The 72089-nt window shown below is 39.7% G+C and overlaps 1 protein-coding gene and 1 non-coding gene across 2 annotated transcripts; both read left to right on the top strand.

Annotated features, from left to right (window-relative positions):
- Nucleotides 1-14139: 14139 nt before the first annotated feature.
- LOC112709135 (uncharacterized) lies at nt 14140-67930 on the top strand. Its single transcript, XM_072202047.1, has 4 exons — nt 14140-14542; nt 14927-15106; nt 15224-16113; nt 67502-67930. Exons 1-4 carry the CDS (start codon nt 14140-14142, stop codon nt 67928-67930), a joined length of 1902 nt encoding a protein of 633 aa, XP_072058148.1.
- On the top strand, nt 38724-38831 carry LOC112713192 (small nucleolar RNA R71). Its single transcript, XR_003158167.1, has one exon. It is a non-coding gene; the product is annotated as a small nucleolar RNA R71 (small nucleolar RNA).
- Nucleotides 67931-72089: the final 4159 nt, after the last annotated feature.

Raw genomic sequence — 72089 nt, 5'->3', positions numbered from 1 at the left:
CAATTGACATGCTTCCAGCGGCGTTGGAAAGCTGAGATCTAGGGCTTTCCAAAGATATATAATAGTCTATAGTGGACATTCAATTTGGAGACCCAAACAGACCAATACTTCAGCGTGTAAGGTTTTTCCAAACCTTCAAAAGCCCAAAATGCCACTTCAATGACACTCCACATTGGGCCACTTCCAAATACTCCTATCCCTTCATTTATTCTTCAATGTTTCAAGCTTCTATGAAGGGAGTTAAAAGTTCACAAGCCCAAGTCATGCCACAAGTAACAATCAATCAAGGCCACAAGAATCATCTAGAAGTAATTAGGAAATTTGCATTTGATTGTAATTTCATTTGAATTTGTAATTTAGGTAGCTTATAAATAGGGCCTTAGATTCATCATTTGAGAGACACCATGGAGGGGTGGAGGTGACTCCACTCCCCTTTCACTCTCATTCTCTTCTCTTCTTCCATTTTCTTTCATTCACACTTTAGTAAATATTTTTGTTATGATGAGTTTCTAATTTCCAACATTTGGGAAAGAGAGCTCTATTGCAATTTAATGGGTTGATTTATTTTCATTCTTCATCTTCAATTCTTCTTTCATTGTTTCTTTAGAGAGAGTCTTTGTGCTTCAAAGATCTAATTACTATCGAGAGAGGGATTAGATCTATTTAAATTCTATGATGAACTTGAGAAAGGAGTCATAGAATTTAGTTTGAGGCTCTTCTCTCACAACTCTCTTGATTGATAATTCTTAGCTTGATATGTGAGATGTAATCACTTTGAATTGAAATCTTGAGGGTTGTGTGGCAATTAGAGACCATTCTTCATCTCTTCTCATGAGCAATTAGATCAAGAGATTGGCAATTGATCAAGTTAAGAGAAATCAAATCACCAAGAGATTGGGGTTTGATTACTTATGATTTGCCAAGAGATCAATGATTGAATGATTGAAGTGGAGATGAGAATTGTTGATCTTGAGAATGCAATATCTCTTGATCCCAATGTTAATTTCATTCTTAATTCTTGTTATTTACTTCTTGTCTTTAATTCTTGTCATTTAATTGTTCTCTTTAAATTCTTGTCATTTACTTATGCACATTTATGGCTTTCTTTACTTTGGCACATTTATGCCTTCCAAGTGTTTATAGAAATACTTCACTTGGTTTTACTTTCTAGTCATTTACTTTCTTGCACTTTACTTTCTTGTACTTTCTATTCCTTGCAATTTACATTCTTGCACTTTAATTTTTAGCACTTTAATTTCTTGTCATTTACTTTCCTTGCACTTTATTGCTTTTATTTAATTTCAAGTCATTTACATTTCTTGTTGCATATCACTCAAACATGAATCGTCTAACTAGAACAATTAATTAACTATTGCTTGCTTAATCCATTAATCCTAGTGGGATCGACCTCACTCTAAGTGAGTTTTATTACTTGATGCGACCCGGTACACTTGCCGGTTGTACGTGAAATCTAATTTTTACGTATCAGTGGACGAAATTGTGATCCTCAAAATTGGTCTCTTTGTATTTGTATGAAATCAAAAATACCCCAAAGAGATCATGGTATGATGAATTGGGATCTTAATAATCCCTGGTAATGGCACCAATAGCTTAGTGTTGTTGTTGGACCAAAAGAGTTACAGGCACTGTTAGAGAAGCTCACAAGTCCGTTCAACTTAACCAGCAAGTGTACTGGGTCATCCAAGTAATACCTTACGCGAGTAAGGGTCGATCCCACAGAGATTGTTGGTATGAAGCAAGCTATGGTCACCTTGTAAATCTCAGTTAGGCAGATTAAATGGTTATGGATTTCGAAAATTTATAATAAACAGAAAATAAAATAGGATAGAAATACGTATGTAAATTAATGGTGGGAATTTCAGATAGGCATGTGGAGGTGTTGTGCTCCTCTTGAATCTCTACTTTCTTATTACATTCATCCAATTTCTTCTTAGTCCTTTCCATGGCAAGCTGCATGTAGGGCATCACCATTGTCAATGGCTACTTTTCATCCTCTCGGGAAAATGGTCCTATGCGCTGTCACTGCATGGCTAATCGTCTGGAGGCATCACCGTTGACAATGGCTACATCTCATCCTCTCAGAGAAAATGGTCCAAATGCTCTGTCACAGCACGACTAATCATCTGTCGGTTCTCAATCAGGTTGGAATAGAATCCATTGATTCTTTTGCGTCTGTCACTAACGCCCAGCCTTCAAGAGTTTGAAGCTCGTCACAGTCATTCAATACCGGAATCTTACTCGGAATACCACAGACAAGGTTAGACTTTCCAGATTCCCGGAATCCTACTCGGAATACCATAGACAAGGTTAGACTTTCTGGATTCCCATGAATGCCGCCATCTATCTAGCTTATATCACGAAGATTCTGTTGGGGAATCTAAGAGATATGCGCCTGGCCTAAGGTAGAACGGAAGTGGTTGTCAGTCACGCGCGTTCATAGGTGAGAATGATGATGAGTGTCACGGATCATCACATTCATCAAGTTGAAGTGCAACGTATATCTTAGAATAAGAATAAAAGAGAATTGAATAGAAGATAATAGTAATTGTATTGAAACTTGAGGTACAGCAGAGCTCCACACCCTTAATCTATGGTGTGTAGAAACTCCACCGTTGAAAATACATAAGTGAAAGGTTCAGGCATGGCCGAATGGCCAGCCCCCCTAAAATGTGATCAATAGCCTCCTAAGATAAAGAATAAAACAAAACTGAGACCAAAGATGAAACGTGGTCAAAAGACGTCTAATACAATAGTTAAATGTCCTATATATACTAGACTAGCTACTAGGGTTTACATGAGTAAGTAATTGATGCATAAATTCACTTCCGGGGCCCACTTGGTATATGCTTGGGCTGAGCTTGATCTATCCACGAGCTGAGGCTTTTATTGGAGTTGAACGCCGAGTTATAGCGTGTTTCTGGCGTTCAACTCCGGGTCGTGACGTGTTTCTGGCGTTTAACTCCAGACAGCAGCATGTACTTGGCGTTGAGCGCCACTTTACGTCGTTAATTCCCGAACAAAGTATAGACTATTATATATTGCTGGAAAGCTCTAGATGTCTACTTTCCAACGCCGTTGAGAGCGCGCCATTTAGAGTTCTGTAGCTCCAGAAAATCTATTTTGAGTGCAGGGAGGTCAGATTCCAACAACATCAGCAGTCCTTTTGTCAGCCTTTTTCAGAGTTTTGCTCAAGTCCCTCAATTTCAGCCAGAAATTACCTGAAATCACAGAAAAACATACAAACTCATAGTAAAGTCCAGAAATGTGAATTTAACATAAAAACTAATGAAAACATCCCTAAAAGTAGCTTGATCATACTAAAAACAACCTAGAAACAATGCCAAAAAGCGTATAAATTATCCGCTCATCACTAACTCTCAAGTGTCTAGGGTCAATTCTCTCAATTCTCTACTAATCTTGCTTTCTATGGCTTGCTTTTTATCTAACAATCAACAAAATTTAATGCACCAATACACAAATCAAGAGGTCTTTTAAGGGTTGTAATGGGGTTAGGGTCAAGGTAGGATTGTATTTGGCCAAGTGGACTAAAATCTGAATCCTTAATTAACATAAACTTTCCACCTAACTTAGGACAATCCATGTAATATAAAATCAATAACTACCCATTAACTGCGTTTTCCACATATTCATGCATCCTAAAATTGAGTTCAGTACATATGCATTGATACCAACACTTACTTTGGGGCATTTTGTCCCTTTTTATTATTTGCCTTTTTTTTCACTCTTTTTTTTCTTTTATTTTTTCTCAATGCATATGATTAAAGTATTGAATGCAATAATATGTGCTCAACTATTATTTTGCACATTTTCACTAAAATATACAACATCCAATTACTCAAACCAAATATTTTCAAACCCAACTTCTCCACACTTAAATCATGAGCACTTTTATTAGTCTAAGCTAACCAAGGATTCAAATTAAGGACATTATTGTTTTCCGCTTATAGTTAGTAATGAGATAAAGTAAAGAATAAATGGGTAAAATTGGCTCAAATTGGTTTGCAAAGGATAATGGAAGGGTAAGGCCATATGGGTATGTAAGCTTAGTAAAACAAGGCCTCAATCATATAAGTGCATGCATACATCAAACAGTGGAAATATAGACTTAAGCAAGACAAAGATTACAATTTTAGAGAGAATAACACACAAAAATAAAATATATTGGTCGATAAAATGCAACCAATCAAACAGGCTCCAAATCTCATTGGTTTTGTGTGTTCGAGCTTTAAATTATGTTCCAAAATAATATTTCTTCATACAAGTTTTTTTTTAAATTAAAAAAAGTTTTTAATTTAAATTAGTGAAATACTATAAAAAGTTTCTTGAAAAAAAATATTACTTCAACCAAGTAATGGTAATATATGCACAAAATCAAACAAATATGCAATCAAACATGCAAATGCAACAATGAAAAACAAAAACTGGTGTTGAGAAGGGACTAACTAAACCGTGGAGATCGGTATCGACCTCCCCACACTTAAAGATTGCACCGTCCTCGGTGCATGCAAAGGTGTGCAGGTGGGCGGGGGTTGTGGTTCCTCAGCCGGTGCTCATTGTAGAGTCTTTCTCTTTACTCTTCCTGGTGGCCAGCCTGAAAAAGGGAGAAGGGAAGGGGACATGAGGTCAAAGGGGTAGAGCAAGGGAGAGGGCAGTACTAGTAAGAATCATGCCAAAATAAAGAAGAATGTTGTTAACACATGGTCGCGACTCCATGAAATTAGGACAACAATGGAAACAGGGCATGATAAATTGAGGCAATTAAATGCAAGATGTTTATTGATATGCTGACAAAGGCATGAGTAGCACAAATCAAGCATTGAAAGCCATAATGTATTATTAGTCGTGAGAAACTAATAATAATGTTTGTATTGACAATTATATTCTATTAATAAAATATTGGAAAGGGTTTTGTGAAAAACAGGCATTAGAGTAGAAGGATAGAATAATGAAGAATGCACAATGCCATACGGGTTTTGTCACAAACACTTAGTATGCATGTTTAATAAGGTATAGAGAGTATTAAATTGAACATGCAAGCACCCTTAATAAAATAATATAATTATCAAACAATTTCTTAACAATCCACAAGCAAAATATAAGAAATAATGACCCAAATTAATTTTCAACACCAATGAAAATAATGCAATGAATGAAAGTATGCAAATAAATTGAATGAAATGAAAGATAAGAAGAATGAGAAGTGAAAGAAAGGAAGAAGAGGTAAGTAAGAAAGAGGGAAGGAAAAAATTAGGATTGGGGGAGAAAAGATAAAATTTTTGGCGCTGATCTGGATAAGCTGTGCGGCGCAAGCGACGCGGACGCGTGGGGGACGCGTTCACGTGACTTGGGCTTTAAGTTAATCGACGTGGTCGCGTCGGTCACGTGGTCCCGTAACTCATTTTATCCGACTGGCGCGAGGGCAGCCTCGCACTCGCACAACTCTCTGTTCAAAAATCTTATTTTGCCAAAATATGGGTGACGCGATCGCGTGGGTCATGCGATCGTGTGAGTGGCCAATATTGGGATATGATGCGGACGCGTGGGGCACTCGTTCGCGTGGTAGGGATTGTGCATCTAGCACTAATCCAGCACCACTCCAGCAAAACTTTCGGCTATTCACCCTTTTCACGTCGATTACCAGGTTACGCGGCCGCGTGGGTGACGCGGACGCGTGGGAGGCATGTTTCACATGTGACTTGGACGTGTCAGCGACGCGGTCGCGTGGGGCGATATGTGCCACGGGATGCCTCCAGCCACGCTCTTGCATGACTCTCTATTCGATTTATCATTCTCTCTGAGCCACCTGCGACGCAGTCGCGTCGGCGACGCTGTCACATCGCGGCTCCCCTTTTTTTTATATATATGCAGAATGCAGAATACAATGCTAATATGAATGTTATGCAAAACTCCAGGTTCAATACAATAAAATAAAATAAAACTCAAAAACAAATAAAACTAAATAAAAATGAAAAAGGAACGATCATACCATGGTGGGTTGTCTCCCACCTAACACTTTTAATTAAAGTCCTATAGTTGGACATTTGGTGAGCTCCCTGTTATGGTGGCTTGTGCTTGAACTCATCCAGGAATCTCCACCAATGTTTCGAATTCCAACAGCCTTTGAGGTCCCAGACGAGGCATGTAAAGCCCTTAGGTGAATTAAAACAGGCTTCAAGGCTCCCGGGGTGTTGAATGTCAGAACAGACTCCAGGATCCCAAACTCTACTTGTATACCCGTCTATGTCTTGATTTGCATTTTTCCAGCCGGGTGGTGGGTAGTCTGAATTCTCACTGTAGTGACCAAACAGTTTTCGAGATCCTTTAAATTGAGCTTGACACCAATTCCTGTACCTCAAATTGAAGTGCAAAACTTCATTGAATCTTGCATACCAGGGCTGGGTGCGAGTTATTTCCCGTTTGCTCTTAAAGCCGCAAAGAGCTCTAAGCTGGCCATCTGTCTCAAGCAAACCATATTCAAGTGGAAGATTGAAGATAAAGGTCAAGGATTTTACCCATTTGAAGTTTGTGTTGAGTGGTAGTGGCCTTGGGATCAGTGTTTTTAGTGGTTCTGCAAGCTCAACCCCCTTTGTGGTCTTTAGTGAATTCCTCCACTTCTTGGCAATTTTCTTCCAATTCAACCATGTCTTGACCAAAGTTACCGATATCTTCCTCATCACTTGAGTGATAATTGGGAGGTTGAGAAAAGTCGACCTCTGCATCATCTTCGTATTCACTTGAGGAAGATTCTTCTATCTCAGAAAATTCACTTTCGGATGCAAGTTCATTATTAAGAGAACTTGAGTGGTGACTATCATCATCAGAAAAACTTGAGTCTTGGGTTATTCTGTCAAATTCCTCGTAAGATACCTGCCTTGGGGGTTGTGCACTATCCTTTTTAGCATTAATTGTAACGTCTTCGATGGAATTCTCCACAACTCTGAATTCCTGCGGAGGTTCAGCATCTCCTAAATCTTCAACCAACTCTTCTTCTTCTACAATGACAACGTCCTCTACTTGTTCCAGTATGAAGTTATGCTCTATGCTGTCCACCGGAGCTTCTTGTGTCTTGATGCAAGTGCATATTTGCTTTATTAGTTAGTTGGCTTAGTTAGTTTTAGTTTAATTTCACTCATTTTCTCTAAATAAACAAGTCCTTTTATGAGTTTTGTTTCCATGCATGATGATATCAAGGAACATGTTAATTCTAGCCAAATTCATGCAAATGTTTTAAGGAATGCATATATGAATGAGTATGAATGAATCTCATGAAATCTATTGCATGAATTGGTAAGACTTTGAAGCTATTTCCCTTGTTGATGATAGGTGATGAGACAAGGAAGCATCGAAGCAAGAATAATGCAAGCTGGGCAAGAAGTTGGCGTTGCCAACTTGGATACAATGGGCGTTATTCTTGCCAACGCCAGGAAGAGGAGTTGGCGTTGCCAACTTGGGAATGTGGTGCGTTTTTATGGATAACGCAAGGCAAGCTTGACCCTGGAATAAGCAAAGTTGGCATTGCCAACTTGAAGCTGGCGTTGCCAACGCCACACACAAGCCACAAACAAGCAAGCTTGGCCCTGGAGGCAACCAAGGAGCAAAGTTGGCGTTGCCAACTTGAGGAGGGCGTTGCCAACGCCACACACAACCACACCAAGCAAGCTTGGCAACCCTGGAAGCAAAGTTGGCGTTGCCAACTCTAGAAGGGCGTTGCCAACGCCACACACAAGCAAGTTTAGCCCTGGAGGAAGACAAGAAGCAAAGTTGGCATTGCCAACTTGAGAGTGGCGTTGCCAACGCCACACACAAGCAATTTTGGCACCAAAGAGGAGCTCGAGCACGTTGTTGAAGCTAGGAAGCATTGGAGTGTTTGGCAACAACGCCAGGAATGGTTGCTTGGCTAGGCACCAAGTCTTGGTGCCAACCAAGTTGCCAACGCCCAATGGCAGCACCAACCAGGTTGCCAACGCCCAATGGCGCACCAACCAGGTTGCCAACGCCCAATGGCGCACCAACCAGGTTGCCAACGCCCAATGGCGCACCAACCAGGTTGCCAACGCCCATGAGTTGCACCATTCACGTTGCCAACGCCAAAATCAAGTTGCCAATGCCAAGCCTTGCCAACCAAGTTGCTAACGTCCCCAAGCCTTGCCAACCAAGTTGCTAACGCCCACAAGCATGCCATGCACGTTGCCAACGCCCATTGGCCTTGCCATGCACGTTGCCAACGCCAGGAAGCAAGCATGGAGCCTTGAGAAAGGCTCGAGCACGTTGCCAACGTGCTAAAGAGAAGGAGTTATTCACAACAACGCCAGGAAATTGTGGTGCACGTTGCTAACTTGAAATGTATGGGCGTTATTCACAACAACTCCAACAAGGCAGCCTGACCATGTCCTCTTCAATGGAAGATATCTTGAGCTACAGAGATCCAAATTGAGTGCTTCCAGTTGCATTGGAAAGCTGACATTCAGAGCTTTCCAACCATATATAATAGTCTATGGTGGAGCACAAAATTGAAGCCAAACCAGAGTCATCTTTAGGCCCTAAAAACAAGAACATGAAGTGAAATTCAAGGAGGCTAGAGACTAGCCTTGGAGTGTGGCTCGAGCACGTTGCCAACGTGCTGGATAGGGGGCGTGTTTTGCAACAACGCCAGCCCCAAGCCCCTGCCTTGGGAGGCTAGGCACGAGCACGTTGCCAACTTGGGGTTTAAGGTGCGTTTTTGGCAACAACTTGGCAACAACTTGGCAGCTTGACCTTACCTTCTTTGAGGAAGCATAACTTGAGCTAGGAAAGTCCAAATGAAGTGATTCCAGTGGCATTAGAAAATAGACATCAAGAGCTTTCCAATGATGTATAATAGTCCATATTGAGGCTGAAGGTTGACACTCAAATTCTGGGCTACATTTAGCATGAAAGTAGAGCCAAGAAGAGGAAAAGCAAGTTGTTGGCAACAACTTGGGCTAGCAACGCCCAAGTCTCATACTTCACTACCAGGAAAATGTCTTGCACGTTGCCAACGTGCATTTGGCCTGGAGTTAGTGCCAATAACGCCAAGACAATGGGCCAGAAACATGATGAATGAACTCTTCCATTCCAAGTCTAGCAACACTTCCAATTGAGCCAAGAATTCAACAATGAGAAAGCCCACATTGCTAACCCAAATTGAAGGTCTCTGAAGAGTTTTAGGAGTAGTATAAATAGAAGAGATTGATGTACTTGTAGGGGACTTTTGGACTTTTGAATACTTTTTTTTAACACTTAGAATTTTTAGCACTTTTACTTAGCTTATTGTTAGAACTTCCGGGTATTCTCCCGGAAAGCTCATCTTTGGTTTTCTATTGGAATTTTTCTTCTTCATCTTCAAGTTTTAAGCACTTCATTCTTCTTCTTCTTCTTCCTTTTACACTTAGTTTAATTTTTGTTGATGGCAATTGTTGTTGAAATTGGAGCTATGACTCACTAAACCCCACTTTCATTAGGGGGAAGAGCTCTGCTTGTTGGAATGAATTGGTGAATTCATCTTTTCCTCCTCAATTTTAGTGGTTGATCTAAAGAGGGAACTCTTGTTCTTCAAAGATTCAACCACCATCGAGAGAGGGGTTAATCTATATGAATTATGTGGTGAATGTGAGGAATGAGCCACATAATTCAGTTTAGAGTTCATCCTTTCATGATTTCTTTAATCAATACACCATGGTTAGTATGTGAGATGTAACTCTCCTTGGTTGAGATTATGGGAGTTGTGTGGCTGGATTAGATTTGAGCTTCATCTCTTCTCATGAACAAATAGATCACGAGAGTGGCATTTGGTTATGTTGAGAGAAATTGAATCACCAAGAGATTGGGATTCAATTACCCACTTGCCATGGATCTAAGCCTATGATTGAGAAGGATTTGACTAACATCAATTCATGAACACTTGCATCTCTGATCCCTAATGATCTTCTCTACCATCAATTCTTATTTCTTTTGCTTCTAAGTTGTTTGATTACCCATAACCCAATTCCCTTTGACATTCGGTCAATTTATTATTCTTGTCATCTACATTTTGCTCTTTCAATTCTTGCTATTTACTCTTATGTTCTTTAAATTTCTTCACCCTTTAATTCCTTGCCATTTATCTTTGATGTCATTTAAGTTTCTTGCAATTTAAGTTTCAGTTATTTACTTTCATTTTATTTCTATATCCCTGTTCTTAAATTCCTTGCCATTTAAATTTCTGCAATTATGTTCAAAAGTCACATTAATCATAAAACCAAAACTAAATTCGCTTGACTAAATTTACCATTTAACTAAAGTTGCTTAATCTACCAATCCTCGTGGGATCGACCTCACTCTAAGTGAGTTTTACTACTTGATACGACCCGGTATACTTGCCGGTTGTACGTGAAATCTCAATTTTACGTATCAAGTTTTTGGCGCCGTTGCCGGGGATTGGAAAGATTGACAATGATTAAGTGAAAGGTGGTTTAGATTAAGCATTTTCTTTTGTGTTTTTGTTAAGCCCACTAACTGTTTGATACTTGGTTTCACTAACCCCAATTTCACTCTAGTTCTAGAATATTGCACTTGTGATTTTGGTTTTGTTTGTGTATGTCAGGAGCTAATAGACATAATATTGAGGACGAGAGAACCCGCCGAAGGATAAGGAGAGCAGAAAGAGGAAAGTTCATAGTTGGTGAAGAAGGGTCAGAGGAATCAGAGGGAGAAGATCAAGTCATGGATGATGAGATGCAAAATCCTCCTGGAGGGGCCAACAATAATGGCGGACAAGCTAGAAGGGTGTTATCCTCATTTACTATCCCTGATCCAAGACATTGTGGGAGCAGTATTGCTACACCAAATGTTCAGGCCAATAACTTTGAGCTAAAACCTCAGCTCATCACTTTGGTACAGAACAATTGCTCTTATGGAGGGGGACCTCTTGAAGACCCAAATCAACATCTCTCTGTTTTTCTGAGGATATGCAATACAGTGAAGACAAATGGAGTGCATCCAGATGTTTACAAGTTGTTGCTATTTCCGTTCTCTTTGAGGGATAAAGCCACTCAATGGCTAGAATCATTCCCCAAGGAAAGCCTCAATGATTGGAATGAAGTGATGGGCAAATTTCTAGCAAAGTTCTACCCACCTCAAAAGATCATCAAGTTGAAGACAGAGGTCCAGACTTTTAGGCAAATGGAAGGGGAGTCATTGTATGAAGCCTGGGAAAGGTATAAAGCACTAATGAGAAGATGTCCCCCTGACATGTTTAGCGATTGGGTTAAGCTCCAAAACTTCTATGAAGGCTTAAGCTTCGAAGCAAGGAAGGGACTAGATTACTCATCAGGAGGATCACTCAACATGATGAAAACTGCCGAGGAGGCCCAAGACCTCATTGAGATTGTGGCAAACAACCAATATTATTACTCATCAGAGAGGCAACACAATCCGCCCCCAAAGAAAGGTGTAATGGAGCTTGAAGGTGTTGATGCTATCTTGGCACAAAACAAGTTAATGCACCAACAAATCCAACAACAAATGGAGATGATAACAAAGAGAATGGATGGTTTGCAACTTGCAGCAGTGAACACAACAAATCAACCATTGCTTGAATGGAACCAAGGTGAAGGGACCAATGTTGAACAACCACAAGAACAAGTTCAATACATGCAGAACACTTCAAATTCTCAGGATGAATTTCATGGTGATACATACAACCCATCTTGGAAAAATCATCCCAATCTAAAGTGGGGTGAAAACCATTGGCAAAAGAATAGCAACCACAATCAAAATCGTCACACAAGCAACCAAAATCACCATGCCAACAACACTAACCAATATAGAAAACCACAAAACACATATCAACCACCCCATCATAACTCACAAAATCACCAAAATAACTTCTCTGCACCATCACCCAACTCACAAAATTACCACACTAATCCACCCAACAACTTCCAACAACAATCAACCCCCATCATACCCCCAATTGACCATCATGAAACTAGAATCTCAAGTCTTGAAGCAACCTTGCAAGCACTTGCTCAAACCACTCAAGCCTTAGCTAAGGGACACAAGGAACATGAGGTCATCATGAAGAACATTGAGAGACAAGTGGGACAGCTAGCCAAACAAGCCGAGAGACCAACCAATGTCCTTCCAAGTGACACAATACCCAACCCAAGAGAAGAATGTAAGGCTCTCCAGTTAAGGAGTGGCAAGGTAGTTGGTGAAAGTTCAAATAAAGAAGCAACAAAACCCAAAGAGCAAGACACAGTGGAGAGGCAAGATGAAGAAAAGGCTTCAACATCTAACAAAGGCAAGGAGGTTGTCAAGCCACAAGGCAATCCACCAAGTCAAGGATGCAACCGTGATGGCAAGGAGAGTATGAATCCATAAAAAGAAAACAAAAATGAAGGAGTGAAAGCTTATGTACCCAAGCTTCCATACCCAACTAGGATACACAAAGGAGCAAAAGACCAACAATTCCCAAGGTTCTTAGAAATCTTCAAGAAACTTGAAATCAACATCCCATTGGCAGAAGCTTTGGAGCAGATGCCATTATATGCAAAGTTTCTTAAGGAATTGATCACCAAGAAGAGAAGTTGGCAAGAAAAAGAAACGGTGATTCTCAATCAAGAGTGTAGTGCCATCATTCAACAAGGGCTACCTCCAAAACTCAAAGACCCTGGCAGCTTCCTCATACCCTGCACGATTGGGAGCATGGCCGTTGACAAATCACTTTGTGACCTGGGAGCAAGCATTAACCTAATGCCCCTTACCATGATGAAGAAAATGATGATTGAAGAGCTTAAACCCACAAGGATGTCACTTCAACTTGCTGACAGATCCATCAAAGTACCAAATGGAGTAGTTGAGAACCTCTTGGTGAAGGTGGGAAACTTCATATTCCCAGCTGATTTTGTGGTCCTAGACATGGATGAAGAGGGAAACAATTCAGTCATTCTTGGTAGACCCTTCTTGGCTACAGCTAGAACAATCATTGATGTGGAAAAAGGAGAGATGATTTTCAGGGTGCATGATGAGCAAATGACCATAAATGTCTTCAAAGCAATGCAACACCCTGTTGAGAAAGAAAGTTGCATGAGGGTTGATGTAGTAGATTCTTTGGTTGAAGAAGTGCTTGACACAAATCATCAAATGAAACAAGAGGAAGTCCATAACATCAAGGACCAAGAAGGGAACAAATTGGAAGCATCAAAGGAACCAAGTGAAGCTACGAAAGAAGAGGCACCACAACAAGAGTTGAAACCACTGCCCCCTCATCTTAAATATGCGTTCCTTGGTGAGAAGGATAGCTTCCCAGTGATCATCAATTCCACATTGAATGAAGAGGAAGAAGAAAAGCTCCTTGTGGTTTTGAGAGCTCACAAAGAGGCGTTGGGATGGACCATTGATGACTTGAAAGGCATAAGCCCTGCTGTATGCATGCACAAGATACTCTTAGAGGAGGGCTCCAAACCAGTGGTACAACCCCAAAGAAGATTGAATCCCACAATGAAGGAGGTTGTTCAAAAGGAAGTCCTGAAGTTGTGCAAGGCTGGAATCATCTACCCTATATCTGACAGCCCATGGGTCAGTCCAGTGCAAGTAGTACCTAAGAAAGGAGGTATGACTGTCATTGTTAATGAGAAGAATGAGCTTATTCCAACACGAACAGTGACAGGATGGAGGATGTGCATAGACTATAGGAGGCTGAATGATGCCACACGGAAGGATCACTTCCCTCTACCTTTCATTGATCAGATGCTTGAAAGGTTGGCTGGCCATGCTTACTATTGTTTTCTTGATAGATATTCTGGGTATAACCAGATTGTGGTTGACCCCATGGATCAAGAGAAGACTTCCTTTACTTGTCCCTTTGGAGTCTTTGCATATAGGAGAATGCCATTTGGACTATGTAATGCCCCAGCTACCTTTCAAAGGTGCATGCTATCAATCTTCTCAGACATGGTAGAAAAATTTATTGAAATCTTTATGGATGATTTCTCTGTTTTTGGTGATTCCTTCAATACTTGCTTGCACCATCTTACCTTAGTCTTGAAAAGATGCCAAGAAACAAACTTAGTTTTGAATTGGGAAAAATGCCATTTCATGGTACCCGAAGGCATTGTTCTTGGCCATAAAATTTCAAGAAAAGGTATAGAAGTTGACAAGGCAAAAGTAGAAATTATAGAAAAACTTCCTTTGCCAACTAGTGTGAAAGCCGTTAGAAGTTTCTTAGGGCATGCTGGTTTCTATAGGAGATTCATCAAAGATTTTTCCAAAATAGCAAAGCCACTAAGCAATTTGTTGGTGGTAGACAATCCTTTTATCTTTGATGATGAATGCAAGCATGCTTTTGAAACTCTAAAGGCTAAGCTCACCACAGCACCAATCATCACACCCCCAATTTGGGGACTACCTTTTGAACTTATGTGTGATGCAAGTAACCTTGCAATTGGTGCTGTGTTGGGGCAGAGGAAGGAAAAGAAGCTTCATGTTATCTACTATGCAAGTAAGGTATTGAATGAGACTCAAAGAAACTACACCACAACAGAGAAAGAGTTACTAGCCGTGGTATATGCTTTTGATAAGTTTAGACAATATTTGATTGGATCTAAAGTCTTAGTGTATACTGACCATGCTGCTATTAAGTATCTTATGTCAAAACAGGATGCCAAACCAAGGCTAATCAGATGGGTGCTACTCCTACAAGAGTTTGACATTGAGATCAAAGATAGAAAGGGCAGTGAAAATCAAGTTGCTGATCACTTATCAAGGGTACCACAAGATGCATGCCAAGACAACCTTCCATCAATAAATGAAGAATTTCCAGATGAACACCTCTTGCACATTCAACATGTCCCTTGGTTTGCAGACATGGCCAACTACAAGGCAGGAAGAATCATTCCACAAGAGTACACAAGACAACAAGTTAAGAAGCTGTTGCATGAGGCTAAGTCCTTCTTTTGGGATGAGCCATTCTTGTTCAAAAGATGCCCAGATGGAATGATAAGGAGATGTGTACCAGAGGATGAGATGAAGAACATACTATGGCATTGTCACAACTCTAGTTATGGTGGTCATTTTGGAGCTGAAAGAACTGCTGCAAAGGTCCTTCAAAGTGGTTTTTATTGGCCTTCAATCTTCAAGGATGCTAGGGAGTTTGTGAGCCAATGCAATGAATGTCAAAGAGCAGGGGGTTTGTCAAAGAAAAATGAGATGCCTCAAAAGTTCATTTTGGAAGTGGAACTCTTTGATTTGTGGGGAATAGATTTCATGGGACCTTTTCCTCCATCTTACACGTTCAAATACATCCTGGTAGCAGTGGAGTATGTCTCCAAATGGGTAGAAGCAATAGCCACCACCACATGTGATACCAACGTGGTCTTGCAATTCCTCAAGAAGAACATCTTCACTAGATTTGGAGTGCCCAAGGGACTTATAAGTGATGGGGGAAGCCACTTCTGCAACAAGCAATTAAATTCCTTACTCCACAAGTATGGTGTTACACACAAAGTAGCTACCCCATATCACCCACAAACCAATGGACAAGCTGAACTTGCCAACAGAGAGCTAAAAAGGATCTTGGAGAAAACTGTGGGAACAACAAGAAAGGATTGGGTTAGGAAGCTGGATGATGCACTTTGGGCATATAGGACAGCCTTCAAGACACCCATAGGAAAATCTCCATTTCAGCTGGTGTATGGAAAGGCATGCCACCTCCCTGTGGAGCTTGAACATAAGGCCTTTTGGGCCACCAAACTTCTGAATTTAGATGCTCAAGCAGCAGGAGAGAAGAGGTTGCTACAACTCAATGAACTTGAGGAGTTCAGATTGGAGGCATATGATAATGCCAAAATATACAAAGAGAGAGCAAAGAGATGGCATGATAAGAGGATCTCTCAAAGAACATTTGAACCAGGCCAAAAGGTGTTGCTATTCAATTCAAGATTGAAGATCTTCCCTGGGAAGCTGAGGTCTAGATGGACTGGTCCATACACCATCACTAAAGTATCACCTCATGGCTATGTTGAATTACTTGATGAAGCCTCAAAGCAAACCTTCACAGCCAATGGACATAGGGTGAAGCACTATTTTGGTGGCCCTTGGAGCAAGGAAGAGAGTGTACAACTCTTAATATGAGCAAAGAAGCTGCAATGTCGAGCTAAGGACAATAAACAAAGCGCTTCATGGGAGGCAACCCATGCACAGGGAGTCTTTTATTTTCATGTTTTAGTAACCAATAATGATCAAGTAGACTAGTACATGGTGTATGCAAGGCACTAAGTTTGGTGTGGCCAATCTTGAAGTAATGGCAAATGTGTGTTCTACAACACTTAGCCACAAACTAAGTTTGGTGTCCATATATACACGAAAATGTTAGGCTATGAAAGTATTGTCATCTACTTTAGTTATAAAAAAAAAAAAAAAACGTGAAATAGCATCTAATGTAGGTAAATTACTAAGTTTGAGGTGGCTATCTTTGGAATTAATTCCATAGAACATTTAGTCACAAACTAAGTTTGGTGTCTTTACTTGCATTATTAATGCTAAAAAAATAGATTAGGGAATCTAATTTAGTCAAGTTTGCATAGGAACATCATCATAAGCTTTTAGCTATTAATGTCACTTTAAGAATCTTAAGCTTTTGGCATTTTGTTGCAGGAAAGAAAGAAAGAAGTGATGGGGAATCTTGGAAGCATATAATGAAAGAAAGAAAGAAATGATGGGGAATCTTGGAGGGAGGTCACGGATACACAAAGAAGGGAAGTCACATGAGTTTTGAACTTTATGCATGGGAAAAACAAATCAACATGTATTGGGCACAAGAAAGCATGCCATGACCGAGCCTTAAATGCCTCCCCACCAACTTTCACTTTAAATACTTCAACCACATTCATCAAACCTCATTCTTCATCACTCATTCCTCTACCCCATAACCTCATTTCATTACCCGAACTCACACTCAACCTCCAACCTATTCCATGCTTCACAAATTCTAGCCTTGAACCTCACCTCTACCCAACAAAACTCTTGGAGCATCACATCTCTCACATAACCGAAACACTCAACCTCCTTCACCATCATTTTCTATTTTCTATAAGTCACCGTGCTCATCTTATACCTCTCTCATTCACAATCATTTTCCTTGTGCTTGAGGACAAGCATTCATCTAAGTTTGGTGTTGGGGAGATTCAACCTTGCAAGTGAATCTCAATGGCCTCATCATCAAGGGATAGGAGAGAAGATGAATTTGATGAAAGAAGATTCAAATCCAAACACAATGAGCGGATCTTTAGTTGGATGTCAAGCAAAGATGTTGTTCCAGAGCTACCATTCAAGCTTAAAAAAGATGAATATCCTGAAATACAAAAAATAATCAGAAAAAGGGGATGGGAGCTTCTCTGTGACCAACCTCAAGAAGTGAGCATGCTTCTCATCCATGAATTCTTCACTAATGTGATAAGAGAATATGATGATGAAGAACCTTACATGAGTTATGTAAGAGGTGTGACTGTTGATTTTAGCCCGGACACCATCAACAGGGTGCTAAAAGTCAAGGCAAAACAGTTCAAACGACCTAGCTATGAAGAAAGGGTTGAAAATGACCCAAGATATGTGGATGTGGTGAGTGACTTATGCAGAATAGGCACGGATTGGGTATTGGATTCACATGGCCGACCACTCAAACTTCGGAGAGGTGATCTCATACCTCAAGCAAAAGGATGGCATGACATAGTGAGGAGGTCATTGATCTCTACTTCAAATAACTCTGAGGTAACGGTGAATAGAGCTATAATGATCCATTGCATAATGAAAGGAGGGGAAATCAATGTTGGAGACATTATAGCCAAGAACATCATTGAAATAGCTCAAAAGGTCAAACAAGACAGCTGGCTAGGATATCCTAGTACTATTCTGCGCCTATGTGAAGAAGCTGGAGTGCCTCTGGGAGAATTTGAAGAAACTGATGTGGTCTCTGTTGGGAAACCTCTTACCAAAGAAAGGTTGGAGTTCATCACCACAACCCAATTGGAAAGGCAACCTTTAGCAAGAAGGAAGAAAAGGAAAGAGGTAAGACAAGAGGAGGAGCCTCAAGAAATGAATGAATCCCACACCTTGAACATGAACCAACTCCAAGCCGCCTTGGAAGGAATTTTTGGGCAATATTCACAAATTCAAAGAAGCCAAGAGGAACAAGCACAACAACAAAGGGACCTTTGGCAATTGATGGATCAACAAAGAGGGGTTCAAGTTCAATGGATGAACCAACAAAATGAGTACCAAGCACACATGATGGAACTACAACAAGAACAATATGCCAAGATGCAGGAAGCCATCAACAATTCAACTATGGAACATGAAAAAGCCATGGAGAAAGTGATACAAGAACAAGCTCAACTAAGGATAGAGCAAGCTCAGCAAAGAGAACTTCTCCATAGGTTGGATGCTAGACATGAAACACTCTACAGAGATTTCAATGAAAACAGAATGTTCAGGGAAGCCAGGCATAAGGACAGACTTGACTATGATATATGCACCCAAGAAAAGCTCAGTTACCTCTGTTCCACACCCCCATTACTCAACCCACAAATTAAAACCTTCAATGAAGCTCGCAAGATATTTGAAGAGCAGGAACTAGCAAGGGTGAGATTCAATCAACAGAGGCTACAGGAGACAATGATAAGCTCAGGAATTTGGCAAAGAAAAGAGAAGGATGCAACGACACAACAACAAGGAGAAAGGAGGAGCAAAAAGAAAGAAGATCCAAAGGGAGATGCAACAACACAACAACAAGGAGAACGGAGAAGCAAAAAGAAAGAAGACCCAAAGGGCAAAGGAAAGCAAGGAGAATCAAGCAAGGGAAAAGGGACATGAAGACTAAAGGTGGTGAAGTTCCTATGTTTTTTCTTTATGTTTTATTAAATAAAGAAGATGTATGTCTGAAATATGATATACCTTCTAGGATGCATTTTCTTTTTGAAGCATTGTCTTTTATGTTGCCCATTCCATGCATCACCACTCACAGATTTGGAATGGTTGCTTGTCTTTAATACTTTTACTTGTCATTGGAATAAAAGATGTAGTTTGAGCAAGAACAGAGAGAAATCTAGCTTAAAAAGGATCATGTTGTCCCATAGAAAAGTGCTAGTAGATTTATTGTGAAAGAATCAAGGCTCAATGATTTCAAAAGAGTGCTTGCTTACACAAGACTAGTTTGGTTAAGGATCACAAAGACTTTAACAGTAAAAGCACAAATAACCTTGACAATAAAGAAAATAGAGTACAAAGAATGAAAGGCTAGGCATCAATGACAAAATTTGGATATGTGTCTGTGGTGATTGATGTTAAGAGATATACTTGGGCTAGTAAATCCGAGGGGTGCTTCATCACCCGGTAACTTGAGTTAACTAACTCGGGATTATCGATTGGAAACCCACAATCAAGAGTAGCTCTATAACAGAACACTTAGCAACCCAAAGAGGTGCTGGACACCACTATCCAAACAAAATTTCAATGTTATATGCCTGTGATTGAATGTGTTAAGGAAAGAGGCTTGAGTGAGTAAATCTTTAAGAGTGTCTCAACACTTAACAACTTGAACCAACTGGTTTGGGATTGTTGATTGAAAGCTTATGCTAAAGAGCCGCCTTAAGACAAGATTTCAAGCTTAATTGAAAAAAAAAAAAAGAAGGAAAAAGAAATAAGCAGAAAAAATTTGGTTCAAGGATCATGTGCTAAGGTATGAAAGAAGTCTAGTGAAGTTAACCAATTTAGTAGTGAAGCAAGCATTTTAATTGAAAAAGTTGAATAGTTGTGTTCAATTACAATAAATTAATGACCACACAAGTGAGGATGACATGCTCAATGAGAAATTACTCTCTGGGAGAACATTCAAGTCTTACATCTTAAATTCTTGTGACAAAGTCCTTTATATTTTGCTTGAGGACAAGCAATACTTTAAGTTTGGTGTTGTGATGCAAGTGCATATTTGCTTTATTAGTTAGTTGGCTTAGTTAGTTTTAGTTTAATTTCACTCATTTTCTCTAAATAAACAAGTCCTTTTATGAGTTTTGTTTCCATGCATGATGATATCAAGGAACATGTTAATTCTAGCCAAATTCATGCAAATGTTTTAAGGAATGCATATATGAATGAGTATGAATGAATCTCATGAAATCTATTGCATGAATTGGTAAGACTTTGAAGCTATTTCCCTTGTTGATGATAGGTGATGAGACAAGGAAGCATGGAAGCAAGAATAATGCAAGCTGGGCAAGAAGTTGGCGTTGCCAACTTGGATACAATGGGCGTTATTCTTGCCAACGCCAGGAAGAGGAGTTGGCGTTGCCAACTTGGGAATGTGGTGCGTTTTTATGGATAACGCAAGGCAAGCTTGGCCCTGGAAGAAGCAAAGTTGGCATTGCCAACTTGAAGCTGGCGTTGCCAACGCCACACACAAGCCACAAACAAGCAAGCTTGGCCCTGGAGGCAACCAAGGAGCAAAGTTGGCGTTGCCAACTTGAGGAGGGCGTTGCCAACGCCACACACAACCACACCAAGCAAGCTTGGCAACCCTGGAAGCAAAGTTGGCGTTGCCAACTCTAGAAGGGCGTTGCCAACGCCACACACAACCACACCAAGCAAGCTTGGCAACCCTGGAAGCAAAGTTGGCGTTGCCAACTCTAGAAGGGCGTTGCCAACGCCACACACAAGCAAGTTTAGCCCTGGAGGAAGACAAGAAGCAAAGTTGGCGTTGCCAACTTGAGAGTGGCGTTGCCAACGCCACACACAAGCAATTTTGGCACCAAAGAGGAGCTCGAGCACGTTGTTGAAGCTAGGAAGCATTGGAGTGTTTGGCAACAACGCCAGGAATGGTTGCTTGGCTAGGCACCAAGTCTTGGTGCCAACCAAGTTGCCAACACCCAATGGCAGCACCAACCAGTTTGCCAACGCCCAATGGCGCACCAACCAGGTTGCCAACGCCCAATGGCGCACCAACCAGGTTGCCAACGCCCAATGGCGCACCAACCAGGTTGCCAACGCCCATGAGTTGCACCATTCACGTTGCCAACGCCAAAATCAAGTTGCCAACGCCAAGCCTTGCCAACCAAGTTGCTAACGTCCCCAAGCCTTGCCAACCAAGTTGCTAACGCCCACAAGCATGCCATGCACGTTGCCAACGCCCATTGGCCTTGCCATGCACGTTGCCAACGCCAGGAAGCAAGCATGGAGCCTTGAGAAAGGCTCGAGCACGTTGCCAACGTGCTAAAGAGAAGGAGTTATTCACAACAACGCCAGGAAATTGTGGTGCACGTTGCTAACTTGAAATGTATGGGCGTTATTCACAACAACTCCAACAAGGCAGCCTGACCATGTCCTCTTCAATGGAAGATATCTTGAGCTACAGAGATCCAAATTGAGTGCTTCCAGTTGCATTGGAAAGCTGACATTCAGAGCTTTCCTACCATATATAATAGTCTATGGTGGAGCACAAAATTGAAGCCAAACCAGAGTCATCTTTAGGCCCTAAAAACAAGAACATGAAGTGAAATTCAAGGAGGCTAGAGACTAGCCTTGGAGTGTGGCTCGAGCACGTTGCCAACGTGCTGGATAGGGGGCGTGTTTTGCAACAACGCCAGCCCCAAGCCCCTGCCTTGGGAGGCTAGGCACGAGCACGTTGCCAACTTGGGGTTTAAGGTGCGTTTTTGGCAACAACTTGGCAACAACTTGGCAGCTTGACCTTACCTTCTTTGAGGAAGCATAACTTGAGCTAGGAAAGTCCAAATGAAGTGATTCCAGTGGCATTAGAAAATAGACATCAAGAGCTTTCCAATGATGTATAATAGTCCATATTGAGGCTGAAGGTTGACACTCAAATTCTGGGCTACATTTAGCATGAAAGTAGAGCCAAGAAGAGGAAAAGCAAGTTGTTGGCAACAACTTGGGCTAGCAACGCCCAAGTCTCATACTTCACTACCAGGAAAATGTCTTGCACGTTGCCAACGTGCATTTGGCCTGGAGTTAGTGCCAATAACGCCAAGCCAATGGGCCAGAAACATGATGAATGAACTCTTCCATTCCAAGTCTAGCAACACTTCCAATTGAGCCAAGAATTCAACAATGAGAAAGCCCACATTGCTAACCCAAATTGAAGGTCTCTGAAGAGTTTTAGGAGTAGTATAAATAGAAGAGATTGATGTACTTGTAGGGGACTTTTGGACTTTTGAATACTTTTTTTTAACACTTAGAATTTTTAGCACTTTTACTTAGCTTATTGTTAGAACTTCCGGGTATTCTCCCGGAAAGCTCATCTTTGGTTTTCTATTGGAATTTTTCTTCTTCATCTTCAAGTTTTAAGCACTTCATTCTTCTTCTTCTTCTTCCTTTCCACTTAGTTTAATTTTTGTTAATGGCATTTGTTGTTGAGATTGGAGCTATGATTCACTAAACCCCACTTTCATTAGGGGGAGGAGCTCTGTTGGTTGGAATGAATTGGTGAACCCATCTTCTCTTTCTCAATTTTAGTGGTTGATCTAAAGAGGGAACTCTTGTTCTTCAAAGATTCAACCACCATCGAGAGAGGGGTTAATCTATATGAATTATGTGGTGAATTTGATGAATGAGCCACATAATTCAGTTTAGAGTTCATCCTCTCATGATTTCCTCAATCAATATACCTTGGTTAGTATGTGAGATGTAACTCTCCTTGGTTAAGATTTTGGAAATTGTGTGGCTGGATTAAAATTGATCTTCATCTCTTCTCATGAACAATTAGATCACGAGAGTGGCAATTGGCTATGTTAAGAGAGATTGAATCACCAAGAGATTGGGATTCAATCACCCATTTGCCATGGATCTATACCCATGATTGAGGAAGATTTGACTAACATCAATTCATGAAAACTAACATCTCTGATCCCTAATGATCCTCTCTATCATTAATTCTTATTTCTTTTACTTCTAGTTGTTTGATTACCCATAACCCAATTCCCTTTTACATTCTGTCAATTTATTATTCTTGTCATCTACATTTTGTTCTCTCAATTCTTGCTATTTACTCTTATATTCTTTAAATTTCTGCACCCTTTAGTTCCTTGCCATTTATCTTTGATGTTATTTAAGTTTCTTGCAATTTAAGTTTCAGTTATTTACTTCCATTTTATTTCTATATTCTTGTTCTTAATTGCCATTTAAATTCCTGTAATTATGTTCAAAAGTCACATTGCTCATAAAATCAAAGATCATGTTCGCTTGACTAAGTTTACCATTTAACTAAAGTTGCTTAATCTACCAATCCTCGTGGGATCGACCTCACTCTTAGTGAGTCTTACTACTTGATACGACCCGGTATACTTGCCGGTTGTACGTGAAATCAAATTTTTACGTATCATGTCTTCTTCACAATACATTCTTTATTAGAATCTCCACATGATGCCATGGGAGTCTGTTGAGTGTCCAAACGTCTGGAAGATAATTGATTTATTGCTTGCTCCAGTTGATGAAGGGTTGCATTGAATTGGTTTACTGATTCTTCAAAGCGAACCTGGGATTCTTGGCTTGATGGATATGGACATGGTGCGTAGGAGAGTGGTGGTTCTTGGGAGTAGTTGGATTGGCGTTGGGGCGGATAAGGATCATATGGTGGCGAATGGTGAAAAGAAGCTTGTGAGTATGGTGGGTTGAGGTTGTGTTGAAAGGATGGTCTCTGAGCATGGGATGGGGCTTGTTGATAGCTACAAGGGGGTCCACCAAATCTATCAATTGGGTATGCATTGTAGAATGGTCTCCGTCTATGGTATCTAGGAGGGTGTTGTTGCCTAAATTAGTGATCAGATCCTCTTGGCTCCATCCATCTTTGATTGCTTAGACCTTGATGCATAGTCCTGTTATAGCTTCCATTCCTTGCTTAAACTACATCTATTTTATGGTTTATCTTGTGCTCAATTGAGTGGTTTTTATCAACTCTTTACCCACTTATTCATACTATTTGCACGAGTTTACATTCTCCTTCCTGATTTTGTGCTATGATTGAAAACATGCTTCTTTGGCCTTATATTTGCTAATATTAATCCTCTCTTATTATCATTAGATGCCTTGATGTGTGTGTTAAGTGATTTCTGAGATTACCGGGCAGGAATGGCTTAGAGGATGGAAAGGAAGCATGCAAAAGTGGAAGGAATACAAGAAGTTGAAGAAACTGCTAAGCTGTCCAGCCTGACCTCTTCGCACTCAAACGACTATAACTTTAGCTACAGAGGTCCAAATGACGCGGTTTCAGTTGCGTTGGAAAGCTAACGTCAAGGGCTTCGATTTGAAATATAATTTTCCAAAACATCCCCGAAGTTAGGTGACACGAATGCGTGAATGATGTGCCCGCGTCGCATCTGCGAACTTCAATCCACACGGACGCGTGGACGACGCCTGCGCGTCACTTGCCCGCGACCTGTACGGACCAGAAAGCGCTGAGAGTGACTTCTGCGCTATTTTTGACCCAATTCTTGGCCCAGAAAACATATATTAGAGGCTGGGAGTGGAGCAGAATCATAGGATATTTATAACTCACAATTTTAGGTTTTAGTTGTAGATTCTAGAGAGAGAGAGGCTCTCTCCTCTCTCTTAGGTCTTAGGATTAGGATTCCTCTTAAAGGATTTAGGATTTCTTTTAATCATTGGGATTCTTTCTTCATACCAGGTTCAATAATTTATGTTTCTCTTCTACTTTTATTTACTCTGATGCTTTCATTTGTATCTGATTTGTGTTGCCCAATTGACTTATGAACTTTTCATGTTAGGATTGATTCTCTTATTTAATATACATTATTGAGATGTTTTTAGATATATGATTTTAATTTAGCTTTCTACATTCTTGGCTTTGGTTGATTAATTGGTAACTCTTGAGTTGTCAAACTCATTGTTGACTATAAATTGAAACTCTTCTAGAATTAATTCGAGTTCCAATAACTCTAGCCTTTCCCAAGGAAGGACTAGGACCCGAGGAATTAAAAATTAATTCATCCACTTGACTTACCTTCATAGTTAGAAGTTGACTTAGTGGGAGAAAAATCCAATTCTCATCACAATTGATAAGGTTAACCGGGATAGGACTTCTAGTTTCGCATACCTTACCAAGAGTTTATTTTATAGATATTTATTTATTTCACTTATCATTTATTATACTTGTTCCTCATTCTCAAAACCCCTAATTTACAAAACTCATAACCAATAATAAGAACATACCTCCCTGCAATTCCTTGAGAAGACGACCCGATGTTTAAATACTCGGTTATCAATTTTAAAGGGGTTTGTTACTTGTGACAACCAAAACGTTTGTAAGAAAGGTTGATTGCTTGGTTTAGTAACTATACTTACAACGAGAGTTTACTATAACTTCTAAACCGTCAATCTTTAGTTCTTCAAAATGGCGCCGTTACCGGGGAATTGCAAACATGTGCTTTATTATTGGTTATTGTAAATATTTTTCAAAAAAAATCAGATTAAAAAAAATTATCTTATCTTATCTTTTTTTCAAAAATTAAATCTTTTTCAAAATATTTTCTTTTTGTTAGTATTTGTTTTTATTTTCTTCTACTACTATGAACTCTCACCCCTTTGGCTATGAGTCTGGTTACAACTATGTTGCAAGAAGAGGAAGCTATAACAGGAATATGCATCAAGGTCAAAGCAATCAAAGATGGACGGAGCCAAGAGGATCTGATCAACCCTTTAGGCAACAACACCTTCCAAGATATCATGGACGAAGACCATGCTACAGTGCATACCAAAATGATAGATATCCTCAACATGACTTTGGACCACCATACTCACAAGCCCCTTTCCGCCATTCACCCCCATATGACCCCATCCCTTATCCATCACACTAACCACCATATGAACCATACCCAGAACCACCACCTAAATATACACCATCTCCATATCCATCAATCCAAGAGCACTATGATCCTACTTATGATAGCCGAGCACAACAAGAATCAACGGATCGTTTCAAGGAAACAGTGGATCAATTTCACGCAACCCTTCATCAATTGAATCAAGCGATAAATCAATTAGCGTCTCAACATTCGGACACTCAAGGAACCCCCATGGCTTTATGTGGACAATCTAATGAAGGATGTAGCATGAAGGAGACATTAGAAACTCCGATGGACAGTAAGGAGTATGAATTTGTACTGGAACTAGTGGAGGAAGCCAGAATTATTGAAGAGAAAGAGGAAGCAGTGGTTGAAGACTTAGGAGATGCTGAACCTCCATGAGAAAGTCCAGTTATAGAGCCTCCTTCAAAGATGTTTGAAACTGATGTTGAGGAGGGTGTATAACCTCCAAGGCATCTCATGATTGAAGACTTTGAAAGGGATGGTCAAGAGATGGATTCGATCATTGATGAATTCTTATCTACATATGTGTCCTCTCCCATTGGACTTGACATGGAAATGAAAGAAGAAGAAGCACAACCTCCCATGTCCTTGGTGAACAATGAAGAAGAGATTGAATTGGAAGAAATCCACCAAGAGGAAGAGGTTGATATTGAAGAAGATTGCAAAGAGGTGGAAGATGTCGAAGAAGAGCACAAGGGAGTGGAGCTTGCACGTTCATTAGAAACACCTCCCCCTAAGTTACCATCATCCTTCACAACATTCAAGTGGGTAAAATTCATATCCCTTAGCTTTCTAATTCCACTCGAATACGGGCTTCTGGAGACAGATGGTCAACTCAGAGCTCTTTGTGGCATTAAGAGTAAGAGGAAGATGGTCAGTGGTAAGAATTGTCCTGTAAGGTTCATTATGGTTGGAAGCTCAAAGTTTAAACGCAAAGGTTGGTATAGAGCTCAACTGAATGGGTCTAGGAAGTTGTTTGGTGACTGTAGTGAGAATTTAAATTACTTATCACCCAGCTGGAAAAATACAGATCCCAACAAAAATGGGTGTAAAAGCAAGATTTGGGATCCTGGAATCTGCTCTGACATTTGTCACCCCGGGAGCCTAAGAATTTGTTTGAAGCTTATAAAGGGCTTTACATGCTTAGTTTGGGACCCCAGAGGTTACTGTAGATACAAACATTGGTGGAGATTCCTGGATGAGTTCAAGCACAAGCCACCATAACATGGAGGTCACCAAATGTCCAACTTAAGGACTTTAACTAAAAGTGCTAGGTGGGAGACAACCCACCATGGTATGATCGTTCCTTTTTCATTTTTATTTAGTTTTATTTGTTTTCAAGTTTTATTTTATTTTATTGTATTGAACCTGGAGTTTTGCATAACATTCATATTATCATTTCATTCTGCATTCTACATATATATAAAAAAAATGGGAGAGCCGCGACGCGACTGCGTCACAGGTGGCTTAGAGAGAATGATAAATCGAACAGAGAGTCACACAAGAGCGTGGCTGAAGGCATGCCCGTGGCACATATCGCCCCACTCGACCGCGTCGCTGACGCGTCTGCGTCACATGGGAAACATGCCTCCCACACGTCCGCATCACCCACGCGGCCGCGTGACCTGGTAATCGACGTGAAAATGGTCCATAGCCGAAAGTTATGCTGGAGTGGTGCTGGATTAATGCTAGACGCACAATCCCTACCACACGAATGCGTGCTACACGCGTCCGCGTCATATCCCAATATTGGCCACTCACGCGATCGCGTCACCCATATTTTGGCAAAATAAGATTTTTGAACAGAGAGTTGTGCGAGTGCGAGGCTGCCCTCTGGACAGTCGCATAAAACGAATCACGCGATAGCGTGACCGACGCGACCGCGTCGATTAACTTAAAGCGCAAGTCGCGAACGCGTCCCCCATGCGACCGCATCGCTTGCGCCGCACAGCTTATCCAGATCAGCACCAAAAATTTTATTTTTTTTCCCCCAATCATAATTTTTTTCCTTCCCTCTTTCTTACTTACCTCTTCTTCCTTTCTTTCACTTATCATTTTTCTTATATTTCATTTCATTCAATTTATTTGCATACTTTCATTCATTGCATTATTTTCATTGGTGTTGAAAATTAATTTGGGTCATTATTTCTTATATTTTGCTTGTGGATTGTTAAGAAATTGTTTGATAATTATATATTATTTTTTTTAAGGGTGCTTGCATGTTCAATTTAATACTCTCTATACCTTATTAAACATGCATACTAAGTGTTTGTGACAAAGTCCATATGGCATTGTGCATTCTTCATTATTCTATCCTTCTACTCTAATGCCTGTTTTTCACAAAACCCTTTCCAATATTTTATTAATTGAATATAATTGTCAATACAAATGTTATTGTTAGTTTCTCACGACTAATAATACATTATGGCTTTCAATGCTTGATTTGTGCTACTCATGCCTTTGCCAGCATGCCAATAAACATCTTGCATTTAATTGCCTCAATTTATCATGCCCTGTTTCCATTGTTGTCTTAATTTCATGGAGTCGCGACCATGTGTTAACGACATTCTTCTTTATTTTGGCATGATTCTTACTAATACTGCCCTCTCCCTTGCTCTACCGCTTTGACCTCATGTCCCCTTCTCTTCTCCCTTTCTCAGGCTGGCCACCGAAAAGAGTAAAGAGAAAAACTCTACAATGAGCACCAGCTGAGGAACCACAACCCCCGCCCACCTGCACACCTTTGCATGCACCGAGGACGGTGCAATCTTTAAGTGTGGGGAGGTCAATACCAATCTCCACGGGTTGGTTAGTCCCTTCTCAACACCAATTTTTTGTTTTTCATTGTTGCATTTGCATGTTTGATTGCATGTTTGTTTGATTTTGTGCATATATTACCATTACTTGGTTGAAGTAATATTTTCTTTTTCAAGAAACTTTTTATAGTATTTCACTAATTTAAATTAAAAACTTTTTTTAATTTAAAAAAAAACTTGTATGAAGAAATATTATTTTGGAACATAGTTTAAAGCTCAAACACACAAAACCAGTGAGATTTGGAGCCTATTTGATTGGTTGCATTTTATCAACCAATATATTTTATTTTTTGTGTGTTATTCTTTCTAAAATTGTAATCTTTGTCTTGCTTAAGTCTATATTTCCACTGTTTGATGTATGCATGCACTTATATGATTGAGGCCTTGATTCACTAAGCTTACATACCCATATGGCCTTACCCTTCCATTATCCTTCGCAAACCAATTTGAGCCTATTTTACCCATTTGTTCTTTACTTTAGCTCATTACTAACTCTAAGCGGAAAATAATAATGTCCTTAATTTGAATCCTTGGTTAGCTTAAACTAGTAAAAGTGCTCATGATTTAAGTGTGGAGAAGTTGGGTTTGAAAATATTTGGTTTGAGTAATTGGCTGTTGTATATTTTAGTGAAAATGTGCAAAATAATAGTTGAGCACATATTATTGCATTCAATACTTTAATCATATGCATTGAGAAAAAATAAAAAAAAAAGAGTGAAAAAAAGGCAAATAATAAAAGGGGACAAAATGCCCCAAAGTAAGTGTTGGTATCAATGCATATGTACTGAACTCAATTTTAGAATGCATGAAAATGTGGAAAATGCCGTTAATGGGTAGTTATTGATTTTATATTACATGGATTGTCCTAAGTTAGGTGGAAAGTTTATGTTAATTAAGGATTTAGATTTTAGTCCGCTTGGCCAAATACAATCCTACCTTGACCCTAACCCCATTACAACCGTTAAAAGACCTCTTGATTTGTGTATTGGTGCATTAAATTTTGTTGATTGTTAGATAAAAAGCAAGCCATAGAAAGCAAGATTAGTAGAGAATTGAGAGAATTGACCCTAGACACTTGAGAGTTAGAATGATATACACTATCATTAAGGGTTCAATGCTTAATTCTATGTTCCCTGCTTTCATGAGCTATCTTCTTCTTGCAAGTTATTTGTACTTCATTTTTATGATTTGAATTAGTGAAATCTAGTTCATGTCTATTCTTGGAAGATTTATTTACCTTAACCAAGTAGGCAGAAACATTTTCCATTTAGTTGCATTCATATAGACAGGCTGCATTTCATACATCCTACCATTCTGTCTTCACTCCTTTATAGCTTCTCTTGAGCTTATCATGAGGACATGCTAATGTTTAAGTGTGGGGTGGTTGATAAACCACTATTTTATGGTTTATCTTGTGCTCAATTGAGTGGTTTTTATCAACTCTTTAACCACTTATTCATACTATTTACATGAGTTTACATTCTCCTTCCTGATTTTGTGCTATGGTTGAAAACATGTTTCTTTGGCCTTATATTTGCTAATATTAATCCTCTCTTATTACCATTAGATGCCTTGATGTGTGTGTTAAGTGATTTCAGAGATTACAGGGCAGGAATGGCTTAGAGGATGGAAAGGAAGCATGCAAAAGCGGAAGGAATACAAGAAGTTGAAGAAACTGCTAAGTTGTCCAGCCTGACCTCTTCGCACTCAAACGACTATAACTTTAGCTATAGAGGTCCAAACGATACAATTCCAATTTTCGTTGGAAAGCTAATGTCCAGGGCTTCGATTTGATATATAATTTGTCATAACTACTCCGAAGTTAGGCGACACGAACACGTGAATGACGCGCCCGCGTCGCATCTGCGAACTTCAATCCGCGCGGACGCATGGACACCCTTTCGCATCACTTGCCCGCAACCTGTACGGACCAGAAAACGCTGGGAGTGACTTTTGGGCTGTTTTTGACCCAGTTCTCGACCCAAAAAACACAAATTAGAGGCTGGGAGTGGAGCAGAATCAGAGGATATTCATAACTCACAATTTTAGGTTTTAGATGTAGATTCATGAGAGAGAGAGGCTCTCTCCTCTCTCTTAGGTCTTAGGATTAGGATTCCTCTTAAAGGATTTAGGATTTCTTTTAATCATTGGGATTGTTTCTTCATACCAGGTTCAATAATTTATGTTTCTCTTCTACTTTTATTTACTCTGATGCTTTCATTTGTAACTGATTTGTGTTGCCCAATTGGCTTATGAACTTTTGATGTTAGGATTGATTCTCTTATTTAATATACATTATTGAGATGTTTTCAGATATATGATTTTAGTTTAGCTTTCTACATTCTTGGCTTTGGTTGGTTAATTGGTAACTCTTGAGTTGTCAAACTCATTGTTGACAGAAAATTGAAACTCTTCAAGAATTATTCGAGTTCCAATAACTCTAGCCTTTTCCAAGGAAAGACTAGGACCTGAGGAATTAAAAATTAATTCATCCACTAAGTTACCTTCATAGTTAGAAGTTGACTTAGTGGGAGAAAAATCCAATTCTCATCACAATTGATAAGAATAACCGGGATAGGACTTCTAGTTTCTCATACGTTGCCAAGAGTTTATTTTATAGATATTTTTTATTTCACTTATCATTTATTATACTTGTTCCTCATTCTCAAAACCCCCAAATTACAAAACTCATAACCAATAATAAGAACATACCTCCCTGCAATTCCTTGAGAAGACGACCCGATGTTTAAATACTCGGTTATCAATTTTAAAGGGGTTTGTTACTTGTGACAACCAAAACGTTTGTATGGCCACTATGGCAAATTATCTATCAAATTGAAGCCTCGGACGTTAGCTTTCCAACGCAAGTAGAACCGCATCATTTGGACCTCTGTAGCTCAAGTTATGATCATTTTAGTGCGAGAGGGTCAGGCTGACAGCTTTGCAGTTCCTTCAACTTCTTGTATTCCTTCCACTTTTGCATGCTTCCTTTCCATCCTCTGATCCATTCCTGCCTTATAATCTCTGAAATCATTTAACACACATATCAAGGCATCGAATGATAATAAGAGAGGATTTAAATAAAAGAAAATAAAAGCCAAAGAAGCATGTTTTCAATCACAGCACAAGATCAGGAAGGAGAATGTAAAACTATGCAAATCATATGAATAAGCGGGCAAAGGCTTGATAAAAACCACTCAATTGAGCACAAGATAAACCATAAAATAGTGGTTTATCAACCTCCCCACACTTAAACATTATCATGTTCTCATGCTAAGCTCAAGAGAAGCTATAAAGGAGCGAAGAGGAATGATAGAGAGTATGCAATGCAACCTATCTATATGAATGCAGCTACATGCAAAATATTTCTACCTACTTGGTTAAAAGTAAATAAGTTCTCAAAGACAAATATGAATCAAATTCCACTAATTCAAATTACACAATAAAAGACAAGTAAACTTGTAAGAAGATAGCTCATAAAGGTAGGGAACATAGAATCAAGCATTAAACCCTCACTGGTAGTGTATATGCACTCTAATCTCTCAAGTGTCTAGGGTCAATCACTCTACTCTTCCCAAGTCATGTTTTCTAAGCTTTGTTCTTCATCTAACCAATCAACAAATATTTAGTATACCAATGCAAACATCATGAGGTCTTTTCAGGGTTGTAATGGGGCTGAGGTAAAGGTAAGGATACATATATAAGGCTAAGTGAGCTAGCAAAGTAAATCCTTGATTAGTCTAAGATCTCACCTAACATATACATACTTTATACAATTTAAAATGCTTTACCTAGTGGTGCACGAAATTGTGATCATCAATGGCGCCATCAACATGGTACGCTCAATTGCAATCTCAACTCTTTATCACAACTTCGCATAACTAACCAGCAAGTGCACTGGGTCGTCCAAGTAATAAACCTTACGCGAGTAAAGGTCGATCCCACGGAGATTGTTGGTATGAAGCAAGCTATGGTCATCTTGTAAATCTCAGTCAGGAAGATTCAAATGGTTATGAATGATTTATGAATAAAGCATAAAATAAAGATAGAGATACTTATGTAATTCATTGGTGAGAATTTCAGATAAGCGTATGGAGATGCTTTGTCCCTTCCGTCTCTCTGCTTTCCTACTGTCTTCATCCAATCCTTCTTACTCCTTTCCATGACAAGCTGTATGTTGGGCATCACCGTTGTCAATGGCTACAGTCCCGTCCTCTCAGTGAAAATGTTCAACGCGCTCTGTCATAGCACGGCTATTTAGCTGTCGGTTCTCGATCATGTCGGAATAGAATCCAGTGATTCTTTTGCGTCTGTCACTAACGCCCCACAATCGCAAGTTTGAAGCTCGTCACAGTCATTCAATCCTTGAATCCTACTCAGAATACCACAGACAAGGTTTAGACCTTCCGAATTCTCTTGAATGCCACCATCAATTCTAGCTTATACCACAAAGATTCTGATTAAGGGATCTAAGAGATATCCACTCAATCTAAAGTAGAACGGAGGTGGTTGTCAGGCACACGTTCATAGGTGAGAATGATGATGAGTGTCATGGATCATCACATTCATCAAGTTGAAGAACAAGTGATATCTTAGAACAAGAATAAGCTGAATTGAATAGAAGAACAACAGTAATTGCATTAATACTCGAGGTACAGCAGAGCTCCACACCTTAATCTATGGTGTGTAGAAACTCCACCGTTGAAAATACATAAAAACAAGGTCTAGACGTGGCCGAGAGGCCAGCCCCCATGATCTATGATAGCATAAGACTACTCAAAGATAGCTACCAAGATGTCTAATACAATAGCAAAAGGTCCTATTTGTAGAGAACTAGTAGCTTAGGGTTTACAAAGATGAGTAAATGACATAAAAATCCACTTCCGGGCCCGCTTGGTGTGTGCTTGGGCTGAGCATTGAAGCATTTTCATGTAGAGGCTCTTCTTGGAGTTAAACGCCAGCTTTTGTGCCGGTTTGGGCGTTTAACTCCCATTCTTGTGCAGTTCTGGCGTTTTACGCAAGAATTCTTGAGCTGACTAGGAACGCCTGTTTGGGCCATCAAATCTCGGGCAAAGTATGGACTATTATTCATTGCTGAAAAGCCCAGGATGTCTACTTTCCAACGCAGTTAAGAACGTGCCAATTGGGTTTCCATAGCTCCAGAAAAGCCACTCCGAGTGCAGGGAGGTCAGAATCCAACAGCATCTGCAGTCCTTTTCAGCCTCTGAATCAGATTTTTGCTCAGGTCCCTCAATTTCAGCCAGAAAATACCTGAAATCACAGAAAAATACACAAACTCATAGTAAAGTCCAGAAAAGTGAATTTTAACTAAAAACTAATAAAAATATAATAAAAACTAACTAAAACATACTAAAAACATACTAAAAACAATGCCAAAAAGCGTATAAATTATCCGTTCATCACAACACCAAACTTAAATTGTTGCTTGTCCCCAAGCAACTGAAGATCAAATAAGATAAAAAGAAGAGAATATGCAATGAATTCCAAAAACATCTATGAAGATCAGTATTAATTAGTTGAGCGGGGCTTTTAGCTTTTTGCCTCTGAACAGTTTTGGCATCTCACTTTATCCTTTAAAATTCAGAATGATGGGCTTCTATAGGAACTCAGAATCCAGATAGTGTTATTGATTCTCCTAGTTAAGTATGATGATTCTTGAACATAGCTACTTTATGAGTCTTGGCTGTAGCCCAAAGCACTTTGTCTTCCAGTATTACCACCGGATACATACATGCCACAGACACATAATTGGGTGAACCTTTTCAGATTGTGACTCAGCTTTGCTAGAGTCCCCAATTAGAGGTGTCCAGGGTTCTTAAGCACACTCTTTTTGCCTTGGACAACTTTATTATTTCTTTTTCTTTTTTTTTCGCATGTACTATCTTTTTTTTTTGAATTCACTGCTTTTTCTTGCTTTTATGATTTTTCAGATCCTCAGTAACATGTCTCCTTTTTCATCATTCTTTTAAGAGCCCACATTCATGAACAACAAATTCAAAATACATATGCACTGTTCAAGCATAAATTCAGAAGTCAAAGTATTGCCACCACATCAAAATAATTAATCTGCTATAAAATTCAAAATTCATGCAATTCTTCTCTTTTCCAATTAAGAACATTTTTCATTTAAGAAAGGTGATGGATTCATAGGACATTCATAACTTTAAGGCATAGACACTAAGACACTAATGATCATAAGACACAAACATAGATGATGAACATAAGCATAAAAATTCGAAAAATAGGAAAATAAAGAACAAGGAGATTAAAGAACGGGTCCACCTTAGTGATGGCGGCTTGTTCTTCCTCTTGAAGATCTTATGGAGTGCTTGAGCTCCTCAATGTCTCTTCCTTGCCTTTGTTGCTCCTCTCTCATGACTCTTTGATCTTCTCTAATTTCATGGAGGAGAATGGAATGTTCTTGGTGCTCCACCCTTAGTTGTCCCATGTTGGAACTCAATTCTCCTAGGGAGGTGTTGATTTGCTCCCAATAGTTTTGTGGAGGAAAGTGCATCCCTTGAGGCATCTCAGGGATTTCATGATGAGTGGGATCTCTTGTTTGCTCCATCCTTTCTTAGTGATGGGCTTGTCCTCATCCATGAGGGTGTCTCCCTCTATGTGAATTCCGACTGAATAACAGAGGTGACAAATGAGATGAGGGAAGGCTAACCTTGCCAAGGTAGAGGACTTGTCCGCCACCTTATAAAGTTCTTGGGATATAACCTCATGAACTTCTATTTCCTCTCCAACCATGATGCTATGAATCATGATGGCCCGGTCTATAGTAACTTCGGACCAGTTGCTAGTGGGAATGATTGAGTGTTGGATAAACTCCAACCATCCCCTAGCCACGGGCTTGAGGTCATGCCTTCTCAGTTGAACCGGCTTCCCTCTTGAATCTCTCTTCCATTGAGCGTCCTCTTCACAAATGTCTATGAGGACTTGGTCCAACCTTTGATCAAAGTCGACCCTTCTAGTGTAAGGGTGTTTATCTCCTTGCATCATGGGCAACTTGAATGCCAACCTTGCATTTTTCGGACTAAAATCTAAGCATTTTCCCCAAACCATTGTAAGCCAATTCTTTGGGTCTGGATTCACACTTTGATCATGGTTCTTGGTGATCCATGCATTGGCATAGAACTCTTGAACCATTAAGATTCCGACTTGTTGAATGGGGTTGGTAAGAACTTCCCAACCTCTTCTTCGGATCTCATGTCGGATCTCTGGATATTCACTCTTTTTGAGTTTGAAAGGGACCTCGGGGATCACTTTCTTCATGGCCACAACTTCATAGAAGTGGTCTTGATGCACCCTTGAGATGAATCTCTCCATCTTCCATGACTCGGAGGTGGAAGCTTTTGCCTTCCCTTTCCTCTTTCTAGAGGTTTCTCCGGCCTTAGGTGCCATAAATGGTTATGGAAAAACAAAAAGCAATGCTTTTACCACACCAAACTTAGAAGGTTTGCTCGTCCTCGAGCAAAAGAAGAAAGAAGAGAGTAGAAGAAGAAGAAATAGAGGAGATGGAGGAGGCTTTGTGGTTCGGCCAAAGGGGAGAAGTGGTGTTTAGGTTGTGTGAAAATGAAGGAGTGAAGATGGGTTTATATAGGAGTGGAGAGGGGTAGGGTTCGGTCATGGATGGGTGGGTTTGGGAGGGAAAGTGGTTTGAATTTGAATGGTGAGGTAGGTGGGATTTTATGAAGGGTGGATGTGAGTGGTGAAGAGAATAGTGGGATATGATAGGTGAAGGGTTTTTGGGGAAGAGGTGTTGAGGTGATTGGTGAATGGGTGAAGAGGAGAGAGAGTGGTGGGGTAGGTAGAGATCCTCTGGGGTCCACAGATCCTGAGGTGTCAAGGAAAATTCATCCCTGCACCAAGTGGCGAGCAATAATGCTCCCTTATGCCAATTCTGGCGTTAAACGCTGGGCTGGTGCCCATTTCTGGCGTTTAACGCCAGCTTCTTACCCTTTCCTGACGTTTAACGCCAGTCTGGTGCCCTTTTCTGGCGTTAAACGCCCAGTATAGTGCTAGACTGGGCGTTAAACGCCCATTTGCTGCCCTTATTGGCGTTTAAACGCCAGCAAGTTTTTCCTCCAGGGTGTGCTATTTTTCTTTCTATTTTTCATGCTGTTTTTGCTTTTTCAATTGATTTTATTACTTCCCATGATCATCAACCTACAGAAAACATAAAATAACAAAGGAAATTAGATAAATATAACATTGGGTTGCCTCCCAACAAGCGCTTCTTTAATGTCATTAGCTTGACAGTGGGCTCTCATGGAGCCTCACAGGTACTCAGATCAATGTTGGAACCTCCAAACACCAAACTTAGAGTTTGAATGTGGGGGTTCAACACCAAACTTAGAAGTTGGTTGAGGCCTCCCAACACCAAACTTAGAGTTTGACTGTGGGGCTCTGTTTGACTCTGTTTTGAGAGAAGCTCTTCATGCTTCCTCTCCATGGTTACAGAGGGATATCCTTGAGCCTTAAACACAAAGGATTCATCATTCACTTGAATGATCAATTCTCCTCTGTCAACATCAATCACAGCCTTTGCTGTGGCTAGGAAGGGTCTGCCAAGGATGATGGATTCATCCATGCACTTCCCAGTCTCTAGGACTATGAAATCAGCAGGGATATAATGGTCTTCAAATTTTACCAGAACATCCTCTACAAGTCCATAAGCTTGTTTTCTTGATTTGTCTGCCATCTCTAGTGAGATTCTTGCAACTTGTACCTCAAAGATCCCCAGCTTCTCCATTACAGAGAGAGGCATGAGGTTTATGCTTGACCCTAGGTCACACAGAGCCTTCTTGAAGGTCATGGTGCCTATTGTACAAGGTATTAAGAACTTCCCAGGGTCCTGTCTCTTTTGAGGAAGTTTCTGCCTAGACAAGTCAGCCAGTTCTTTGGTGAGCAAATGGGGTTCATCCTCCCAAGTCTCATTACCAAATAACTTGTCATTTAGCTTCATGATTGCTCCAAGGTACTTAGCAACTTGCTCTTCAGTGACATCTTCATCCTCTTCAGAGGAAGAATACTCATCAGAGCTCATGAATGGCAGAAGTAAATCCAATGGAATCTCTATGGTCTCAGTGTGAGCCTCAGATTCCTATGGTTTCTCATTAGGAAACTCATTGGAGGCCAGTGGACGTCCATTGAGGTCTTCCTCAGTGACGCTCACTGCCTCTTTCTCCTCTCCAAGTTCGGCCATGTTGATGGCCTTACACTCTCCTTTTGTATTGCTTGGAAGAGTACTAGGAGGGAGTTCAGTAACTTTCTCACTCAGCTGACCCACATATGCCTCCAAGTTTCTAATGGAGGACCTTGTTTCAGTCATGAAACTTTGAGTGGTTTTGATTAGATCAGAGACCATGGTTGCTAAGTCAGAGTGGCTCTGCTTAGAATCCTCTGTCTGTTGCTGAGAAGATGATGGAAAAGGCTTGCCATTGCTAAACCTGTTTCTTCCACCATTATTGTTGTTGAAACCTTGTTGAGGTCTCTGTTGATCCTTCCATGAGAGATTTGAATGATTTCTCCATGAAGGATTATAGGTGTTTCTATAGGGTTCTCCCATGTAATTCACCTCTTCCATTGAAGGGTTCTCAGGATCATAAGCTTCTTTTTCAGATGAAGCATCCTTAGTACTGCCTGGTGCAGCTTGCATTCCAGATAGACTTTGAGAAATTATATTGACTTGCTGAGTCAATATTTTGTTCTGAGCCAATATGGCATTCAGAGTATCAATCTCAAGAACTCCTTTCTTCTGATTCATCCCATTGTTCACAGGATTCCTTTCAGAAGTGTACATGAATTGGTTATTTGCAACCATTTCAATGAGTTCTTGAGCTTCTGCAGGCGTCTTCTTCAGATGAAGAGATCCTCCAGCAGAGCTATCCAATGACATCTTGGACAGTTCAGACAGACCATCATAGAAGATACCTATGATGCTCCACTCAGAAAGCATGTCAGAAGGACACTTTCTGATCAATTGTTTGTATCTTTCCCAAGCTTCATAGAGGGATTCACCTTCCTTCTGTCTGAAGGTTTGGACTTCCACTCTAAGCTTACTCAATTTTTGAGGTGGAAAGAACTTTGCCAAGAAGGCATTGACTAGCTTTTCCCAAGAGTTCAGGCTTTCTTTAGGTTGTGAGTCCAACCATATTCTAGCTCTGTCTCTTACAGCAAAAGGGAATAGCATAAAAACTAATAAAAATATAATAACAACTAACTAAAACATACTAAAAACATACTAAAAACAATGCCAAAAAGCGTATAAATTATCCGCTCATCACCTAGCTACCCAAATTTTTCCACTTTTGTATTACATGCTCATGTATCAACTTTTCTTTTGATTTGTGTCACATATGCATTGATCTTTTATTAACTTAACATTGGGGTAATTTTTTCCCCTTATTTATTTATTTATATTATATATTTTTTTTCTTTTCTTTTTTTTTTCTTTTCTCTTTTTTTTCTTTTCTTTTTTTTATAGAGAGATAAAAACTAAAATAACATATCAATGCATATGGAATTTTTTTAATTTTCTATTTTACATGAGTTGATACCCAAATTTCCCAATATTCAGAATTAGAAACATGATACATTCCCTTATTAACCCATGTTCCCATAGTTTTCCCACACTTAGTTGATGCACAACCTCTATCTTAAGCTAACCAAAGATTCAATTGGAATATTTAATTTGTTTTTCTACTTAAGGCTAGTGTTGTGGTTATAGAACAGAAGGGGATTAAAAAGCTCAAAGTGGCTAACAAGGGTGACATAAAAGGGTAGGCTTATTTGGGATAAGTGAGCAAAAAAAACAAGTAATGACCTCAGTCATATGCAAACATGTAAATACACTAAATAATGGACATATAGAATGGAACAAAGCAAAGATTGCAGTTATAGAGAAGAAAACACACAAGAATAAACTATTTATGGTTAAATAATGTAACCATGTAAATAAGCTCAAATCTCACAGGTTGTGTGTTCTTTGGCTCAAAAACCATGTTCCAAATACAACTTCAAACAAATTTAACACATAGACAATTTTAAATTTTTTATTTAAATTAGTGAAATATTATAAAATAAAGTCTTGAAAAGAAATTTATTACTTCAACCAAGTGGTGGTAAAATATGCACAAAATCTAACTATAATGCAATCAAACATGCAAATGCAAGAACTAACTACAGAGAAGTTTAAACATTAGTGTTGAGTCAAAAAATAACTAACCCATGGAGATTGGTATCGACCTCCTCACACTTAAAGATTGCACCGACTGAGATGTGCAGGTGGATGGGGTTGTGGTTCCTCAGCTGGTGCTCTTTTTGTTCCTTTCCTTCCCGGTGGTTTGGGAGTAGCTTTCTCTCTACCCTTCTTGGTGGCCATCCTGAAAAAGGGAGAAAGGAAAGGGATATGAAATTCAAATAGCTAGAACTGGGAGGAGGAAGATTTAAGTGATAATCAATGCCAAGGTAAGGGATAATGTCTTAAATAGATGGTCGCGACTACATGCAATTAGGACATCAATGGAAATATAGCAAGGCATATTAAATCAATTAGATACAAGATGTGTAAAAGCATACAGGCAAAGGCATGAGAAGCATAGGTCAAGCATCAATTATTAAAATAAGCTGGATTAAAGAGCACTTGTATGATGACAATTGTGAATGATAATCTCAAATACAGGTGGATTACAAGTATTGTGAGTTAAAAGAGGAATGAAAGTAATAAATCCAAATATATATGAGAGCCAAATTTAAAATATCAATTGTCAAATCAATCCTTATAATATCCACAAGCTCAGTTATAATAAAGTAGAATCCAAATAAAGCTCCAACACCAACATAAAATTGCATGAAAATAAAAAAGAAAGGAGAAAGAAGGAAGAAGAAAGAAGGAAGAAGGAGGAAGGGGGAAGGAAGAAATAAGAAAGGAAAAGAAAAAGTAGGATTTGGGGAAGAAAAAGATAAGATATTTTGGCAGATAAAGATAAGCTGTGCGCCGCTGGTGACGCGAACACGTGAGTGACGCATTCGCGCGGATAGCACTTCTATGAAATGACGCGGACGCATCATCCACATGGTCGCGTGGATCGATTTGTGTCATTAGCGCGAGGGTAGCCTAGCGGTCGCACAACTCTCTGTTTGAAATGCATATTGCCAAATCCTTGGGTGACGCGATCGCGTGGTTGACGCGATCGCGTGGATGGCCTGAATTTGAAAACGGCGCGGATGCGTGGGGCACGCGTACGCGTGGCAGGGCTTGTGCTTCTACCACGAGTCCAGCCCAATTCTAGCTCAACTTTCGGCCATACACCCTTTCTACGTCGATTTCAGGGCACCCGTTCGCGTGGGTGACGCGGACGCGTGGGAGGCATTTTTCCCACATGACGTGGATGCGTCAGTGACGCGGTCGCATGGACCAATTTGTGCCAAAGGCACGCCTCCAGCCACGCTTTCACGTGACTCTCTGTTCAATTTTCTTTTCTTCCTAACGCACATATGACGCGGACGTGTCGGCGACGCTATCGCGTCGCGTGCGTGAATTTTTTTTTTATAATGCAGTATGCAGAATGCAATGCTTAATGTGAATGCTATGCATGACTCCAGGTTCAATAAAATAAAATAAAACTCAAAAATAAACAAAACTAAATAAAATTAAAATTCAAAAAGGAACGATCATACCATGGTGGGTTGTCTCCCACCTAGCACTTTTAGTTAAAGTCCTTAAGTTGGACATTGGAGGAGCTTCCTGTTATGGCGGCTTGTGCTTGAACTCATCCAGAAATCTCCACCAATGTTTGGAGTTCCGGTAGCCTCCGGGGTCCCAAACTAGGCGCATAAAGCCTTCAGGTAAGTTAAAGCAAGTGACAAGGCTCCAAGAGTGTTGATTGCCACAATAAATTCCGGGGTCCCTGAAAGAACTGAAGATTGATGGTTTAGAAGTTATAGTAAACTCTCGTTGTACGTATAGTTACTAAATCAAGCAATCAATCTTTCTTACAAACGTTTTGGTTGTCACAAGTAACAAACCCCTAAATACATTGATAACCGAAGTATTTAAACCTCGGGTCGTCTTCTCAAGGAATTGCAGGGAGGTGTTCTTATTATGGGTTATGAGCTTTATAAATTGGGGGTTTTGGAATTTGGGCAATGGGCACAGACATAAAGGTAAATAAATTAATAATTATAAAACCTCTTGGCAAGGTATGAGAAATTGGAAGTCCTATCCCAGTTATCCTTATCAATTGTGATGAGAATTGGATTTTTCTCCCACTATGTTAACCTCTAACTATGAAGGTAAGTTAAGTGGATGAACTAATTTGAATCCTGGAATTCCAGTCTTTCCTTGGGAAAAGTTAGAATTATTGGATCTCAAATTAATCCTTGAAAATTTCCAATTTTCAATCAACACCTCGAGTTTGATAACTCAAGCGTCACCAATTATTTAACCCAAGCCAAAAGGGAAAATTTCTAAATTAAATTGAAAGCATTCATGTAACTAAAGCAATCATAAATCTGACACATATCAAATTACGTCTAAACATATATTCAAGTCATAACATGGAAAGGTTCATAAGCCAATTGGGAAACATAATTCAAATACAAATAAAAGTATTAGAGTAAAGAAAAGTAGAAAATAAATATTGAAGGAACATTGAACCTGTGATGAAGAAGTTGAAATCCTAATCCTAATCCTAAATCCTAAGAGAGAGAAGAGAACATCTCTCTCTAAAAATTACATCTCAAATCAAAAATTGTGAGTTATGAAAGCATGTTGAGTCTCTGCATGTTTCCTGACTTTAATCTGTCTTTCTCGGCCGAAAACTAGGTTGAAATGCGGCCCAGAATCTCTGCCAGCGACTTTTGTAATTCTGCAGATCGCGCACGTCACGCGTCCGCGTCGTCCACCCGATCGCGTCACTCAGCGTTTTTCGTATCACGCGTGCGTGTCGTCGACGCATTCACGTTGTTCGTGCAGCTTCCAATCCGTGCGGTCGCGTCAGGCACGCGATCACGTCACTCTGATTCTTCCATTTCACGCGGTCGCGTGAGCCATGCGACCGCGTGACTTCTCGCTGGTCATCTCCTCAATTCCTTGTGTTCCTTCCATTTTTGCACGCTTCCTCTTTATTCTCTGAGCCATTCTTGCCCTATGAAGCCTGAAACACTTAACACACAGATCAAGGCATCGAATGGTAATAGGAGAGGATTAAGATTAGCTAAATTAAGACCAAAGAAGCATGTTTTCAATCATAGAACTAAACTAGGAAGGAATTGTAAAATCATGCAAATCATATGAATAAATGGGTGAAAAGCTTGATAAAACCACTCAATTAAATACAATATAAACCATAAAATAGTGGTTTATCAACCTCTCCACACTTAAACATTAGCATGTCCTCATGCTAAACTCAAGGAGACCAAATAAATGAGCAGGGAAAGGCAAGAATCATGCAATGCAACCTATGAATGTGAATGCAACTACATGCTAAAATTTTTCTACCTACTTGGTAAAAAAAGTAAATAAATCCTTCAAGAACAAATATGAACTGGATTTCACTAATTCAAATCATATAGTGAAAATAAGTAAACTTGTAAGAAGATAGCTCATAAAAGCAGAGAACATAGAATCAAGCATTGAACCCTCACTGGTAGTGTATATCATTCTAATCACTCTACTCTTCCCTAGTCATGCTTTCTAAACTTTGTTCTTCAGCTAACCAATCAAGAAATATTTAGTATACTAATGCAAACATCATGAGGTCTTTTCAAGGTTGTAATGAGGCTGAGGTAAAGGTGGGGATGTATATATAAGGCTCAGTGAGCTAACAGAGTGAATCCTTTATCAGTCTAAGATCTCACCTAACATATACATACTTTATACAATTTTAAAATACTTTACCTAGCTACCCAAATTTTTTCCACTTTTGTATTACATGCTCATGTATCAAACTTATTTTTGAATTTTGTCCCATGTGCATTGCTTTATTTTGCATTTGGGGAATTCTTTTATATCCGCTTTAAAATAATTTTTTTCTTTCTTTTTTTTATATACACATGGTAATTTAATTACTTTGATTTCACATGAGCATGCTTCCCAAATTTTTTTTTTGAAATATCTTTATTCTTTTCAACTTTCTACCTTGTTTCTATCATCCATGTCCCCATAAAGTTTCCCCGCACTTAAACAATTACACAATTTCTATCTTAAGCTAACCAAGGATTCAACTTGGAATTTTTATTTTGTTTTTCTACTTAAGGCTAGTAATGTGGTTATAAAACAAGGGGAATTTAAAAGCTCAAGGGGGCTAACAAGGTTGATGTAGATGGTAGGCTTTATTTGGGATAAGTGAGCTAAAATCAAACAATGGCCTCAATCATATGCAAGCATGTAAATATACTAAAAAATGGACATATAAACTGAAACAAAGTAAAGATTGCAATTATAGGAAAGAAAATACACAAGAATAAAATATTATGGTTAAATAATGTAACCATGCAATTAAGCTCAAAATGTCACAGGTTGTGTGTTCTTTGGCTCAAAAATCATGTTCCAAATACAACTTCAAACAAATTTAGCACATAAATTTTTTTTTTCAATTTAAATTAGTGAAATACTATAAAAATTTCTTGAAAAGAAATTATTACTTCAACCAAGTAGTAACTAAATGCATAAAATCAAACAAACATGCAATCAAATATGCAAATGCAATAATGAATAAACAAATAAAATAAAATAATGGTGTTGAAAAGAAGAAAATAGCTAACCCATGGAGATCGGTATCGACCTCCCCACACTTAAAGATTGCACCGTCCTCGGTGCATGCGAAGATGTGCAGGTGGACGGGTTGTTCCAACTGATGCTTCTCTCCAAAGATTATGCAGATGGACTTGTCTTGTCTCCCTATGTAAGCGTCTTCCGGTTCCCCTCCGGGTGGCCATCCTGAAAGAAAAAGGGAAGAAAAGTAACCCAGAAATAAAGATAAGAAAATAAATGAAGTATGGATGGGCTAATGCCAAATGAGAAGGGTCTCATTTACATGGAAGCTTCAACATGTACGTGAGAAAACAATAGAAGCCATGGCATGCCAGTGGTACAAAATGTACAACAATGGGGAAGAGAGTGGGTAATGAAAGACAATGTAAGTTCATGTCAATGCAAAAGGAATACAAGTATCATAAAAGATTGACATTGACAGAAAAATAGCATCACCCAGCATTGTAAAACAAGTCACTAAAAATTATACCAGAAAAGATGCAACAGTTAAATAAGAAAATCAACACCAAAGGAAAAATAATAAATTTAGAAAAGAAAAATAAGCACTAAATTAAAATGCAATGAATGAAATATTAAAATAAATAATGAAAGATAAGAAGAATGAGAAGGGAAAGAAGTGAGTAAGAAAGGAGGGAGGGAAAAATTAGGATTGAGGAAGAAAAGATAAGATATTTGGCAAATTAGGATAAGCTGTGCGGCGCAAGCGACGCGGATGCGTAGGGCACGCGGTCGCGTGAGTTGTGTTTGAAGTTAATCGACGCGGTCGCGTCCGCGTGACAGTTTAATGCTACTGGCGCGAGGGTAGCCTCGCGCTCGCACAACTCTCTGTTCAAAATCTTATTTTGCCAAATTTTGGGTGACGCGATCGCGTGGTCGACGCGATCGCGTGAAAGGCCATTTTTGAAAATCGACGCGAACGCATGGATCACGCGTTCGCATGGGAGGGCTTGTGCTTCTAGCATGAGTCTAGCCCAGCTCCATCAAAACTCTCTGCCATGCACCCCTTTACGTCGATTTCACAGGGCACGCGTTCGCGTGGGTGACGCGGACGCATGGGAGGCTTATTTTCCATATGACGCGGACGCGTCAGCGACGCGGTCGCGTGGGTCAGTTTGTGCCAAAGGCACACCTCCAGCCATGCTCTCGCGTGACTCTCTGTTCAAATTTAGTTTCTTCCTAACGCACATACGACGTGGACGCATCGGCGACGCTTGCGCGTCGCGTGCGTAAATTTTTTTTTTTTATGCAGTATGCAGAATGCAATGCTTAATATGAATGCTATGCAAGTATGCATGATTCCAGATTCAATCAAAACTCAAAAACAAACAAAACAGACTAGAATTAAACTGAAAGAGGAACGATAATACCATGGTGGGTTGTCTCCCTCCTAGCACTTTTAGTTAAAGTCCTTAAGTTGGACATTATGGGGAGCTCCTTGTTATGGTGGCTTGTGCTTGTACTGATCCAGGAATCTCTACCAGTGTTTGGAATGCCAACATCCTCCGGGGTCCAAAACAAGGTACGTAAAGCCCTTAGGTGAGTTCAAACAGGCTTGCAGGCTCCCGGAGTGTTCAATGGTAGAATAGATTCCAGGATCCCATATTCTACCTGTACACCCGTTTTTATCTTGATCTGCATTTTTCCAGTTAGGTGATGAGTAATCCGAATTCTCATAGCAGTGACCAAACAGCATCTGAGATCCTTCCAATTAAGCTTGACACCAATTCTTGCACCTCAAATTGAAGTGTGAAACCTCAGTGAATCTTGCATACCAGCTCTGAGTGCGAGTCATTTCCCTTTTACTCTTAAAGCCGCAGAGAACTCTAAGCTGGCCATCTGTTTCAAGTAAACCGTATTCAAGTGGAAAAGTAAAGATAAAAGCTAAGGATTTTACCCACTTGAAGTCTGTGTTGGGTGGTAATGGCCTTGGGATAGGTGTTTCTAGTGGCACTGCAAGCTCTACTCCCTTGTGGTCTTCTGTGAATTCCTCCGCTTCTTTGCAAATTTCTTCAACTTCAACCATGTCTTGATCAAAGTCATTGATATCTTCCTCATCACTTGAGTCATGAATAGGAGGTTGAGAAAAGTTGACCTCTGCATCATCTTCGTATTCACTTGGGGAAGATCTGAAAATAGAAACAATTGCATTAATTCATCGAGACGCTGCAGAGCTCCTCACCCCCAACAATGGAGTTTAGAGACTCATGTCATCAAAGTGTATAAAATTCAGATCTGAAAATGTCATGAGATCCAAAATAATTCTCTAAAAGTTGTTTAAATAGTAAACTAGTAGCCTAGGTTTACAGAAAATAAGTAAACTAAGATAATTGGTGCCGAAATCAACTTATGGGGCCCACTTGGTGTGTACTGGGGCTGAGACTTAAGCTTCTCACGTGCTTGGGCTATTTCTGGAGTTGAACGCCTGGTTGTAACGTGTTTTGGGCGTTGAACTCCAACTTGTAACTTGTTTCTGGCGCTGGACGCCAGACTGCAACATGGAACTGGCATTGAACGCCAGTTTACGTCATCTATCTTTGCGCAAAGTATGGACTATTATATATTTCTGGAAAGCCCAGGATGTCTACTTTCCAACCCAATTAAGATCGCATCAATTGGACTTCTGTAGCTCTAAAAAATCCATTCCGAGTGCAGGGAGGTCAGGATCCAACAACATCAGCAGTCCTTTTTCAGCCTAACTCAAATTTTTGCTCAGCTCCCTCAATTTCAGCCAGAAAATACCTGAAATCACAGAAAAACACACAAACTCATAGTAAAGTCCAGAAATATGATTTTTTCCTAAAAACTAATAATATTTTACTAAAAACTAATTAAAACATACTAAAATCTACATGAAATTACCCCCCAAAAGCGTATAAAATATCCGCTCATCACAACACCAAACTTTAACTGTTGCTTGTCCCCAAGCAACTAGATGAATAAAAGAGGATAAAAAGAAATCAAGAAGCAATAATATCTCAGAGGTTTAAGTGAAGCTCAGATTCTAATTAGATGAGCGGGGCTAGTAGCTTTTTGCTTCCAAACAGTTTTGGCATCTCACTTTATCCTTTGAAATTCAGAATGATTGGCATCCATAGGAACTCAGAATTCAGATAGTATTATTGATTTTCCTAGTTAAGTATGTTGATTCTTGAACACAGCTACTTTTATGAGTCTTGGCCGTGGCCCTAAGCACTTTGTTTTCCAGTATTACCACCGGATACACAAATGCCACATACACATGACTGGGTGAACCCTTTTCAGATTGTGCCTCAGCTTTGCTAGAGTCCCCAGTTGGAGGTGTCCAGAGCTCTTAAGCACACTCTTTTTACTTTGGATCACGACTTTAACCACTCAGTCTAAAGCTTTTCACTTGGACCTTCATGACACAAGCACATGATTAGGGACAGCTTGATTTAGCTCCTTAGGCCTGGATTTTATTTCCTTGGGCCCTCCTATCCATTGATGCTCAAAGCCTTGGATCTTTTTTTTTACCCTTGCCTTTTGGTTTTAAGGGCTATTGGCTTTTTCTGCTTGCTTTTTCTTTTTCTTTCTATTTTTTTTCACTTTTCTTCTTTCTTTTTTTCGCAAGCTTGTTTTTTCACTGCTTTTTCTTGCTTCAAGAATCACTTTCATGATTTTTCAGATAATCAATAACATTTCTCTTGTTCATCATTCTTTCAGGAGCCAACAATTTTAACATTCATAAAATTCAATATCAAAAATATACACTGTTCAGGCATTCATTCAGAAGACAAAAAGTATTGCCACCACATATAAATAATTAGAATTTTGCTTATTAAGAACTCAAAAAAAAAATATTGCCTCTTTATTCTAAAACTCTACTATTTTATTCATGTTTGATGATGATGAGAAAAATAAATTATAGCTTAATTGGAGATAAAATCAAAATAGAGATACTAATTACTACTACTAATATATAAATTCTAAGGTAAATTCATAATAAGAACAGATATCACAGAGTTAAGGCAAAGATTAGGACTCAACAACCTTTATTTTGGGAAGTGGGGATTCCTCTAGTCTGTGGGATGCTTGATCCTTCAAGAGATAATTTCTGACGCTTCAGTTCCTTCAAGTCACATCATTGCTCTTCCTGTTCCCTTAGGTGCCATGATCTTGATGAGTTTTGGCTCAGTGATCATGGCAAATCACACCAAACTTAGAAGTTGCTTGTCCTCAAGCAAAAGAAAGGATAGGAGAGGAATAGAGGGAGAGGCAATTTCGAAATCCAAAAGATATGATGAGTTGAAAAAGATTTGAAAAAGATTTCGATTGGAAAAAGATTTGTGTTTATGAATTAAGATACATTTGATATTTTTGAAAAAGGGATTTTAGAAATTAGGGTTTTTAGAAATTAGGATTAAAATTTTTGGAATTGAAGGATGATATTTTGAAACATGTTTATGCAAGAAATCATGAATTGAAACATAAAAATTAGAAAATTTGTGAAGAAAAACTAATTTTACCTCCTCCCCACCATCCTGGCGTTAAACGCCCAAATGCTGCATGTTTTGGGCGTTTAACGCCCAATTGCTGCTTCTCCTGGGCGTTCAACGCCCAGCTGTTGCTTCTTTCTGGCGTTGAACGCCAGGCAGTCCTTTGTCACTGGGCGTTTTTCTAAACGCCCAGGATGTTGTAATTCTGGCGCTAAACGCCCAGAAGGAGCTTCTTTCTGGCGTTCAACGCCCAGAAGATGCTCCTTTCTGGCGTTCAACGCCCAGATGGCTATCCTTACTGGCGTTGAACGCCCAGTGGATGCTTCTTTTGGGCGTTCAACGCCAAAAACATTTCTTACTGGCTTTTTCACGCCAGTGAGCTTCCAAATTCCCCTGTAACTCTGTGAATTTAATCAATTGCTTTTTTACCTTGAAGATACTTTGACATATACCTGTAAAAATCAATTAATTAACAAAAACAAATAAAATTAAATTTTGTGAATGGCTGGGTTGCCTCCCAGCAAGCGCTTCTTTAATGTCGTTAGCTGGACTATTACTGAGCTTTAATTAAGTCTCAGTTTTGAGCATTCTTGCTCAAAATTGCTTTCAAGATAATGTTTAACTCTCTGTCCATTAACAATGAACTTTTTGTTAGAGTCATTATCCTGAAGCTCTACGTATCCATATGGTGATACACTTGTAATTACATATGGACCTTTCCCGGGGAATAATTTGAGCCTAGAATTAAATAGTAGAACTTTCTACCCCGGCTCAAAGACTCTGGATGACAATTTCTTATCATGCCATCTTTTTGCTTTCTCTTTGTAAATTTTTGCATTCTCGAAAGCATTGAGTCTAAATTCCTCTAGCTCTTTTAACTGAAGCAATCGTTTTTCTCCAGCTAACTTGGCATCAAGGTTCAGGAACCTGGTTGCCCAGTAGGTCTTATGTTCCAGTTCCACTGGCAAGTGACATTCCTTTCCATACACAAGCTGGTATGGAGAGGTCCCTATGGGGTCTTGAATGCTGTTCTGTATGCCCACAGAGCATCATCTAAGCTTCTTGCCCAATCTTTTCTACGATTAATTACAGTCCGTTCCAGGATTCTTTTAAGTTCTCTGTTAGAGACTTCAGCTTGCCCATTTGTCTGTGGATGATATGGAGTGGCTACCCTGTGGCTAACTCCATAACGAACCAAAGTAGAGTAAAGCTGTTTATTGCAGAAATGAGTGCCCCCATCACTGATTAATACTCTAGTGGTACCAAATCTGCTGAAGATGTGTTTCTGGAGGAATTTTAACACTGTTTTAGTGTCATTAGTAAGTGTTGCAATAGCTTCCACCCATTTGGATACATAATCCACTGCCACCAGAATATAAGTGTTTGAGTATAATGGTGGGAAAGGTCCCATGAAGTCAATACCCCATACATCAAACAATTCAATCTCCAAGATCCCTTGTTGAGGCATGGCATAACTGTGAGGCAGATTACCAGATCTTTGGCAACTGTCACAATTAAGTATAAACACTCGGGAATCTTTATCGAGAGTAGGCCAGTAGAAGCCACATTGGAGGACTCTTGTGGCTGTTCGCTCACTTCCAAAATGTCCTCCATACTGGGATCCATGGCAATGCCATAGAATCTTCTGCGCTTCTACTTTAGGCACACATCTACGGATTACTCCGTCTGCACATCTCTTAAAGAGATACGGCTCATCCCAAAGATAATACTTTGCATCCGTGATCAGCTTCTTTGATTGCTGCCTACTGTATTCTTTGGGTATGAATCTCACTGCCTTGTAGTTTGAAATGTCTGCAAACCATGGCACTTCCTGGATGGCAAAGAGTTGCTCTTCCGGAAAGTTTTCAGAGATCTCAGTAAGAGGGATGGACGCCCCTTCTACCGGTTCTATTCGGGACAGGTGGTCTACTACCTGATTCTCTGTCTCTTTTCTGTCTCTTATTTCTATATCAAACTCTTGCAGAAGCAACACCCATCTTATAAGTCTGGGTTTTAAATCCTACTTTGTGAGTAGATATTTAAGAGCAGCATGATCAGTGTACACAATCACTTTTGATCCTACTAAATAGGATCTGAATTTGTCAGTGGCGTAAACCACTGCAAGCAGCTCTTTTTCTGTAGTTGTGTAATTCTTCTGTGCGTCATTTAAAACACGACTGGCATAGTAAATGACGTGTAAAAGCTTGTCATGCCTCTGTCCCAACACTGCACCAATGGCATGGTCACTGCCATCACACATTAGTTCAAATGGCAATGTCCAGTTTGGTGCAGAGATGATTGGTGCTGTGACCAATTTAGCTTTCAGAGTCTCAAATGCCTACAGACACTCTTTATCAAAGATAAATGGCGTGTCAGCAGCTAGCAGGTTGCTCAGAGGTTTGGCGATTTTTGAAAAATCCTTTATAAACCTCCTATAGAATCCTGCATGCCCCAGAAAGCTTCTGATTGCCTTAACATTGGCAGGTGGTGGTAATTTTTCAATTACCTCTACCTTAGCTTGATCCACCTCTATTCCCTTGTTCGAAATTTTGTACCCAAGGACAATTCCTTCAGTTACCATAAAGTGACACTTCTCCCAGTTTAAAACCAGGTTAGTCTCTTGGCATCTCTTTAGAACAAGTGGTAGATGGTCAAGACAAGAGCTGAATGAGTCTCCAAATACTGAAAAGTCATCCATGAAAACTTCTAGAAATTTTTCCACCATATCAGAGAAAATTGAGAGCATGCACCTCTGAAAGGTTGCAGGTGCATTACACAGGCCAAATGGCATCCTTCTGTATGCAAATACTCCAGATGGACATGTGAATGCTGTTTTCTCTTGATCCTGGGGATCTACTGCAATTTGATTATAACCTGAATATCCATCCAGGAAGCAATAGTATTTATGACCTGCTAGTCTTTCTAGCATCTGGTCTATGAATGGTAAAGGAAAATGATCCTTTCTGGTGGCTGTATTGAGCCTTCTATAATCAATACACATACGCCACCCTGTAACTGTTCTTCTAGGAACCAGTTCATTTTTTTCATTATGAACCACTGTCATGCCTCCCTTCTTAGGGACGACTTGGACAGGGCTTACCCAGGCGCTGTCAGAAATAGGATAAATAATCCCAGCCTCTAGTAATTTAGTGACCTCCTTCTGCACCACTTCCTTCATGGCTGGATTCAGCCGCCTTTGTGGTTGGACCACTGGCTTGGCGTCACCCTCCAATAGGATCTTGTGCATGCATCTGGCTGGGCTAATGCCCTTAAGATCACTGATGGACCACCCAAGAGCTGTCTTGTGTGTCCTTAGCACTTGAATTAGTGCTTCCTCTTCCTGTGGCTCTAAGGTAGAGCTTATGATTACAGGAAAGGTATCATCTTCTCCCAGAAATGCATATTTTAGGGATGGTGATAATGGTTTGAGCTCGGGTTTGGGAGGTTTCTCCTCTTCCTGCGGGATTTTCAGAGGTTCTATTATTCTCTCTGATTCCTCCAAATCAGGCTGAACATCTTTAAAGATGTCTTCTAGCTCTGATTCGAGACTCTCAGCCATATTGACCTCTCTTACCAGAGAGTCAATGATATCAATACTCATGCAGTCATTTGGGGTGTCTGGATGTTGCATGGCTTTGACAACATTCAACTTGAACTCCTCCTCATTGACTCTCAGGGTTACTTCCCCTTTTTGGACGTCAATGAGGGTTCGGCCAGTTGCTAGGAAAGGTCTTCCTAGAATGAGAGTTGCACTCTTGTGCTCCTCCATTTCCAGCACCACAAAGTCAGTAGGAAAGGCAAATGGCCCAACCTTGACAATCATGTCTTCAATCACGCCTGATGGGTATTTAATGGAGCCATCAGCAAGTCGAAGACATATCTGGGTTGGTTTGACTGATTGTGATAATAGATGTAGGTATTAAGTTGATACTAGCCCCAAGATCACATAGAGCCTGCTTGGTACAAGTACCCTCTAATGTGCATGGTATCATAAAGCTTCCGGGATCCTTAAGCTTCTCAGGTAAGCTTTCCAGGATAACTGCACTGCATTCTTTGGTGAGGTAAACTTTTTCAGTTTCCCTCCAATCCTTCTTATGACTTAAGATCTCTTTTATGAACTTGGCATAAGAGGGTATTTGCTCAAATGCTTCTGCAAACGGAATCTTTATTTCAAGAGTCCTGAGATAGTCTGCAAAGCGGGCAAATTGCTTATCCTGTTCTGCTTGGCGGAGTTTTTGAGGATAAGGCATTTTGGCCTTGTATTCCTCAACCTTAGTTGCTGCAGGTTTATTACCTGTAGAAGTGGGTTGGGAAGCCTTTTTAGAAGGGTTGTTATCAGCACTTGTATGTGACTGATCCCCCACTGGCGTTTGAATGCCAGGGGTGGAAGCTGGAGTGGCGTTAGACGCCAACTCCTTATCTGTTACTGGCGTCTAAACGCCAGAACTGTGCTCCCCTTGGGCTTTCAACGCCGGATTCATGCTTGTTTCTGGCGTTGAACGCCAGGAATGAGCATGGTCTGAGCGTTCAGCGCCATCCTTATTCCTCTCTGGGCTCTGATTGTCCTCAGAGGGATTTTGAGTAGTCATTTGTTCATTTCTTGGCTTCCTGCTGCTTTGAAGTGAGGTATTTAATGTTTTCCCACTTCTTAATTGAACTGCTTGGCATTCTTCTGTTATTTGTTTTGACAGTTGCTTTTCTGTTTGCTTTAACTGTACTTCCATATTCCTGTTATCCATTCTTGTTTCCTGTAGTATTTCCTTGAATTCGGCTAGCTGCTGAGTTAGAAAGTCTAATTGCTGATTGAATTCATTAACCTGATCTACAGGACTGAGTTCAGCAGTTACTGTTTTAGCTTCTTCTTTCATGGAAGATTCACTGCTTAGGTACAGATGCTAATTTCTGGCAACTGTATCAATAAGCTCTTGAGCTTCTTCAATTGTTTTTCTCATATGTATAGATCCACCAGCTGAGTGATCTAGAGAAATCTGAGCTTTTTCTGTAAGCCCATAGTAGAAGATGTCTAATTGCACCCACTCTGAAAACATCTCAGAGGGGCATTTTCTTAGCATCTCTCTGTATCTCTCCCAGGCATCATAAAGGGATTCATTATCTCCTTGTTTGAAGCCTTGGATGCTTAGCCTTAGCTGTGTCATCCGTTTTGGAGGAAAATAGTGATTTAGGAATTTTTCTGACAGCTGTTTCCATGTCTTTATGTTGTTCTTAGGTTGGTTATTTAACCACCTCTTAGCTTGATCTTTTACAGCAAATGGAAACAGTAGTAATCGGTAGACATCCTGATCTACTTCCTTATCATGCACTGTGTCAGCAATTTGTAAAAATTGTGCCAGAAACTCTGTAGGTTCTTCATGTGGAAGACTGGAATACTGGCAGCTTTGCTACACCATGATAATGAGCTGAGGATTCAACTCAAAGCTACTAACTCCAATGGAGGGTATACAGATACTACTCCCATATGAAGCAGTAGTGGGGTTAGCATATGACCCCAGAGTCCTTCTGGACCATTCATTTCCACTTAGTTCCATGATGGAGCAAGGGAGATGGTATAGATGTTGATATTGTTTATTTTATTTAATTTATTATATAAAGAAAATTGATTTTTGAAATAATAAAATAAAATAAAATAAAAACCGAAATAAAAATAAAAGTAAAATAAATAAAGAAAGAAAATTAACAATTAAAATAAATATTTGAAAAATTTTGAAATTGAAATCTGAAAGAAAAAAAATTTCGAAAATATAGTTTAAAACCAGTTAGAAAAGATATTTTTTTTTGAATTTTGAATTTTATGATGAAAGAGAAAAACACATAAAAGACACAAGACTTAAAATTTTTAGATCTAATGCTCCTTATTTTCGAAAATTTTGGAGGGAAAACACCAAGGAACACCAAACTTAAAAATTTTAAGATCAAAACACAAAGAAGACTCAAGAACACTTTGAAGACTCACAAGAACACCAAGAACAAAAGGAAGAACACTAAACTTAAAGATTTTTTTTAGAAATCAAAATAATTTTCGAAAATTATATCAAAATTAGCAAGAAAACACCAAACTTAAAGTTTGGCACAGGATTAAATCAAGAAAAATTATTTTTGAAAAAAGATTTTAAAAAGAAGATACTCAATTGCCAAGAACATAAGCCAATGCTCTAACCAACTGAGTTATAAATGTAACACTTGTTTTGAATAGGTATATTTGGATTATTCCTTTTGGAAGACTAATGCTTTGGAAAAGAACAAGAAAAACAAGAAAAGGCACAGAACAAGAAAAACTAAAAATCAAACAAGAAAAATAAACAAGAACAACTTAAAGATCAAAGAAAAGAAATTCAAAAATTTAAAAGAAAAATATAAAATATGCAATTAACACCAAACTTATAACAAGACACTAGACTCAAAGAAAAATTAAAAATTAATAAAGAAAAATAATATTTTTGAAAAGAAAATGAAAGACTCTGACCCAATTGCCAAAATCTTCCTAATCTAAGAAATAAAATAAACCTTTAGTTGTTCAAACTCGAACAATCCCCGGCAACGGCGCCAAAAACTTGGTGCACGAAATTGTGTATGCCAATATTAATGGACTATTTAACACAGCTTCGTACCAGTAACCAGCAGGTGCACTGGGTCGTCCAAGTAATACCTTACGTGAGTAAGGGTCAATCCCACGGAGATTATTGGTTTGAAGCAAGCTATGTTTATTTTATTATTCTTAGTCAGGATTTCAATTAAAATTATCAGTTTGAATTATTAGAAAAATAAAAGAGCGTGAAATAAATAATTGTTACTTGTAATGCAGTAATGGAGAATATGTTGGAGTTTTGGAGATGCTTTGTCTTCTGAATTTCTGTAATATAATATTCCATCCATGGAAAAGTGCAAAGTTCCCTCCATGGCAAGCTGTATGTAGGGTGTCACCATTGTCAGTGGCTACCTCCCATCCTCTCAGTGAAAACGGTCCAAATGCTCTGTCACAGCACGGCTAATCAGCTGTTGGTTCTCGATCATGTTGGAATAGGATCCATTGATCCTTTTGCGTTTGTCATCATGCCCAGCAATCGCGAGTTTGAAGCTCGTCACAGCCATTCAATCCATGAATCCTACTAGGAATACCACAGACAAGGTTTAGACTTTCCGGATCCTCAAGAGTGGCCGCCATCAATTCTAGCTTATACCACGAAGATTCCGATTAAGGAATCTAAGAGAAGCTCATTCAATCTTATGTAGAACGGAGGTGGTTTTTAGGCACACGTTCATGGATTGAGGAAGGTGATGAGTGTCATGGATCATCACCTTCTTCATAATTACGCGCGAATGAACATCTTAGATAGGAACACACATGTTTGAATGGAGAAATAGAAACAATTGCATTAATTCATCGAGACGCTGCAGAGCTCCTCACCCCCAACAATGGAGTTTAGAGACTCATGCCGTCAAAGTGTATAAAATTCAGATCTGAAAATGTCATGAGATCCAAAATAATTCTCTAAAAGTTGTTTAAATAGTAAACTAGTAGCCTAGGTTTACAGAAAATAAGTAAACTAAGATAATTGGTGCAGAAATCCACTTCTGGGGCCCACTTAGTGTGTACTGGGGCTGAGACTTAAGCTTCTCACGTGCTTGGGCTGTTTCTGGAGTTGAACGCCAGGTTGTAACGTGTTTTGGGCGTTGAACTCCAACTTGTAACTTGTTTCTGGCGCTGGACGCCAGACTGCAACATGGAACTGGCGTTGAACGCCAGTTTATGTCATCTATCTTTGTGCAAAGTATGAACTATTATATATTGCTGGAAAGCCCTGGATGTCTACTTTCCAACCCAATTGAGAGCGCATCAATTGGACTCCTGTAGCTCCAAAAAATCCATTCCGAGTGTAGGGAGGTCAGGATCCAACAGCATCAGCAGTCCTTTTTCAGCCTAACTCAGATTTTTGCTCAGCTCCCTCAATTTCAGCCAGAAAATACCTGAAATCACAGAAAAACACACAAACTCATAGTAAAGTCCAGAAATATGATTTTTTCCTAAAAACTAATAATATTTTACTAAAAACTAATTAAAACATACTAAAATCTACATGAAATTACCCCCAAAAAGCGTATAAAATATCCGCTCTTCAGCTGTCCACTGGAGTCTCTAGTGTCTTCTTCATGCTGCATTCTTTATTAGATTCGACACATGAAGCCATGGGAGTCTGTTGAGTGTCTGAACGTCTGGAAGATAATTGATTTATTGCTTGCTCCAGTTGATGAAGGGTTACATTAAATTGTTTTACTGATTCTTCGAGGCGAACCTGTGATTCTGGGCTTGATGGATATGGACATGGTGTATAGGGGAGTGGTGGTTCTTGGGAGTAATTGGATCGGTGTTGAGGTGGATAAGGATCATATGGTGGTGAATGGTGAAAAGAAGCTTGTGAGTATGGTGGATTGGGGCTGTGTTGAAGGGATGGTCTCTAAGCATAGTGTGGGGCTTGCTGGTAACTACAAGGCGGTCCACCAAATCTATCAGTTGGGCATGCATTGTAAAACGGTCTTTGTCCATGATATCTAGGAGGATGTTGTTGCCTAAAAGAGTGATCAGATCCTTGTGGCTCCATCCATCTTTGATTGCTTAGACCTTAATGCATAGTCCTGTTATAGCTTCCATTCCTTGCAATAAAATTAGAACCAAACTCAAAGCGAGAGGGGTGAGAATTCATAGCAGCTATCAGAAATAAGAGGGAAGAGAGAAAACAAATAAACAAGTGAAAGAAAAATATTTTATTTTATTTTATTTTTTAGTTTTTTTTTTTGAAAAATATTTACAATAACCAATAATAAGGCACACGTTTGTAATTCCCCGGCAACGGTGCCATTTTGAAAGAACTGAAGATTGATGGTTTAGAAGTTAAAGTAAACTCTCGTTGTAAGTATAGTTACTAAACCAAGCAATCAACCTTTCTTACAAACGTTTTGGTTGTCACAAGTAACAAACCCCTAAATAAATTGATAACCGTAGTATTTAAACCTCGGGTCATCTTCTCAAGGAATTGCAGGGAGGTGTTCTTATTATTGGTTATGAGCTTTGTAAATTGGGGGTTTTGGAATTTGGGCAATGGGCACAGACATAAAGGAAAATAAATTAATAATTATAAAACCTCTTGGCAAGGTATGAGAAATTGGAAGTCCTATCCCAGTTATCCTTATCAATTGTGATGAGAATTGGATTTTTCTCCCACTATGTTAACCTTTAACTATGAAGGTAAGTTAAGTGGATGAACTAATTCGAATCCTCAAATTCCAGTCTTTCCTTGGGAAAAGTTAGAATTATTGGATCTCGAATTAATCCTTGAAAAATTCCAATTTTCAGTCAACACCTCGAGTTTGATAACTCAAGCGTCACCAATTATTTAACCCAAGCCAAAAGGGAACATTCTAAATTAAATTGAAAGCATTCATGTAACTAAAGCAATCATAAATCTGACACATATCAAATTACGTCTAAACATAAATTCAAGTCATAACATGGAAAGGTTCATAAGCCAATTGGGCAACATAATTCAAATACAAATAAAAGTATTAGAGTAAATAAAAGTAGAAAATAAATATTGAAGGAACATTGAACCTGTGATGAAGAAGTTGAAATCCTAATCCTAATCCTAATTCTAAATCCTAAGAGAGAGGAGAGAACCTCTCTCTCTAAAAACTACATCTCAAATCTAAAATTGTGAGTTATGAAAGCATGTTAAGTCTCTGCATGTTCCCTGACTTTAATCTGTGTTTCTGGGCCAAAAACTAGGTTGAAATGCAGCCCAGAATCTCTGCCAGTGACTTTTGTAATTCTGCAAATCGCGCACGTCACGCGTCCACGTCGTCCACGCGATCGCGTCACTCAGCATTTTTCGTATCACGCGTGCGCGTCATCCACGCATTCGCGTCGTTCGTGCAGCTTCCAATCCGCGCGGTTGCGTCAAGCACGCGATCGCGACACTCTGATTTCTTCCATTTCACGCGGTCGCGTGAGCCATGCGACCGCGTGACTTCTCGCTGGTCATCTCCTCAATTCCTTGTGTTCCTTCCATTTTTGCACACTTCCTCTTTATTCTCTAAGCCATTCCTGCCCTATGAAGCCTGAAACACTTAACACACAGATCAAGGCATCGAATGGTAATAGGAGAGGATTAAGATTAGCTAAATTAAGACCAAAGAAGCATGTTTTCAATCATAGAACTAAACTAGGAAGGAATTGTAAAATCATGCAAATCATATGAATAAGTGGGTGAAAAGCTTGATAAAACCACTCAATTAAATATAATATAAACCATAAAATAGTGGTTTATCAGTCCCAAACCTTGCTTTTGCACCCGTCTTCTTGTTGATCCTTAGTGTTCCAACCGGGTGGCAGGCAATTCGGAATTCTCGTTGAAGCGGCCAAACAATTTCCTAGACCCATTCAGTTGAGCTTTACACCAACCTTTGCGTTTAAATTTTGAGCATACAACCATGTTGAACCTTTCAGGACAACTCTTATCACTAACCATCTTCCTCTTACTCTTGATGCCACAGAGAACTCTAAGTTGACCATCCGTCTCCAGTAGCCCATATTCAAGTGGAATTAGAAAGCTAAGGGATATGAATTTTACCCACTTGAATGTTGTGAAGGATGATGGCAACTTAGGGGGAGGGGTTTCTAATGAACTTGCAGGCACTACTCCTTTGTGTTCTTCTTTGATAACTACCACCTCTTTGCAAGCTTCTTCAATTTCAACCTCTTCCTCTTGGTAGCTTTCTTCCACTTTAATCTTTTCTTCATTGCTTACCAAGAGCATGGGAGGTTGTGCTTTTTCTTCTTGAATCTCCATCTCTTGATAAACCTCTTCCAAGTCTTCAACCATGACATGCCTTGGAGGTTGTACACCCTCCTCAACATCAATTTCAAACGTCTTGGAAGGAGGTTCTATAACTTGAGTTTCCCATGGAGGTTCTGCATCTCCTAAGTCTTCAACCACTTCTTCTTCTGCAACTATTATGGCTTCCTCCACTTGTTCTAGTGCAAAGTCATGCTCCTTATTGTCCATTGGAGTCTCTAGTGTCTCCTTCATGCTACGTTCTTCATTAGATTCTCCACATGAAGCCATGGAGGTTCCTTGAGTGTCTGAACATCTGGAAGGTAATTGTTTTATTGCTTGCTCCAATTGATGAAGGGTTGCATGAAATTGATCTACTGTTTCCTAGAAATAATCCCTTGACTCTTGTTCCTCCTTGATGATTACCTTTCCATGACAACTCCCTTCAATTACTCCTTCACCTTCAAGGGTCTCTTCTACCTTCACCTTTAGTGCCTCCTCTAGCTCCTTATGAAGTATGGATTCGCGAAGACGATCCTCTCTCTCTTGTTCCATATCAATAGCATAATTGGGATCATCTTGCTCTTGGATTGGTGGATGTGGGTGTTCTTCCATGGATGGTGGTGATGGGATGGATGGATCATTATGTGGTTGAGATGGAAGTGCATTGGAGCTTGAGGGTTGAATATTGAAGGTATTTAGTGGTCTGATTTGGGTGGCGAGAGCTTGTATAGTAGAGTTTAGATCGGCAAATGCTTTCTCCATGGAGGTTTGGGGTGGATAGGAGGGTTCATTTGTTAGGAGAAAGGGTTCATGGTAGGAAGGGGGTTCATCTTGATAATGATAAGGAGATGGTGTATATTGAGGTGGTAGTTCTGTGTGTGGTTCATTTGGCTCATAAGGTGGTTGGTATGGTGGATATGGGTTAGGGTCATATGGAGGTGAATGGTGGAAAGGGGCTTGTGAGTATGGTGGTTCAAAATTATATTGAGGAGGAGAGGGTTCATGGGCATATGGTGGGTCTTGTTGGTAACTACAAGGGGGTCCACCATATCTATCATCTTGGTATGCATTGTAGAATGGTCTTTGTCCATGATATCTTGGAGGGTGTTGTCGCCTAAAGGGTTGATCAGATCCTCTTGGCTCCATCCATCTTTGATTGCTTTGACCTTGATGCATATTCCTGTTATAGCTTCCTCTTCCTGCAACATAGTTGTAACCAGACTCATAGCCAAAGGGGTGAGAGTTCATAGTAGTGAGAGAAAATAAAAACAAAAATTAATAAAAAGAAAATATTCTGAAAAAGATTTGATTTTTTAAAAAAAAAATAAGATAAGATATATATATTTTTTTGACAAATATTTACAATAACCAATAATAAAGCACACGTTTGCAATTCCCTGGCAACGGCGCCATTTTGAAGAACTGAAGATTGATGGTTTAGAAGTTATAGTAAACTCTCGTTGTGAGTATAGTTACTAAACCAAGCAATTAACCTTTCTTACAAACGTTTTGGTTGTCACAAGTAACAAACCCCTTTAAAATTGATAACCGAGTATTTAAACCTCGGGTCGTCTTCTCAAGGAATTGCAGGGAGGTATGTTCTTATTATTGGTTATGACTTTTGTAAATTGGGGGTTTTGAGAATGAGGAACAAGTATGATAAATGATAAGTGAAATAAATAAATATCTATAAAGTAAACTCTTGGCAAGGTATGAGAAACTAGAAGTCCTATCCCGGTTATCCTTATCAATTGTGATGAGAATTGGATTTTTCTCCCACTAAGTCAACTTCTAACTATGAAGGTAAGTCAAGTGGATGAATTAATTTTTAATTCCTCAGGTCCTAGTCTTTCCTTGGGAAAGGCTAGAGTTATTGGAACTCGAATTAATTCTTGAAGAGTTTCAATTTTCAGTCAACAATGAGTTTGACAACTCAAGAGTTACCAATTAATCAACCAAAGCCAAGAATGTAGAAAGCTAAATTAAAATCATATATCTGAAAACATCTCAATAATGTATATTAAATAAGAGAATCAATCCTAACATGAAAAGTTTATAAGCCAATTAGGCAACACAAATCAGATACAAATGAAAGCATCAGAGTAAATAAACGTAGAAGAGAAACATAAATTATTGAACCTGGTATGAAGAAACAATCCCAATGATTAAAAGAAATCATAAATCCTTTAAGAGAAATCCTAATCCTAAGACCTAAGAGAGAGGAGAGAGCCTCTCTCTCTCTCTCTAGCATCTACATCTAAAACCTAAAAATGTGAGTTATGAATTCTCTGATTCTGCTCCACTCCCAACCTCTAATCTGTGTTTTTTGGGCCAAGAACTGGGTCAAAAACAGCCCAAAAGTCACTCCCAGTGCTTTCTGGTCCGTACAGGTTGCGGGCAAGTGACGCGGAGGCGTCGTCCACGCGTCCGCGCGGATTGAAGTTCGCAAATGCGACGCGGGCGCGTCATTCACACGTTTGCGTCGCCTAACTTCGGGGTAGTTATGGAAAATTATATATCAAATCGAAGCCCCGAATGTTAGCTTTCCAACACAACTGGAACCGCGTCGTTTGGACCTCTGTAGCTAAAGTTATAGCCATTTGAGTGCGAAGAGGTCAGGCTGGACAACTTAGCAGTTTCTTCAACTTCTTGTATTCCTTCCACTTTTGCATGCTTCCTTTCCATCCTCTAAGCCATTCCTGCCCTGTAATCTCTGAAATCACTTAACACACACATCAAGACATCTAATGGTAATAAGTGAGGATTAATATTAGCAAATATAAGGCCAAAGAAGCATGTTTTCAATCATAGCACAAAATCAGAAAGGAGAATGTAAACTCATGCAAATAGTATGAATAAGTGGGTAAAGAGTTGATAAAAACCACTCAATTGAGCACAAGATAAACCATAAAATAGTGGTTTATCGATCGGGCCATCATGATCCATAGCATCATGATTGGAGAGGAAGTAGAAGTTAATGAAGTCATCTCTCTAGAACTCTACAAAGTAGCCGAAAAACCCTCCACCTTGGCAAGGCTAGCTTTTCCTAATCTCATTTTCCATCTATGCAACTTAGCTGGAGTTGTCATAGAAGGAGACATCCTCATTGAAGAGGACAAGCCCATCACTAAGAAGAGGATGGAGCAAACAAGAGAGCCCATTCATGGATCTCAAGAGATGTATGAGGAAGCTCATCATCAAGAAATCCCTGAGATGCCTCAAGGGATGCATTTTCCTCCAAACAACTATTAGGAACAACTCAACACTTCTCTAGAAGGATTGAGTCATAACATGAACCAATTAAGGGTGGAACACCAAGAGCACTCCATCATTCTCAATGAGATTAGAGAAGATCAAAGAGCTATGAGGGAGGAGCAACAAAGGCAAGAAAGAGACATAGAAGAGCTCAAGAACACCATTAGTCCTTTAAGAAGAAGGCGCCACCCTCACTAAGGTGGACTCATTCCTTAACTTCCTTGTTCTTATCTCTTTGTTTTTCAGTTTTATGCTATATGTTTGTTTATGTTTTGAGTCTTTACTACATAATCATTAGTATTTAATAACTATGTCTTAAGGTTATGAATAATTCCATGAATCCTTCACCTTTCTTAAATGAAAAATGTTTTTAATGCAAAAGAACAAGAAGTACATGAGTTTCGAATTCATCCTTAAAATTAGTTTAATTATATTGATGTGATGACAATACTTTTTTTTTGAATGAATGCTTGAACAGTGCATATTTTTTATCTTGTTGTTTATGAATGTTAAAATTGTTGGCTCTTGAAAGAATGATGAAAACGAGAAATGTTATTGATGATCTGAAAAATCATAAAATTGATTCCTGAAGCAAGAAAAAGCAGTGAATAACAAAGCTTGCAAAAAAAAAAAGAAAGAGAAAAAAAGCAAGCAGAAAAAGCCAATAGCCCATAAAACCAAAAGACAAGGGTAAAAAGGATCCAAGGCTTTGAGCATCAATGGATAGGAGGGCCCAAGGAAATAAAATCCAAGCCTAAGCGACTAAATCAAGCTGTCCCTAACCATGTGCTTGTGTCATGAAGGTCCAAGTGAAAAGCTTGAGACTGAGTGGTTAAAGTCGTGATCCAAAGCAAAAAGAGTGTGCTTAAGAGCTATGGACACCTCTAACTGGGGACTTTAGCAAAGCTGAATCACAATCTGAAAAGGTTCACCCAGTCATGTGTCTGTGGCATTTATGTATCCGGTGGTAATACTTGAAAACAAAGTGCTTAGGGCCATGGCCAAGACTCATAAAAGTAGCTGTGTTCAAGAATCAATATACTTAACTAGGAAAATCAATACCACTATCTGAACTCTGAGTCCCTATGGATGCCAATCATTCTAAACTTCTAACGATAAAGTGAGATGCCAAAACTGTTCAGAAGCAAAAAGCTACAAGTCCCGCTCATCTAATTAGAACTAATATTCATTGATATTTTGAGATTTATAGTATATTTTCTTCTTTTTATCGTATTTTATTTTCAGTTGCTTGGGGACAAGCAACAATTTAAGTTTGGTGTTGTGATGAGCGGATAATTATTACGCTTTTTGGCATTATTTTATGTAGTTTTTAGTAAGATCTAGCTACTTTTAGGGATGTTTTTATTAGTTTTTATGCAAAATTCACATTTCTGGACTTTACTACGAGTTTGTGTGTTTTTCTATGATTTCAAGTATTTTCTGGCTGAAATTAAGGTACCTGAGCAAAAATCTGATAGGAGGCTGAAAAAGGACTACAGATGCTATTGGATTCTGACCTCCCTGCACTCGAAATGGGTTTTCTGGAGCTACAAAACTTCCAATGGCGCGCTCTCAATTACGTTGGAAATTAGACATCTAGGGCTTTCCAGCAATATATAATAGTTCATACTTTATTCGATTTTAGACGACGCAAACTAGCGTTCAACGCCAGTTCCATGCTGCATTCTGGAGTAAAACGCCAGAAACACGTCACAAACCAGAGTTAAACGCCAAAAACACGTTACAACTTGGTGTTTAACTCTAAGAGAAGCCTCTACACGTGTAAAGCTCAAGCTCAGCCTAAGCACACACCAAGTGGGCCCCGAAAGTGGATTTCTACATCAATTACTTATCTCTGTAACCCTAGTAGCTAGTTTAGTATAAATAGAACTTTTTACTATTGTGATAGGATCTTTGATCAGTTTTATGCTATCTTAGACTTTTGTGGAGGCTGGCCATTCGGCCATGCCTGAACCATTATCACTTATATATTTTCAACGGTGGAGTTTCTACACACCATAGATTAAGGTGTGGAGCTCTGCTGTTCCTCGAGTATTAATGCAAAGTACTATTATTCTTCTATTCAATTCACGCTTATTCTTATTCTAAGATATCCATTTGCACCTAAGAACCTGATGAATATGATGATTATGTGACACTCATCACCATTCTCACTTATGAACTTGTGCCTGACAACCACTTTCGTTCTACATGCAAATAAGCTCGAATGAATATCTCTTGGATTCCTTAACTAGAATCCATTGGTAGCATTCTTGAGAATCTGGAAAGTCTAAACATTTTCTGTGGTATTTCGAGTAGGATTCAGGGATTGAATGACTGTGACGAGCTTCAAAGTCGCGACTATAAGGCATGGTGACAATGCAAAAGGATAGTAAATCCTATTCTTACATGATCGAGAATCGACAGATGATTAGTCGTGTAGTGACAGCGCACCTAGACCATTTTCACTAAGAGGACGGATGGTAGCCATTGACAACGGTGATCCCCTAACATACAGCTTGCCATGGAAAGGAGTAAGAATGATTGGATGAAAGCAGTAGGAAAGCAGGGATTCAGAAGGAACACAGTATCTTCATGCGCTTATCTGAAATTCCCACCAATGAATTACACAAGTATCTCTATCTTTATTTTATGCTTTATTTATCTTTATATTCGAAAACCATTATAACCATTAGAATCTGCCTGACTGAGATTTACAAGATGACCATAGCTTGCTTCATACCAACAATCTCCGTGGGATCGACCCTTACTCATGTAAGGTTTATTACTTGGATGACCCAGTGCACTTGCTGGTTAGTTGTGCGAAGTTGTGAAGAATGTGTGTGAACCATAGTATTGTGCACCATGTTTTTGGAGCCATTGCTAGGAATTGTTCGAGTTGTGAAAAGTATGAGTCACAATTTTGCCTATCATGACCACTCATCAACTTGATCTAGGCTTACAACGATTTGGATAAATTAAATTTTTAAGGAGTAAGCCCAGGGATTAAGTTTGGGGTGGCCACTACCATACAAGAATCAATCAGCAAGCCCAATACCACTCAATTTGGAAGCATTTAATACATTGGTGGAGGCTTGAATGAGAATTTTAATGTGTTCAGGGGAGATTAGAAGCAAAGAATGTGAAAGGATTGGAATTACTTCTTCCCCATGAACACTTTAAAAACCCAATGATGAACCCAATTTATTGATATGCAAATGAATTAAGTTTGGTGTCCCAAGGAACACCCATCAGTTGTAACTCCATTCACTAGCATTGAAAAGGAATGTGGAGGATCATTTTGTCATTACTGATGGGGTTTTCGGTTTCTTTTTTTTAGGAGATTGAGTGGGGCCCACTTAATAGATAACAAGGAGGTCAAAGTGTACTTACACTTTAGAACTCAACATATTCAGAGGGCACAGTGGGATAAGGGTTGGCGCCTTTTCCCACGCTAGGCGCCACTCCCCAAGTGGAAAACATTGAATTCCCTTCTTTTCCCACCATTCGAACCACACCCTTCACTCCTATAAATCCCTTACCCTCCCCATTCCCTCCCACTTCCATACACAAAATAAACTCACAGAGAGCTTTCTCGTTCTTCTTTCTCTCTATCTTTCTACTTGATTAGGACAATCAAGTGCTAAGTTTGGTGTTGGGGCAAAACTTTGTTTTTCTTGTGTTTCTTTGCAACACTCCATTAATATCTCAGAACCCTCAAACACCCTCTCTCTCTCTCCACCCAATGGCACCACCAAGATCCTTAACCTCAAAAAAAAGAAAGACCAAAGAACCAACCTTAGGTTCCTCAAGCTCAAACTTCAATGAGTACAAATTCCTCTCAACATTAAACCAAAACTAATTCTATGATTGGGTGAGTGAGAGGAAAATCATCCCAGAGGTCAGCTTCCAACTAGGAAGGAATGAGCACCTTGAGATCAACATTGAGATCAACAACAGGGGTTGGGCACTCTTCTGCAACCCACCAAAGAAAGTGGTGAAAGGAGTGGTAAGAGAGTTTTATGCCAATGCCGTGCCATAGCCAGGGCAAACTTATGGGTATATTAACTATGTGAGGGAAAAGTCCATTGATTATTGTTCCTCTAACATAGAAAGGGTGCTGATGGTGAAAAGGATCAACTCTACTCGGAGTTATGAGGAGAGGATGAAGCAACTAGACCCAGGCTTTGATGAAATCCTGAATGAAATATGTGTACTAAATGTGCAGTAGATCAATGACAAAAATGGAAAACCCAACCAGCTGAGGAGAAGGGACTTGAGCCCCTAAGCTAGGGGGTGGTTAGACTTTGTGAGAAGATCTTTGATTCCTACATCAAACACATCTGAGGTGACCAGGGAGAGGGTTGTACTTATATACAGTATAATGAAGGGATAGGACGTGAATGTTGGGGAGTTGATTGCTAACAACATCAACAAGATACTGAAAAGCACTAACGAGAGCACAGGATTGGCATTCCCCAGCATCATACAAGAGCTATGTGATGACGCTGGAGTTGAGAAGGTGATTGATGAGGTGTTGGTGAAGCAAGATATGCCTATAACTGCCAAGAAGATGGCCAAGGTGTTGGCCGTCAATCCACTTCAAAAGGCTAGAGAGCATAGAGTTCATGCTCATGTGCCACAACCACAACAACGAGAGGAAGAGGAGGCAAAGGAGCAACCACAATTTCTGGCACTTCAACCACCACCATACCAACAATACCAACAATTTCCTGAAGGAATGAACTGGGAGCAGCAGCAAGGAGGCGTGCACCAAATGAAGGGAGATCTACATCAATTGAGGAAAGATGTCAACCAATTTTAAAGTAGCCAAAGGGAGCAATGGAACCAAGTGAATGAGAAAATACACAACCTCCAAGAAAGTTTTGAGCAAGCAAGGAAGGTGTAGCAAGAGGAGTTCGATTGGGGTGAGGTGCGAAGTGCACTTAACAAGGTGGTGGAGCAAAACAAATGGCAGCAGAGGAACCTTGCTGAGTTCAGGCATCTCTATGATGCCCAGACCATTTCAAGGAGACAATATGATATCAACACACAAGCGAAGCTGAATCACTTGTGTAATGCCGTGGCCGCCATCAACCCTGGATACCCAACTTTCATGTAAGGGCTAGAAGAATTGAGTGCTAGACAAGAGGAGATCCTAGCTAAGCATAAGGAGGATGAAAGAGATTATATAGTGAGGCTGGGTTTCTGGAAGCCCAAGGACAAGAAAGCACAAGAAGGATCCTCCAAAAAGGGTGGAGATGACTCCTTCCCCTCCAAGAAGAAGGACAAAGGGAAGGGGCCAATAAACTAAAGAAGTTGCATAAGGTTGTTGAGTTCCATGGTTGACATTTCCCAAATTTATAAATTTTGTTTAAGCTTTTATCTGTTTACTTTATGTTTGAGAATAATTGATAATGTTAGGATAGTTTATGTTTTATTTTGCTTAAAGTCTTCTGTGAGTCCTTTAATATGCAAGAAAGAAAATGCAATGATAACTGTAGTCTTTATTTTCATCAATAAAGTAGAGTTTGTCTCCATAAGAGTTGTTGTAAGTGTGTAAGAATAAGAGTAAATGAGACTCCAAGAAAGCTTATTCAAAAGAACTAAGGAACAAAAGACTAAGTGAAGAATCTTGAATGAAGTGAAAAGAAAAAAAATGAGTCATGAAAAGTAACTAGTCCTAGAAGGCATGACAAGTTGAAATTGAGGGGTGTTCCTTGAATATCTATAGAACCAAGAAGTAGTAAGCAACAAAGACCCAAGGCTCTGAGCATCAACTACTAGAGAGGGAAGAGAAATGTTGAAAAACTCAAAAAGGGTTAGAACCCCTAGTAGATGCTTGTGGTGAAGATGTGTCAAGAAGAGGCCTGGGCAAGTAAATTCTCCAGGGTGTTTCAATACCTAGCACCCTAAAGTCAACTGGCTTGGGAGTGTTGATTGAAAGCCTAACTAAAGGGTTGTCTTGAGACAAAACACTTAGAGTCATGGTCAATCAACAGAAAAGAAGCACAAAAAAAGGAGTTAACCCTTACTACTTCAAGGTGACAATCAATGAAAAGGACCCCTAAGACACATACTTGAAAAAACCCTTAAGGATCTAGGAGCTCTTTGTGATATTCAAAGGATTCGTGCATGTGTTGAGCACTTAGTCCAATTCCTAGTTATATTGCATCCATTCAAGGTCAAGTCTCAATTCACCAAAAAGACCATTCACATTGATTTGCTTGGGACAAGCAAAGCTTAAGTTTGGTGTTGTGATGACTTACATCATCTACCCTTTTTCTTGCATAAAAAGGACCATAAAAGAGGCATAATCTCATTTGATCATTGCAATTTGTACCTTAATTGATGAATATCATAGTACATTGCTTTGAAATGAGTTTGTGCTGGATTTCAGCTAGAGAAGACATCAAAAATGGGAAAGAAAACAACAAAACAAGTGGGGCGTGTGAAGCAGGCATGCCACTTGGAATAAACGCCACAAAATGTATTGGCGTGGCATGCCAGAAGCTAGGCGTGGCATGCTGGTACAACATTCCAGAGAGTAAAATTAAAGACCATCAAAGGGGCATGGCACGCCAGAAGCAGGGCGTGGCACGCCAATTCGTTACTAAAAGAACAATCACTATGGCGTGCCACTTTGTGTCGAAGGCGTGGCACGCTAGCCCCAGAGTTCACTTGGGCGTGCCACTTAAGGACCAAGGCGTGCCACGCCAAGCTTATGAGACCACAAGTGAATGGGCGTGCCACTTGAGCAACAAGGCGTGGCACGCCAGTAAACAAGGAGACAATGCAAAAGCTGGGCGTGCCACTTGGTATCGAAGGCGTGGCACGTCAGCTCAAGAAGTTCCACTAAGGCGTGCCACTTGAGTGATGAGGTGTGGCACGCCAGCACTTAAGGAGGCAAAATAAAACTGGGCGTGCCACTTTGTATCAAAGGCGTGGCACGCTAGCTCAATCATCTCACTTTGGCGTGCCACTTGAACATCCAGGCGTGGCACGCCAACCTCTGGGACCATGGCAATTGAAGGGCGTGACATGCCAGTCTCATGGCGTGGCACGCTGGTAGTATTTTCCAGAGTGGAAGAAGTGGAGCCAATGAACTCAGGCATGCCACTTGCATGACGAGGCGTGGCATGCCGGCAAGGGGGTGAAGCTTTAAGAAGGGTGTGGCACGCTAGATCCTGGGCGTGCCACGCTGGTACAAATCTCCAGAAGCATAGAGATAAGGGAAGTGACCTTGGGCGTGCCACTTTGGCTCGAAGGCGTGGCACGCCAGGTTACTTTGCCATTTAAAGTGCCTTGGGCGTGCCACTTTGGCTCGAAGGCGCGGCACGCCAGGTTACTTTGCCATTCAAAATGTCCTGGGCGTGCCACTTAGGCTCGAAGGCGTGGCACGCCAGGGGTGAAATAGAGGACGGCGTGCCACTTGAATGGAGAGGTGTGGCACGCCAAATCAAAAACAGAAGGAGCGTGACACACCAGAGAAGTGCCAGTCACACGCCAGCTAGAAGATCACGTTTGTTGAGTTTCTTTTCCCTCCAAATTGTAATTTTCTTTTCACTTTTGTAATTTTCTTTTATTTTCTAGATCTAAGAGTAGTATAAATACCCTTGGAAGTATTGGAAAAGGGGTTAGCAAGTCACAGAGTTTAGTTTTGGGATTTCACTTTTTTGTTTTCACATTTCATCTCTTCCATCTTTTGTACTTTCTCTTTGAGCTATGAGTAGCTAAATTCCCTCTCATTGAAAGAGGGAGCTCTATTGTACTTGATGGATTAATGATAGTGAATTTCTTGTTCTCTTCATCTTCTCTTTGATTTGCTAGAAGGAATTTTGATTTTCATGCTTAGTGTTCAATTAACTTGGAAAAGAGATTGAATGCAAAATGAGTTTCATGGGAACCTTGGAAAAGGAAACATGAAACCATGCTAGAAATCCCTTCTCACACTTGAGTAGAATCTGGGTTTTGGTGTTTGGATATGGTGACATACAATCCTCTGTCTACCTGGACCTATGATGATGTGTGGTGTAATCAGAGACCAAGCATATCTCTCTTCATGAGCAATTAGACCAAGGAATTGGCTATTGATCAAGATCTAAGAGATTGAGTCACCGAGAGATTGGGGCTCAATCAATCATGATTACCAAGAGGTCAATGAGTTGCATGATTGAAGAGGATATGAGCTGGATTTAATCCAAAGAGACAATATCCCCTGATCTTAATGAATTCTCCCATTCTTTTATAGCTTTACTTACATTCTACAAAATCCCATTCCCCTTTACATTCCTGTTATTTCTATTTCTGCATTTTATTGCTTTCTTTTATTCCTTTGCCATTTATGTTTCTGCCATTTATAATTCTGTACTTATAACTTATTCTGTTGAGCTTGACTAATTCACCAATTAATTAAAATTGCTCAAATATACCAATCTCTGTGGATACAATCTCACTCCACTGTGGGTTAATACTTATAACGTTCGTGATCACATAGTCATATTAAAGTCCAGACAAATATATCCATACATTATAAGCTAAAACACAAATAGTAGAAGGAATAAGAGACATATACACAATCATATTCGATATGCAATCACACAATTATGCGTAAACAAGTATGATGCATGTCTGATTTTATTGTAGGTAATGAGCTTATTTGTTGGTTTCAACCCGCACCCAACATAATCCGACACTCCTTGTCAATAAGGCTTTCCAGAACTTAATCTCAGATTATGTACAGCATACCCTCAACCAAGTACTCTCAACTTGCAGGGCTAGTATTTGATCAAATCTCGATATACCACAGGTATGCTAGTCAGGCCTCTACCAAGCATTCTCAGCTTGCAGGGCTAGTACATTCTCTACCGCAGCCTATCTGGGACGCAACAACACAATACGGGCGTCCCCTTACAATATTCTCAAACATCGCTTGAAAGCTCATAAATCATATATAACCATACTTTCCAGAACATAATCATCTT

The sequence above is a fragment of the Arachis hypogaea genome, chromosome 9 (genome assembly GCF_003086295.3).
Source record: "Arachis hypogaea cultivar Tifrunner chromosome 9, arahy.Tifrunner.gnm2.J5K5, whole genome shotgun sequence".
NCBI classification, from domain to species: Eukaryota; Viridiplantae; Streptophyta; class Magnoliopsida; order Fabales; family Fabaceae; genus Arachis; species Arachis hypogaea.
The sequence above is the reverse complement of the archived record's forward strand: the minus strand, read 5'-3'. Positions and strand labels throughout refer to the sequence as shown.

Coding starts and splice junctions, on each gene's coding strand:
- LOC112709135 (XM_072202047.1), top strand. CDS start 14,140: ATGGTACCCGAAGGCATTGTTCTTGGCCATAAAATTTCAAGAAAAGGT. Junction 14,543..14,926: donor TCATGTTATCTACTATGCAA/GTAAGGTATTGA, acceptor ACTACAAGGCAG/GAAGAATCATTCCACAAGAG. Junction 15,107..15,223: donor TTGTCACAACTCTAGTTATG/GTGGTCATTTTG, acceptor AATGTCAAAGAG/CAGGGGGTTTGTCAAAGAAA.